Genomic DNA, 72,089 nt, shown 5'->3' on the forward strand with positions numbered 1-72,089 from the left:
TAGAAGCCACCCACATTGATAAGTGCATTATATCTACTCAACAATGAAAGAATGAGTATATCATCAGTTGAAACAACAATATCATATCTCCTTGAAGATTCATAGCTCAAGAATCATGATGGAAGAACTTACATCACAAGCTACACAAGAATGTGCTTGAAGTTATGTGACAAAACTCACATTGAGTTTTATGTTATATGATTTGAAGATCCACCTTGAGTAAACAAGATAAAAAGATACACAAGAATGTGCTTGAAGTTATGATTTGAAGATACAAGTTAGGAAGATTCTCAGAACCTCCTCAAAGTATGAGTTCAGATCTGCTCCAGTACTTAATTCTTCCAGTTTCCCAGTCCCTTGCTTAGATGCATGACAAGTGGCACGTAAAAAATCAACGTCTGAGATTAAAAAAGAAAAATTAACATTTCACTGTTTCACTTTTTCTCAACCGTACTCGCATCTTCTTCTCCCTCTCACGTTTTCTGCTTCCGTCGCGCAGCTTAAGCGCCGCCGTGAGGGAAAATCACTCCGCCGTGATCCACCGCCATTGTGTCTTTGTTGTTCATGAAAACGACAATCGCTCACCATCTCTGCTTTCGTCTCCATCACCGTCATATCGCAGCTATCTTGCCACTATATCACAGTCGTGCGTGTTTTCTCAGTCATGACGTTTCCTTGGTTGTGTTACCGTCGTGAGAAAAGATGTCCGCCCTTACATCACAGTTTTGAATTAGCTTCTCAACTGCCACTGTATATTCCCCTTTCTCAATTTGGGGTTCAAATTTCAATTAGAACCAAAATCGATGTACTGTAATCCAATAAGAATAAGAACAACGATACAGTGTAAACGACTCGCGGCGGAATTATGGGTTTTCGCGACGGTGATGAAGCAGTCGAAGGAAGCAGTGAGAGTGAGGAAGGTGTGGTTGTGAAGAAGAAAGGGAACAGTGGGTGGAAGGTTGATTTTACCTTTTTTAATCTCAGCCATTGGTTTTGTATGTGCCACTTGTCATACATCTAAGCAAGGGACTGAAAAACTGGAGGAAATAAATACTGGAGCAGATCCAGACTCTCAAAGTATCACACTTCCAAAGCTTCTGAAGATAAGAAGTTCAGAGTTAAAAATGTTCATATGAACAGAGTTCAAAATGTTCATATGAATGGAGTTCATAATAATCATGAACATTAACCCTGAATATATCCAGAAATATTAAAGGATTACTTCATGGATAAACAAGAATATTTCAAGTCATCGGTTACAAACAATGATGCAAAGAAATATTATTTGGACTTCAAAGAAAGAATCATCTTGTTTGTCAAAACAAATGATCTCTCATTTATATGCTTCAAGTAGTTTTTGAAAGGAATAAAGAAACAACCATCATAAGGTTCAAAGTGTTGAATAACATCAGAATGTTCAGCATAAAGTACAACCGTCAAAAAGGAAGGAACCCAAAAGAAACATTCTGAAGTTCATATGTATGAACCCAGAAGTAGTTTAGAAGGTTGCTCAAAAGGTTCGTTAGAGCAAACCCATAAATCAATGTCCACACCAAGAACATGCAAGAATAGATGTGACATGAACATATCTTATGCAGACAATGATTTTGACTTTGGATCAAAAAATCATTAAAGACATCTATGGTGATTAAAGGATTAATGGACTTTGATAGTTCTTGGTATTTGTGCGTTCATGAGTGATTAACCAAGACACAAACAAAGTTTACAACATACCATGATACAAGAAATCAAATGACATTTAAATTCATGAACTATCACTGAGTTCAGAAAGTTAGTTCAAAATGTTGCTCAGAAAATTGATCAAAATGTTCAAGCTGGGTTCAGAAGGTTGTTCTTATACAAGCCCAAAATCTCAAGAACATGCAAGGTACACGTGACATGAATAAATGTCTAGTAAAGTACATTGACATGGATCAGTCAAGCAATAAAGGCATTTACAAGAATAATGCCAAAAAGGATATTTAATGTTCATGTAAGACTATGAATATTGAAGTGCTAGGATTATTCCAAAATGGAATATCATCCTAGATGTTTAAATCATTGCTCTTCATTGTTGTTTCACTAATAGAATTTGATTACATCAAATGGTAGTCTTACAAATCATCCTAAGTGAAACAAAAGGAACATTCTGATGATCAGAATGTTCAGCTCTACACATGTTTACTTTATGAACAGTACAGTAAGTGAAAAACAAAAAGCCATATCAAAAGGAAATCTGTCTTGCTCAATCAGAGATAGACACACATGAGAGTTGGTAGAATACATGGACCACAAAATCTATCAAAGTATGGACATGAAGATGCAAAATCCACTTTATCAGTCCTGCACAATTTCCAAGGCAAATCTGGGAATGCATTAGCCAAGCAACATTCTGATGTATGTGGAAAAGCCATTGCCCTTGGATATTGCCCATAAAATCATATGAAACACATATGATGAGCCTAAAAACTCATGTGTTCATTCATACATGATGAACCCAGATGAAGATCATCAAGAACACAACAGTATTCTGGTTTTCTATGAAGAACACAACAACATTCTGATGTTCATCCTATGATTAGAATGTTTACCCAGAATTTCAAGTAAAAGCTTGTGGGGCCAAGGACACATGGTATAACACCATTGGACACCTTACAACGGCTATATGAGCCCAAAAACTCTATAAATAGAGATCAAAGGCTCAACATTACTCGCACCATTGCAAACCATACAAGAATTAATTTGAAATATATTTGTAGCTTTAGCATTTCGAATTGATCATCACTGGACATTTTCATTTTCTCTTGTAGTGTAAATCAATTCTTTCTTATCTTGTTAAAGATAAGTTTTCCTCCATTTCGAATTGATCATCATTGGACATTTTCATTGTCTCTTGTAGTGTAAATCAATTCTTTCTTATCTTGTTGAAGATAAGGTTTCCTCCATTTCGAATTGATCATCACTGGACATTTTCATTGTCTCTTGTAGTGTAAATAAATTCTTTATGTTATCTCTGTTTGAAATTTGTAACACAAATTAGGCTTTTAAACAGGCTAATAGGTTAGGTCAGGCTTTTAAAAAGGTCAGGCTAAGCTTAAAATAAAGCATTTGACAGGTAAAAGGCCAAGACTCGGCCCGGCTCATTCCCACCTCTAACTCCAATAGAGAAGAAAATTATAGTCTATAACACCACTTATTATTAATCAATCAAAGCCATTAATTGACAATACAATTAAAGACGAAGATTTGAAGTAAGTAAAAAAACTTACTCGTGGAGTCAAAATATCCCCCTCTTTTAAGAATATTAAAGTATAATTAACTCGTTAAAAATGATCAACAATGCCATGGGATTATTTTACATAATCGTTGACGATTTATATATATTACAACATTTAACTGTCGTTCGCCCAACGACACTTAACTATCGTTGGTTTCAATTAGGTAATTTCGGGATGTTAAAGTATACTCCATTTGTCACTTATTAGATAATCTAGTTGACCGTGACACACATACCAATGCCTATTTTTTTATCTTTAAAATCTTTAATTATGTATTTAAAAAATTATGAAAATTTAATATTTTGAAAATATTTATCGAGACGAATCCAACAACATCTTACATGATATTATTTAGGCCAAATACCTCCCCGGGTCCTTTAAGTTTCATGTTTGTTTCAGATAGATCCTTTAAGTTTCTAAGGTTTTAGATAGGTCCTTTAAGTTTCGAGTTTGTTTCGGATAGATCCTTTAAGTTTCTAAGGTTTCAGATATGTTCTTTAAGTTTCGAGTTTGTTTCAGATAGATCCTTTCTATCAACCTCTGTTAAGCCAAAGTTGATATGTCCGTTAAGCCAAACTCAAAACTTAAAGGACATATCTGAAACCTTAGAAACTTAAATGACCTATCCGAAACAAACTCGAAACTTAAAGGACCTATCTGAAATCTTAGAAACTTAAAGGACCTATTGGTATAAAAATACGATCAAAGTATGTCAGGTCAAAAATATACATTGTCAAACAAATCATCTAACAAGGGACGGAGGGAGTATATTTTTTACGAAAAAATTAATGACTTACTTTTACAAGTGTTAAAGGTAATGAGAAATGATATTTGAACAACCATTTTTTGACAACTTTTGTGACAACTTTCTCTCTCATACTCACATTATCATTCTACTTTCTCTCTCTATTACTTTGATTTTTGTGCCACTACCTAAATTTCTTTGTATAATTTTGTTGTTGAAAAGGTTGTCATAAGAAATGATTGTTCAAATAACATTGCTCAAAGGTAATTTGGGTCATAACTATCGCCCAAATGATATTATGTATAAATAGTAATGGTGGATGCTATTTAATATATATAAAAATTAATAAGTTAATCTATAAAATAATAATAACACTAATGGTGGATCCTTAAAAAAAACACTAATGGTGGATGGTATTTAATATTTTTTTATGAAAAAAGATATATAAAACCCATAAAACAGGTGGATTCTAGGGTGAGGGTCCAACTAAGTCCCTCACCGGTGTAACACTAATTTTAACCTTTAGATTAAATAGACACACACAATTTAATTATTCACCACCACACTGGATCTTTGCACGTTGCATGTGCGCTCTCTTCCCTTCCAAATTTCTTCTCTCTCAGATGTTCATGGCTGCATTTTCTGCAATCCAAAATGGGTTTAGCTTTGTTTGAAACGTGTTTTTAGCATTGTTTGCAAGTTGAGATTTACCAAACCTAGTTTAATTTAGTTATTTTTAAAAGAAAAACATGAGAACTAAGTTTCGTAACAGAGAGAGCAAATCGGTCATATGTTGTTCATATAGTAATCATTCAATTTCCATTTGTCAACTAGTTATATTGTTCATACATTAATTGTTTGATTTATTATGATTTATTGTTGCTTTATATTTGAATCACATGTATTTGATGATAAACATCAAATCATATTGTCACAAAGAATATGAAAATTTCCGTAAAAAAAATAGAACATAGAAACAATAACTTTAGTGGAAAAATAATGAAACAATTCTTGAATCTCGGTCATTTTATTTGAAGGAATTAAATCTCAGCCATTATTTGAGCAAAAGAGACCCAATTGAAAATCCTTTTTCCCTTAAGTGTTTTATCTCTGACTTTTTACCTTCAACCAAAGGTTTCAGACTCGGTGGGTTAGGCAGTTCCAGTGGTGGCTCGAATTTGGGTTGACAGATTTGAATCTGATGATAAAATTGAGAGAGATAGGAGGAGAGAAAAAAAGAGAAGGTGGGGAAAAGGATTGTGTGAGTAAAGATGCACATATTCTCCTTTTCTTTTCTCGCTCATCTAAACCTATAAATATATTTTGATGGTATATAAAAGTGGTCCACCGGTGAACCATTTAATTGATGGTTCACCCTAGAATCCATCCATAAAACAAACATGATTGAAATAATTTTTTTTAAAAAAAACATGATTGAAATATTAGTGAATAAAAAGGTGGATTCTAGGGTGAGGGTCCAATTAGGTCCCTCGCCGGTGGACCACGAGAAAAACACCAATGGATAAAATAGATGGTTCAGATTTATTCAAAATAAAAGGGAGAATATGTGCAACTTTTCACACTCAATAGCATCCACAACTGGTTTCCAGTTATATTTATAATTCTTACTCTAATTTCTTCCTTCAAAATGATATACTTTCTTTACCTCTGATTATCATGCACTGATTATCATGCACCCAAACCATAAAATCTGAGATCAAATTATGAACCCTAAATAAAAAAAATTCTTATTCTTTTTCAAACATGATTAAACAGTGGCATTGAATTTATTAAACAACTATTTTTCACAATCAGCAATCTGATGAAATCATGAAAAGACACCATCAATAAAATCTCTACAAGCACCAATCTAACTCCTTTAAAATTGCTTGAACAGACTTCTAATCAACCAACTATAATACAGAAGGAAAACAGAAGAATTACAAGCCATAAAAGCAACAAGAATGCATCGCAAATTTTAATTGTATACAGCGTAATGGAGTTTTATATGTTGAAAATGCAAGTGCTGAGCAATATCCCTCGTAAATTCAAAGAACTCATTTTTTAATGGGAATTCAAAGATCTCATGTTTCTTAATTTATGTGTATTAAAAGGTCACCATCACTAATTGAACTTAGAAACTATGTTCTTAGCAAAACCCATAAACTTTTGAAAGCAATACTCAATTTTTCTCGCAGATTCTCTTTCACACCAATTGGAATGGATGTTGAAGATGATGATTTCAACAAAAAGAAAAACCGTTTCTGGGTTCAATTAGTGTTGGGGAAAGATTGTGTGTGACATTTTGTGAATATTCTCATTTTTATTTTTGATAAATCTAAACCATTGATTCAATCTAATGACATTTAGGTTCTGGTCCACCGGTGAGGGACTTAATTGATCCCTCACCCTAGAATCCACCGAATAAAAATGTGAAACCGTAAGAATTTGTAAGATTTATATTCAGATCCCACTCTCCTGCAGACCTGGTCCCACACCTACCTCCTCTCCTCTCCCCAACTGCCAACGGACATCCCAGGAAAGCTGTCTTCTCTCCCTGCAGATTTGACTTCTAACCTCTCTCTACTGACCAGCCGTCTGACTCTCTCTTGGTCTTCCCCCTTTCTCCTTCCACGTGTTCCACACCAATTGGATTATTCAAATGGATATCCACCAAATCAGCACTATTCAGGTTTGATCCCAAAAAGTTGCCTGCACCTCCTTCCTTTTGCATGACGTTTAGAAAGGACCTGTATGTTTGATTGTGTCCATCATGTCCTATGTATAATAACCTTTGATTGAAAGCTACTTGACACACTTTAATATTAAAACCATAGCTGATTTTGTTTTCTTGCAACAAGCATGTGTTGAAAACGGTTTCAACAATTATTTTTTTGACACCAAAAAAAATTGAAAAATAGAGAACTGTGGATTATAAGCTCGCACAGTCGCACTCCATCGTATAAAATGTCTTTCAGTTGCAGTTACGGAACCATATAGGCATATAATATTTTAAAAAAATAATATTTTTTTTTGAACAAAAAAAATATATTAATGATTCATTGAGTTTTTTTTATAAATAGTTTTTTTACTATATTTATATATCTTAAGAAAAAAAATATAAGACCATCTTTAATGAAGGTCTTATATTTTGAAGACTTGGTACCTATTAGGTATCTCATTGAGTTTCTTTTTTTAGTCTTATAAGGCCTAATGTCTCACTTAAGACCATGATTTTTAAGTGAGATCCTCACTTTTTAATATTAAAAAATTGAAATGTGATGATATAAAATTATTAATATTTGATTAATGATTCTTATTTAAGAAATTTGTGTGAGATTTTTTTTTTGAAAGAAGAAATTTGTGTGAAATGCTGAGTTGAAGTTATTGATTGCATATTATGTATTACTATTAAAAATTTATAAATGTACGATGTGTACACGTGATACCAATTTAAGTATACAAAAATGAATGTCTCTATTGTGCACACGTGATACCAATTCACTATTTTTTATTATAAAAACTCAATTCACTATTTCGTTTATAAAAAATATTACTTTTTTATATGTATGGTTTAGATATGTCCGATTCTAAGTTTTTTTTTTCTGGCACAATCCTAAGATAAATTGATTTTTTTTTTGTTAATTAAGAGTACAAAAAAAGTTTATGATGTATAAGGGGTCCTTTTCTCTAACTATGCCTAAGGCCCCTAAAATGCGAGGAACGGCCCCGAAAATAGTAATTGTGTATATATTTTAATACTTAAAGGGTTATATACATATTTTTATTAACGTAACTGATCAGTTTAAAACTAAAAAGATTATTCAAGTGCAAACATTAACCTTAAGGATCTTGAGATATATTTGACCTTAAATGTATAGTTCTTTGACACACATAAAGAGATACTTCCTCTGTTCTTTTTTAAGTATTGTTTTAGCATAATTGTTTGTTGATATATAACTATCATTTTAATAGTTTAAAAGTACAATTTGTCAATTAAACTCTTTCTCAACTACTTTAACTTACTCCTTTTAAATAAAACTAAATATAGTTTTTTTTAAACAAAGTAAATTTTTTTTTCAAACTATGTTTGGTTTTTTGTTATTTGTAATCGTGAACTTTCAAGATTTTAAATTTTATTCCCTATAATAATAGGTCTATGGTAAGAGTAATAGAAAAGTTGAAATTCTATAAATAAAATCAATAACATTTTTTTAAAAAAATCAAGTGCAAAATAGAAGAACAATTCTGGTAGAAAAATAAAAGACTATGCAAATGTTCAAAAAGAAGAAAGAGTGTAAGACTCGTTAAAAATATTGTTAAATTTTGATTAGTGTGAAGTTGGAAGTTGGAATAGATTTCGTTTTTCTTTGCAATGTCTAAATTGACAATTGTATATTATGATAGAGAGGTGCTCGATCAATTTTACTTGAGAGTAGAAAGTGTGCAAGAAAAATGAAATTTATTGGAGAGAGTAAGAGTGTATCACAATTGTTTGTTAAGAGAGAAGATAACACATCGAGTTTATTTGAAAGAGAAAGTGTGTATTAACAAATAGAAATTTATTGATCGATTAAAATGAGAGTATAATATAAAAAAACTCCAAAAATCCATTACTTTAATTGAAGAATACTATTTGAAAACAGTATTTAAAAAGGAACTGATGGAGTATAAAGAAGTACTTATCCTCCAAATGTTAAATCAATTTTATTTTTTATTGTTACAAGAAGTATACATTTGGTTTTGTGATCATACAAAACTAGTTCAACCAAGAAAAGACGTGTAAGGCACACAAATTATAAGGGATGTTGGAATATAAGGAACAAATCTTACATAGTCACAACCCCAAATAAAAAAAAAAAATTCGACACTCACACAAATGGAAAAATTTAAAAAAAAAAATTTAGTCATGTTATTTGATTTTTTCCTCTTTAATTTTATTTTTTTGTATTAGTGTGAGTGTAGCTAAATATATTTTAGTGTGAGTGTAGCTAAATATATTTTACTTGAGGTTGTGTCGAACATTATTTCTCTTTATATAAGATTCAGAAATGGTAAATTCCTTTTCTTCAAAAAAAGAAATGGTAAATTCCTAGATACCTGAAGCTTAGTTGGGTATCAGTATCTCGTTTGCTAAATTCATTCAAAATTTATATATTTTTACTAATACAAATATATGACATTTTATTGAATAATTGGATGATTATTATATATCTAAAAAAATAATGAGTAGCACCATATTCACCACTAACAATTTGATTTTTAAATGTCGCCGTGAGCTTAACTCAGTTGGTAAGGACAATGCATAATATATGCAAGGTCCGGGGTTTAAACCCCAAACGCCACCAAAAAAATTTGATTTTTAAATAAGTTAATACAAAAATATGATATAATTCATATGTACGAACACAACCAAATTTTGGGAGTAACAATGTATTCCCAAAAAATGAAACAATGTATTTTAGCTTAAAAGACTATCCTATTTTTTCTTCCATAATAAAATAAAACTGTACGGTTTCTACTACTAAAGAACACTTGAGGTTTTGCCCATTTCTTCTTCTTCTTCTTCTTCCTCTCTCCAGCCTAAAGCCCTAAACAATGAAACCATAGCTCATCCATCACTTCTATTAACCCAAACTCATTCCTCCATTTTTCTTTTAACCAAAAAACATTGGAGACCTTTGTGATGCTAAAAGCTCTTCAAAAGGTAACAACTTTCACTCTTTTTACACTATAAAAATTTGATTTTTTTTTTCACCAAAAAACTTATTTTGCTTAATGGAGAGTGCTACTTATAGTGTTCTTTGAAACCCTTTTCTTGTTTTTGGTATATTTCCCACCCAACTTTTGGAACCAATATTCTTGGCTACTCCTACAAGACTCTAAGCTGCTACACTTTGTGGCTCTAGTAATAAAAACCACACTAACATTTAACATTGATGAAATTAAGTTCTTATAGTCTGAGATCACATTATCTATTTCATCTGTCTCAGTATCAAGTTCTACTCTGAAGTTACCGTACCTCATTTTCTTTGCTAAGTGGAGGCTCCATCTAAGGCCTGTTGCTTCAGCTAGTGTGGGCGAGATTCGGCATACTCTGATTTTGTGGCAGCATAGATCACACGTCAGTTTTTTGCCGTGTTTGTTATTTGGGGTGCTTAAGGTCAGTCTTTTCCTTGCTGTTGATTTCCTTAGTTTTTTGGTAATATTTTTTTGGGTGCAATAGATTTATTGATATATTGAAGATTTGATTACTTCACTTGAACCACAAAATATATCTATATATAAAAGATTCTCTTTCCATCTATCCTGGGAGAAACTCTTCCATAGATACAACCACAAATGATATCTATTTAGACACATTCACATCAAATGTAAAAATTAAAAGAAAATAAAACTATATGATGTTGATTGATGTGATTTAATTATTTTTGATTCAAATTTTTTCCATATGATGTGAGTGTGTGATGCGATAAGACCACAAGTGCATTGTTTACCGATGTAGTAATAAAAAGATATCGTTCCGACAGGGAGTTATGAATTCAATTAACTTTCAACAATGATTAGAAAAGAGTTTTGAGTTATAAAGTTTGGATTTTTAATTAAAAGAAAATGATAAAAATAAAAGGAGCCTTGGAATTATTGGTTCATCCTAATGACAAGTCCTTCACAAACCAAAACCTTAACTTATAACTTTATGTTAGACCTAATTTCTAAAGACCAGTTTCCCTTTAACCCCTCACTTTTCCTACCAAGTCCAGTGAGAGTTTACTTCTAACAATCAAACCTATTTCGCTGATTTGATTACTAGAAGAAGCTTTTAAGGATTGAAACTACCAATCCGTCAAGAATTGCAAAGACTATTTCACTGCCTTTGCAATTCTTGTCTAAATTCACTTGTTCCAATATCAAAGCTCCGCGTTCGCCTTATGAATTGATATTTGAGATGATGGATTAACAATTATCAAACCCTCCACTTTCATTTCCACAGTTTGATAATGGTTAATTCATGTTAAAACGGTGAATTTAGATTAGAAACTAGGGTTACATAAAATTAAGGTTAAAGCTTGGGTTAATTAGGGTTATGTCATTAGACTTATCCAACAATCCCAAGACAAAGAGAAGTCTACTCAATCACGTTCATCGTAGACAAAGAGAAGAAGAAGAAAATAAAAGTAAATACCAATAAAATAAAGGTGAACTTTTATTCCAAGAACAAAAGATATGAATGTTTATGATAGATGACTACTCTATTTATAGTCTTATTGTTGACTTAAAACCTAAGCAACTATTCAGTAGCATGTTCCACAAGAAACTGCGGGTTTTTTTGGTCAAAACTAAAATAGAGTAGCTTGAATTCTAAGCAAAAGCAGCAAACTCCAAATCTTCGTATTTTCGCTCCGAATCAGCTCCAAACTCCATTCTTTTGCTCCAAGACTCAATCCATCAAATATTCATTCCTTTTTTTTTTGTTTGACAAAATCAAATATTCATTCCTGAAATATAATAATATGCAATTGAAGTAAAATAGCTCAAAAAGAAAATAATACTTAAATAAAATAAACTTAAATCTAAATAAAACGAAACTAAATATTATATAAAAATAACTAATCTTGGAGTTACATTTATATAAAATAGAGTAATATTTTTTCATCATGGTTATACAAGACAAAATTGACTTTGAGAAATATACAATGTCAGTTTAGTATTTTGGAAGCAATATAAGGAATTACTTCGGATGCTAAAGTGTATGTTTTTTTTTTTTTTTTTTTTTCTGAATCGGCGCTAAAGTGTATGTGTGCTTCAATTTTTCAATTAATATGTGTATGTTTGCTTTAATTTTTCAATTAATATTAAATGATTTCTTAACCAACAAACCAATTGGTCATTGGGATGTCTATTTGAGGAGGAACATTCATGTCTGTTTTCCTGTCACATGTTTTTTTTTTAATGACTTTATTCTTATTTTTTCTTATAGGATAGTTTTTAATTGATCTGTTAAGTATATCCTTGTATTGGTAGGTTCATCACTCTTGCTTTTACAAGGCATTCCCATGATAATTTAGTTTGCGAGATTGACAAAAAGTTAGTCGTTTATGATATCACGGTAAGAATGTGATGAATTAAACGACTAAAATTTAAGGTCCATAAATTAGAATAAAAATGTAACAATGACTATTATTAAGCATTTGTCACTTCTTTCATGTAGGTCAACAATCTACAATATGTCTACAGATTCAGATTCTGACATCATTTTCGAGCAGCTTCGATCGTCAAACCCGAAAGGCATTCATGATCGTTTTAACTCATACCTTAGTCCCATCTTGTTATCGAGTGCGGATGTCAATATGGATGATTTGACAAAGTTTCGAACTTTCCTTAAGGAGTGCTTGCGTATTCTTGGCATACGTCTATCTAAACCTAAAAAGTTCAAGTATAGTAAAGGTATTCTCAATGAAATCTTCCAAGTATACCAACTTTGTTTGAGTACCTTTGATGCTACACTTTCTAGGCTTGGCAACCTCAATGGACACTCATTGGGATACCATGTGCAATTCATAGAGTGTTTAAGGGTTGGTGGACGGGTTGATGATGCTGAAAAATATGGGCTAGCCCAATTAAATGTGGTAAATAGCAATGCTGTGATTCATGCCAATTCACATTGCAAGGTGTTAAAAATTTATTTAAGCTTGCTGAAAATTCCAAAAAAAAGCACGACGACAGATGATGAACATTGTGATAGGTTGCTTCAATTCTTGAATAAAGCAAAAGCATGTCAAGGGTATAGTTCTTTGTTTTTAATTTGTTTGCTTTGCTTTTGTGTATGAATTGGTAAAACAAATTAAATTTTACGTGTACAATTTATTCAGGTTGAATTGTCAAAAGTGTGAGGATTTGCATGCAGATTTAGTTGAAGCATTGTGTAGATATGCTTACACTTTATTGGAGAAGATGACATTCTCCGATTCTGATTCGGGGATAAACTTATGTCGTACTATTTTGGCCGAGTACATGCACTCTCCAATAATAAAGATAGAAGTTTATGAGGTAATCTAATCTTAACTTTTAGATATTTAATATTTTCTTTTATTCATTAACTAACCATTCTTCCAAAATTCTAAATGTAGGTTTCAAACATAATGTGCTCCCATCTTTTTAAACTGTCAAAGAAGAATCACTCATATGTCACATCCATATTGGATTGCATTGCACCTGGTGTAGAGGTAATATAATAAAATTTGAAATTTGAGCAATGCCACTGTGAACGACATATTGCACCAACAAAACCGCACAACACTCACGTGCAAGGGTGGACCTGGACTTACAATATTAGTGGGGCACAATTTTTTATCAAATAATTAATGTTTTGTAACCAAAAGCTAAAATCAATTTCAATTTTATTTTAGTAACCAAAATTGAAAGTTTATAAAAAGGAAGGAAAAGGAGAGATGATCTAAATCAGATTGTAGTTTAAAGAATAAGAAAAGATTGCCTGCATATTACCAAAAAACAAAAACTCAACACTAAGGTTAAAGCAAGATTAAACTTATTCCTACATCGGCTAATTTTAATACGTTGAGAGGCGAGCTATGTTATAAATAAAGAGTCTACAAGCACAAAAGATACAAGTAAACAAAGCCTTGCTTGGTGGGTCCATTGATGTGTTACTTTTAACAAAGTAACGTTCAGAATATGAGCCAAAAGCAAATGGCCTGGACTGTCTGGTGTGGCACTTGCCACAGTGGGTCTAGTTCAGGTCTACCCCTGCTCACGTGCCTTTAATTAAAATAAAATAAAAAATCTAAAATTTTCTCTTTGCGGAATACATGTGTGGATTGCACGACATATCATGTCGTGCCATTAAGCATTTTTTATTTAAATACCAAGTAGGAGATACTAATTCTTTTAGGAAGATACCAAATATTTATTGAAAGCTAATTAAAATGCTGGGGTATGAGAACAAAATCATTTATGTTAACTTTCAATCTTTATTACTTTATAAGTAGAATAGAATTTGAGTTAAGGTTTTCCCATACAGTTTTTTTTCTCATGTTTACTATGATTTGACTGCAAAACATCTAGTCAATAGTCCGACTATAATTGAACTTGGAATGGATTCCACATAGGCAAAATTCTGGGTTTAAGGCCTTGATAAGTGACTTATAAGACCAACTTTTGGATGCCACATAGTACAACCTACATTGGCCCCTAGGTACCAAAATCAAGTCAAATTGAGGCTAAAATGAGCTTTATGTGTATAACAAAACATAAAAAAAATTAAATGAAAAGTTCACCCATACTTTTGTATTGTCAAAATGATTGATGTCTAATAAATTTGTGACAACTTTCTCTCGTACTCACGTTATATATTTTATTTTCTCCCTCTATTGTTTTTTATTTTTGCGTCAATAACTTTTTTCTTTGTTAATTTATGGTTGTCTATAAATGGTTGTTCAAATAACATGCCTCTTATTAAAATAAGTTTGTATGTTAAGTACAACATCACTTGAACTATCATAACCCAAAGTTGATCTTAACTTGCAATTTTTTACACTATAACAAAGCAAAATGAGAGTAAATTGTAGTAGTAATATATATTTAAGAGAGCTTTGTTTGAAAGAATTTAAGAGGTAGTTACAACATAAACTCTATATACAATTGAGGTGAAAATTGAAAATTTTAATGAAATTACAGTTGAGTGGGACTATGAGAAAACTTGACTGAATTCTCGATTGAAACCAATCATCCTCCGTCTTAATTTATAATATAAATTTAGATACCAAAGGTGAATTGAATCCGAGGATAATTATTTACCTTTAGCAGAACAAAATTGTACAAGGGGCTCTTGAGAAACATATGTGCATGATGTGAGTAATTCTAATTTGGAAACAACCTCTAAATCAAAATTGTTTGGGCACACACTTACAAATGAAAAAGAATTAAAAGAGAAAAGAATTAAATGATGCGACTTAAATCATCTCTCTTTTAATTTTTTACATTTATGTGTGTTTGCTCAAATAAATTTGATTTGAGGTTGTGCCTAAGCAAGAATTGCTCTTGATGATGTGATTGTTTAAGAGAAACTAATTTGTATTCAAAATCATACAATTTAGTTTTCTTCCAAAAATAGTTACACGTCTTGAAAGTTCTGAAATTTGTTAAAATGTTTGGTTCGACAAATTGTCACAATAAGGCATTAAGCTTATAATCAAGATTTTCACATTCATTGTGATTTTCTTGAGACTTATTTTAATGTCTTCTCCAAACGATTTTGATATCCCTGACCAAGAAAAAAAAGCTCCACATATCCAAACGCCATTCTTTAGAAAAATAGAAAGTTCATACACTAATAAGAAATGGAAGAAAAGCTTACATATGGGCTGTGACAAAAATTTGTCCCTAAATATAAGTTCATTTTTAAATTATTAGATACATTTATTGTTTTTATACATCTAGACATAAATTGGATACATTAAATAACAACACAATTTTTTTCTTAACAAGAATGAAATATGGAATAGGTGCTTAATAATTATGATATTTTCTTACCGGGTGTGCTTGAATCTCATGATCGTCAATTATATTTGTAACTTTTAGGTTGAAGAGGGAAACAGTGGAATAGAGTTTGTGAAAGTTGTTTATGAATGCGCCACACAATGTTTCCAACCTGAAGTCCGAGATTTTTGTGTTGAATTTGCAAGATACCTAAACAAGAAGGCAAACGATTATACAAATGTAATATTACTTTCGAAGTCTTTCTCATTTAATATTAATTGGATATTTTTTATTCCATTTTTGATTGTAGTACATTTGTAGGTAAAATCTTATATTGAACCAATATTGAGGACCATTGCTGTGGGGTTGAAGCTTTTTAATTGCACCAGTGAAAAGTTTGAAGATTATCTAAATGTCTTATTTGAAAATGTTGAAATACTTCAGAAATCACTACGCTTGTTCAACTCGATGTGTACCCACATCCAGATGAATACCACTGCAGTTCAACATCTTAAAGATCAATCATTGGATTATGAAACTTCTATGGCATACTTGTCACCTTCCATAAGCTGCCTAAGTCTTTTGTGTTGTTTACTTTCTATATCAATTAGGAAGTATGGATGGAATGAACACTTAGGAAATGCTCAGGGTGGTGGTTTGACTGATATGCATACAACCATTATGGATATGTTTCATGTTAATTGCCGACTTATTCTCTCTTTTCTAAGGTATGTCTATGGATATCCAAATAAGCTTAGTTAAGAAGATTTTTAAATGCTTGATCTATTTATATTTTTATTTGATTTTATATTTGCAATTAAATTCTACAGAAAAGTAAAAAAACAAACAAACAGAGGTTTTGTTCCTCATGTCACTTATTGTATTATTGTATCTTGTATATTACGCTCTTCTTTACATTATTATTTTTCACGTGTCATATTAAATTTAAAGAGAAGTTTGCAAGATAATTTTTAGAAATATTGTATATATACTACCTTCTGTATATTTCATTTTGTGTTATTTGTGATGATTAAATCCAGAAATTTCACTTTTTTTCTTTGTAGTGTTACATCTGAAAAGAAACAAGATGAAAAGAGTTGGTTGGTCGAAGTAGCTTGTGGAGCTTTTTTCTTTTCAACCAAAACTGAGCTTAAACTCCAGGTTTTCATGTCATTAAGTGCCCAAAGCTTCTATTCCAAAAAAATAAGTTCTTTAATTGGTATTGTGTTTCAGAAAGAAAAAACAAAAACTAATGTGTTTCTTGTCCCTCTTTCAGGAGAGCACTAAAATTATTAAGGAGATATTTGTTACCAATTGGATTAAAAGAGAAGAAATACAAAACTTAATCAAATGGTTGAATGATGGGTGCACAACATTGCAAGAAAATAACATTAAAAAACAGGTATTACAATCTCATAATTTTTTTATTAAAATTTCCTATAAATGTTATTTGATACATATTGCTAAAAAATCGATTTTGTCTGAAACTCTAAATATTTTTTTAACTCTATCATGCTTCATGTGAAATGCCAACTACTTCACTAGTGTTCTTATTGACCGTATATGTTTTGTATTTTTCATTCATTATGTTATTATTGTTGCAGAGTAATTCAATATTGGATAATAAGTGGTTAGTTAACTAATAGTATGGTTAGTTTTGTAACTGTTATTTGAGAAGCAAGTAACAGAGTTAAGTGTAGTTAGTTGAGAAACTTGATATATAAGCAAGTTACATGTTTGTGTTTCATAAGTCTAAGTGATACTGAATAAATTTTGATCCTTTCAATTTGTGCTATTCTCTTTCTCTCTAATTCTTCTTCCAAATTAATAAACTTGTTCCAACATTTATTTGACATGATTATGCTTTTCTTAAATTTTTTAGGCTGATGTGATTTGATTATGATATGATGTATAGGATAGAAGAGATCAAAGAGGAAAAATACATTATTTTTTTTATGTTTATTTGTTATAAATAATTCAGTTAGTTACAATGAGAGAGTAACAAATATATAATCAGAGGGAGTGTAGGCTGTGTCTATATGTGTATTATTTTCTATTTATAATTGATTATGTTATTATTATTTAATAATTAAGATCATAGTTTTCTTACATAGCTTAGGTTGATTTAATTTGATCCCAATACTATGGGATCATTTTTTCTTACTTGTTGTATAAATACATGTAAATCAATGTGATAAATATTAAGATTTAAGTGCTCTTATCATTTGTATCACCATGTGCTTTGAAGGTTCTAAGCTTGCGCTGTGAAGTTTTTTGGTTGTTTGTTAATTCCCACCCAAGCAATCTTTCAGAAAATGCTTTAAAAGGCTTTTCATTAGACACTTATAACCAGATTGGAAAGTTGTTGAATCTTCTGTATGACATCGATTATATTGAGATGGAAAAGAAAGTAACTGAATTTCTTGAAAACTGGTGCACCGTGAGAGACCAGTTAAAGAATCTTCCAACTCCAGTTCCTATCATGAAGACTTGGGTAGAGGTAGCATTCTTTAGCATTTAATTCATAGAATTCAGTGTGTTGCAACATTTTTATTCTGATTGTTGTATCATGTATTATGGGTGCAGTGCCAGTGCAAGTATCAATTAAAACATGACAATGATGGTAGTTTTGATTCTCATACCTTAAATGATCTTCTGTCTCAAAAAGTATCAAAGAGAGACATTGGGTTACTATTACTATTGGAGCAGGTGAAAATTTCCTTTTCATAGAATTTTCATTATATTTGATTTAATAGTTAATGTATAGTAAACTTGAACTCTTTATTAATGTGTATATCTTTGTTTAGGAATACAATGCCTATGTGTCAAAGGAGAATGAATTTGAATCATTCTGTAAGAAAATGAGATTGAAGATCACAGCATTCTTCATGACACATATATATACATCTCCTGAAAAATTCATTGAAAAAACAAAAGCTCAGCCTACAAAAAGAATCGCAAATTGTCCAGTAGACAATGTAGCCGCTACGTGTCTGACCCATACAATACGCACCATGGTTTTATTTTGTTTCTCTCAAATATATGAATATCTAACTTATATTAGATATGTATATGCCTCTAATATGAAGTATGTTCACTTCAACAGGATCTTGTTTTTAAAGATGAGAAGATGTCTTCCGAAGCAAATATAATTAATCATCATCTGTATGTGGCACATGGTCTACTTGCCCTTTGTAAATTAGAAGCCAATCAGTACCTAGAGGTATTAAAACCTATGCTAACGGTTCTCTCTTTGTCAAGAGAGAAGATTTCTGATTTCACTTTTCTCTTAACATGTAAAATTGTCACTGATGATGAAATATTAGACAGCTTTATATCATTGGTATTTTATTTGCTGTCCTTTCTTTATTGTTTTCTTATTATTTTATAACCTTTTTGTAGTAATATATTCACTTTATCTTGATAGTTTTTTATTTTTTTTATTTTTTTATCAAGAAAAACTTATCTTACTTGTGCATTAAGCAGAGAACATTGGAAGATGGAAAAGCATTATCTGAAAGTATAATGATCATGATTTACAATGTTTTTGACTTATTGCAATTGAAGGTTTGTTTTTCTTCTTTAATAATCTTGTTTTCCATTGTTTTTCTATATGATTTATAATTGTAGTCTTTTGGTTTCCATGTGATTTCTTCAGGGTGTGATGGGTAGCAACATTACTGCAGCACATAAGTTGATAATTAGAATGCAAAATTTGAGGAAGTTTGCATTTGAGAAACAATTAAGCTTGTTGTGGGAGGGTAGAAGACTAAGTCACCCAGTCTGCATTTCTCCTTTGAATTGGTCATTGATCCAGGAATCATGGGATACAACTGAACTTCAAAAGAATGTGAGCTGTATAGACTGTCTTAAGAAAAACAAATCAGGGTTTAGACAGAATTTCTATTTTCTGTTTGAAGAATCGCACACAGATGCTAAAGATCAAGACAAATTTTTTCAAGCTGACATTTCAGACATAGATATTAAAAAAGCTGCAATGGATCTGTCTTCAAAGGTAACGTCCTTTTGAGACAAATTTATCATACTCTTTTTTGATATAAAGAAAAATCATCACTTTGTTTGTCTATCTTCTCCTAGGATCCTATTGAAAGGCATTCTACTTTTCTTGCTGGATATCTGTACCATGATTTGTGTCAAAAACTCGTAGCAAATGGAAAGTTAATGGAGGTAAGTAGCAATAGTTGTTTTTGATTCTTATAATCATGATCTCAGTGCTTTAAGTTTACTAAGATCTCCCTTTTGAAACATGTTTCATATTTGCCCCCCTTACGCTTCGGCTTACAAACCACCGACCACGACACTCAAGGAATACTCCTACTCCGCTTGACCCCTCCCTAAAGAAACTCCCTCTTAAGGCGAACAATCTTCTTCCAAACCAAAAGACACATTTTCATGACTGACATAAAGAAGATAGGAATCACATTAAGAACAAAATTAAGAAGGACCACCCTACCCTGAAGGCTAACATACCTATTACCCCAGGAGCCAAGCCTACTAGACAGAAACTTAAGGAGGGGTTTCCAAGTTTTCTCCAAGCGAGGATTTGCACCGACAGGCAAACCGAACGGGACACTACCCACCCTACAGTAAAGAAAGCGTTCCGTTAATCGAAGAAAGTCCCCCCTTCACACACACACACACACACACACACACACACACACATTAAACCCCCATCACCTGACTCTTAGAAAAATTAACCTTGAGACCAGAAGCAAGCTCAAAACACCTAAGGATCGTTTTAAGAGCCTAGAGGTTCGCCATCGTCGTCACCCCTATAAATAAGGTATCATCTGCATACTGGAGATGTGAGATAGCAAGACCAGAGATGCCCATTTTAAAACCCTGATACAGACCCCTAGATTTAGCGGATCGGAGTAAACCACTCAGCCCCTCCACCACCAGAAGAAAAAGGAATGGGGCCAGAGGATCTCCTTGCTTAAGCCCTCTATGAATATTAACCTCTTGGTCGGGCAACCGTTGACGAGGACAGAGAGATTCCCACAGAAGACACAAGCACGAATCCAGCTACACCACCTATCACTGAAGCCTAGCCTCCTCATCATGTAATCAAGGAATCATAGGCCTTTTCAAAATCCACTTTAAAGCACTACAAGAAATCTTGCATATTGCCAGGGAACAATGCCAGGAGCAAGAACTCCTGGCAAATTTGCCAGGAGCTATGCCAGGGAAAGCTCCTTGCAAGTTGCCAGGGGCAACCCCTCACAAAATCCGTGGCAAAATGTATGCAGCAGAAAAGATTCTTGTGTGGTCAGAAAAAGCAGGACGGTACAACACTTTGCCAGGGGTTGTGCCACAAAAAACCCCTGGCAAATTGCAAAGCCTGCAAATTTGTCAGCAAAGCCTGCAAAGGCTACGTGAATAGTTGTATGGCAGCGCTGAAATGAGTTGACTAAAGAGCTGCTGGGCTCTGTGGCGGTTTGCCAGGGGCAAGACCCTCGGATAACCCCTGGCAAATTGCATCTATGAAAGGAGGTATATAAGCTAACATAACACAGACTAACACTCATAACCTAATTCCTAATCTTTCAGCCGCTCAAAACTTTCTCTCAAACCCTTCTTCTCTCAATCGCTCAAACCCTTCTTCCATCAAACATTCAAACCTTCTTCTTCTATCAAACATTCAAACGTACAAACTCACCACATATAAACATGCAAAAGGGAACAATTCAAATCACACAAACACAACAAACATAGAAAGCGATTCTGCTCTTCCTCCTAAACTCCTTCAACCTTCTAAACACACAAGACTCAACACAAAAGGAAAACGAAATATAGTGGATTCGGCTCGATTTTCTTGCTTCAACGATTCGAGCTCGGATTCCGTTCCTTTGTGCTGGATTCAGTTTTGTGCTCCTTCTTTACCATTCGATAATTTCTTTCTCCCTTTATTCTTGCTTCAATTTTGATTCGGATCTTGACCTTGAGGTGAACTCAGTCCAGTTTCATTTTGGCTTCAGATCTACCTCTGTATGAATCGAAGTTCTGCACTGTTGTTGTTTTTGTTGTCCTTAGATCTCGAAAATGTAGTGATGTTGTTATGAATTCGGATTTGTGTGTTTGAAAAAGTTTGATGTTGATTTGTGATGATGATGAAAATGGATTGATGGAAGTTTTGTTAGTTTAATTGTGTTGTTGGTGTATGAATCGATGAGATGATGGCTGGGAAAATTATTCAATGTGTTCTTGATATGTTCATGATATTTTAAAATTATTTAAAATAATTTTTTTTTAAAATTATTTAAAATAATTTTTATTATTAAAACAATTTTTAAAAAAAGAAATAAAAAAACAATTTAAAAACGTTTATTTTAATTATTTTAATAACGTTTTTTAAAAAAATTCGTACACAATTTGCCAGGGGTTAACCCCTCGCAATGTCCCTGGCATGTTTTGAAAATGACTGATGTGATGGTCTGCAAAAGCCTGCAATCATGCAGACACAATTTGCCAGGGGTTGAGCCAGGGCCTATGCCAGGAGCGCATTTTGCCAGGAGCTAAACCCCTGGCAGGACAATTTGCGATGAGCGGATTTGCTGGGTATTCTGCTCCTGGCAAAACTCCTGGCAAACGTCCATTTGCCAGGGCTTTCTGCATTTTGCCAGGGCTTCCGCCCCTGGCAAAATGCAAGATTTCTTGTAGTGAAGATAAGACACTCCTTCCTGGACTTCCTGGCCACATCGATGATCTCATTAACCCCGACCACCTCATCCACAAGCTGATGACCTTTGATAAAAGCAGATTGGTTGGAGGAAATAAGCTTATCCATCATTGGTGCGAGCCTACCTGCCAGAACCTTCGCCACCAACTTATAAAGAGATCCAAGAAGAGAAATGAACCGAAAGTCACATATGCGAGTAGGGGAGGGCACCTTGGGGATGAGGGTGATGAAGTACGAAGAAAAGGACCGAGGAAGGCTAGCTGAGTGAAAAATTGATCGAACATGGTACCCACCTCTCCCTTTAAAAGATCCCAGAATCTTCTATATAATGAGAAATTGATACCATCCAGGCCGGGGATTTTCGCCCCATCAAACTCTAAAACAACCTTGCTAATCTCCTCTTCACTAAAAGGGACCACCAAACCACCCATTTCCACCTCCGTGAGGCTAGGGAAGGTCACCTCGTCAAGAGTAGGACAGTCTGCCAAGGCCTCACAGAAATGATTCCTAAAATTGTCTACAATCTCGGCACGAATGTCCAGAACACTCTCCACCCACCTACTACCCACCCTAAGCGCCAGGGTGGACTTTCTCCTCCTCCTCCTCCTCCTCCTTAACTTTATACTAGAATGAAAGTAAGCAGAATTAACATCCCTCTCACGCGACCACCTCGATCGCGATTGCTGGAAAAGCTGGGACTCTCTAGCTCTCAGGAGTGCCCAAAGGTCATAGAACCCCTTGAACCTCGTTTTCGTATCAGCCGGAGACAAAGTGGCCACTTCCGCCTTGAGGTCAAGAAGTTTGATCGGCTCCACTTGCGCCTCAATCCGACTATTCAAACTACCAAAAGCCTGAGAGTGCCACACCTTAAGGTCTCCTTTCAGGGTCTTAAGCTTAGCTGAAAGCCTCACCGCCATCCACTCCGGCGGCCTGAAGCGGTTCCAACTACAATCAACCACCCCACCCAGGTCAGGATGAGATAACCAAAAGTTGTTGAATCTAAACGGATTGGGTCCCCAACTTTGAGAGGAGTATCTCAAAACCACCGAGCTATGGTATGAGACATCTATAGGAAGCGCCCACTACGTCGCCTCCCCCCAAAGGTCCCACCAACCCCCTGAAAGCAGGAAATGATCCAGTCTGCTCATAACACCCCCATTAGGTTGGCACCAGGTAAAATGCCTACCACGGAGAGGAAAATCGAGAAGACCCATTCTATGCACAAAGTTGGTAAAATCTTGAATCTCACTCTGCGAGGAGTTGCCACTACCAAACAGGGTACCCCTCCTTTCCGACTCATGAAGGACATAGTTGAAATCACCCGCCACGCACCAAACATCCCCATCCAAGGAGTCTTTGAGAGAAATCAACTTATCCCACACCTCCCTCTTATCGGTAATAGAGCATTTAGAATAAACATTCAACAAAAACAGAGATTCCTCAACACCCCCACTCCAGGCACACAACAACAAACCCTGACCCAGAAAAAGAAAACACCACTTGACCTTTAGAGGTACACCAGATGGTAAGAATACCCCCACTATTACCTACTGCCGGGACAAAACTCCAATCACAAAAAGAATTGCCCCATAAGTAATGAACAAGGGACTCAGACACCGAACACAACTTAGTCTTTTGGATGAGCAAACAATCAAGCCGATCAGATGAGATAAACTCTCTGACCTTTCTCTTTTTAATCCTTCCCCCAAACCACGAACATGGAAGGAACTAATAACCATGGAACACCCCTAGTCTCACCCATGGCGGCCTAAGTCGCACCATCTCTAGCCTCTAAGGCAACTAACCTAGACTCTGAAATAGGATCCTCAACATGAAACACAACTCCTAACACCTTACCATCACTAAGGACATATTTGGGGTAGTAATACCTAGTGCCCCAAGGTCCATCTGATAGCTTTATTGCCAACTCCTAACACCTTACCATCACTAAGGACATATTTGGCAATAAAGCTATCAGATGGACCTTGGGGCACTAGGTATTACTACCCCAAATATGTCCTTAGTGATGGTAAGGTGTTAGGAGTTGTGTTTCATGTTGTAATATAGGTCATTTCCAGTATTCCCCCTGTAAAATACTTTTTTTGGATTCCGTACTTGTAATTTGAAGATTTTTTTGTTTTAGACCTTCATGAAAAATTTTGCCCCTGTAATTTGAGCAAATTTCGGTTTACCCCTTGCAATTTGAGCAAATTTCGGTTTACCCCCTCTGTTAACTTGAGAAAATTTCGGTTTACCCCTGCCATATCATCGATTTTGTACAGTCAAAATTCATGAAGGTCCAAAACCAAAAAACTTCAAATTACAAGGACGAAATCCAAAAAGAAAATTTTAAAGGGGGAAACCGGAAATAACCTATATTATAAGGGGTAAAACACTATTAGCCCAACATTTTTTTTTTTAAGAAACATTACTCCCTAAACATTATATTGAAGTTTACATTTATAATAGTGGAAAACACAAGAATGGTTAATATATAAGAGTAATGTGAAAGGGAGAGAGTACTAAGTTCTTGTTTCATTTTTAATATCTAAACAAATTGAGGGGAGGGGATTCTTATGTCATGGCATACCATAAGGAGTGCTGATTTCTTAACACCCCTTAAACAATTAACATTCATCTAACACTATTCATTCTTTCTATTTCTCTCGATCATCTACCTGTCACATTCATCACTCTCTCTTTTGATCTCTTTTCTCTATATTTCTCTCAAGGTGTAAAATAACATTCGGTGTCCAAGAGATTTTTCCCTTATCACAAACCTTAACAGAAGATAACGGTGTTCTTACAAGTGACCTACCAATGAAAGAAATTCAGATATTATTTTTTGCAAATTAAATTAAGAATTACAAATTTATAATTCATTAACGATATATATAAAAAGATAAGTCAATAGAATTGGATCCTTAAAAAAAAAAAAGAATTGGAAGAAGTGAAGGAATAGTTAGCTCAACTAGTTTGAGTTAAAGGTTATTTGAGATCCCAAATTCAAATTCGAGTGAAGGATAAGAAGTTACAGTTTTAAAAGTTTATTATTAACATTGGTCGTTAAAAAAAAATGGAAAAAGATAAGGTAATAAAGTGTATGACAAAAAAAAAATTAATGTGATACTACAAACGGACGAATTAAATCAAAATATATAATATACAATAATATATAGGGAATTTCTACGGTACACTCATAAATTAAAGTGTACCGGTACTCTTGCTTCAAAAATCTATAAATTAACTATAATTTTTATCGAATAAAGAGCTATTTGTTGATATTTATATTTTAGAAAATATCATTTCATAAGAAAAAAAATCATTACATTGTTTATAGAAATCACACTATTTTTTTTTTTTACATTTAATTCTAAAAAATAATCAAAGTTCTCTATTATGAGTAATTTTCAAAAAAAAAAAATTTGAAAAATTAAATTTTATTTCGTCGACGTTTTTGGTAAATAAGATTTAGTTATCATAATTATAGGAGATAGAAAATAATTTTTTTCTTCAAAAAATAACTCATTTAACTTTTAATTTAAGGATTTAGTGTACCAATACACTCAAAATTTTGGATGTACCATAGAATTTCCCTAATATATATACAATGAAGTACCATGTAAAAGTGTAGATAGAAGAGCACATTAGTGTATGTCTTTATGTTTTTTTTTTTTTTTGAGGGAATGTATGTCTTTATGTTAGAATAAGATAAACATAATTTAATAAGAATATAATTGTTTCTCTTTTGTTAATACCGAACCGAATTTAATAAGAATATAATTGTATTTATGTCCACTCATGTATCTCATTTTTTTTTTTTTTTTTTTTTTTTTTTTATACAACAGGCACTTTTACTAGCAAAAGAAGCTCACAGATTACATACAATACTCTTCAATGGTATGTTCAAAGGGGAACGCACTGAAGAAGATGATTTCACAACTGATGATCTAATGAAAATGATCATGTTGGCTGCTGAAGAAATCTTGCCATTTAGTTCTCCATCGAGAGACTTGGATAAGACGTACATCAGTCCGTGGAAAATTCTACAGTGTTACCTTGAGAGCACTCTTTTGGTTTGATTCTTTCTCCTTCATGAAATTGAATTTATTTGGAAGATTTCTATGACGTACCTTATTTCTATTTAATCTCTTATGCATGCAGGTTGGGAGGATATATGAAATGATTGGTGATGGAGCTGAGGCTGTAGCCCATCTCCAATTGGGAAAAAAAATATCTTCTTCAGTTAACTCTCCTTTGTTTATTGTTGCTTTCTCTTCCCTGTTAGGTATGTTTGTAGCCTTCCCCCAGATTGATAAGTTTTCATTATTTGATTTATAGAAAATTGATTTGCCACTTGTGTGATTTGTAGGGAAATTGTATACACAGCAGCAAAATTTAAAATTGGCAGAAGAGGAACTTGAACTTTCTCACCAACTTTTAGAGTCTGGAAAAAAATTTAGTTGCTCGAAATGTAAACTAGTTTTGCAGGCTACTGTGATTGAATATCTTGCGGATTTGCGCCAAAAGAAACCTGATGCTTGTGAAAAGATTGATTTCGGAAATAATGAAAGAAATTTGTACGAATTAGCCCTGGAAAAATTGACTGATTCAGAATGGACAAACCCCATCAGTGGTCTTAACTCTGGAAGTCTAGTATCTGTTGAATGTTCTTGCACTGGATCTGAAAACACGAATGAAGAAAAAGCAGAAAAGAGCCCTAAAAGGGCAAGGAAAACAGAGTCCCTCGTCACTCCTGGGAGTGAAGTGATGTCTCCTTCTAAAAGTCAAGTTTCACAGCCAGGCGGCACTTCATATTTGACTTGTTCAAAAGACTGCAATTTCTCTAAAATGGGGTGTTGGCAGTGTCTACCCTCCGAAGTAGTGAAGTCAGGGTTACTTAAGGATTTGATTAATCTCAAGTGGGAATTCATTAGAAGAAAAATATCGATGAATTTACTTGCTCGATCAGGTATGAGCACCGTTTCATCTCTTCTGTCTTTTACCTTTTTTGCATCAGGGTTGAGATGCCACCTAGAACTAACCTTGCTAGATTTTTCAAGTAATTGAGTTAGGCCTGTTATTTAGGCCTTACACGGCTTATTGTTTTCAACACTTGATTTGGGTTTTCAAAATGTTTTGAGCTTCAAGATATGTGATAGTGATATTGTAATTGATGGTGAATGGTTTGATAGAAATAATTAACGATACAAGAGTCTTGAATTGAATTAAATACTATTTTTTGGAAAATTGTTAATCCAATGTACTACGTACTAGTTGGTATCTCCTTGGAATTGAAAATAGCTTGGAATTTCAAGGGAGGATATATGTTTCTTTGGGTATAAAATATCATGGCTTGACTATGGATAATTAAAAACCATGTTTAAATTATACATTACGAATTTAAATGTTATGTTCAATGCCTTATACGGTTGTTTTTGATATTTTTGGACTTAAACTTAACATAAGCACATGTGAAGAAATTTTATATTTCAAGCATTTAGTTCAGTTGACCTTGTATAAGTGAAAACAAAGTCAAGTTACATGATTATGGCTTGAAGCTTGCCTTATGGAATCAGGTGTGAATTGTTCTTTGGTCTTAAAACTTAAATTATTGTTGTAATATTGATTATGGAACCTAGCTGCTAGTGTTTTGCTGCGTAAATGGTCAGTAACTTTCTCTATTCCATCCTTATGTTTGATCAGATTATTCGTGAGTATTTTTTAGAAGGGTGTAAGTATCTACAAGCTGACAAATTTTCTGCTAATGTCTAGAGTACAAGTCACTGCCCAAACATGTTCTTTTCCTTATTGTTTTGTTTATTGTCCAAATCTTATGTAAGGTGATCCTAGGGGCGAGTTGATCAGGATTAACATGTTAGTAATTTCTGATTAAAAAATGAAATTGGCATTGATAAATGAGCCTAAGGATGAAAGAACTTTGGGAAAACCTAAGTATAAAAGCTTGAGTGAGTGATCATTATGTTACATTTTGTTGCATGAAGAAACAAGTGAATTAGGAAAATTTAGTTTCCCTAGAAAGAATTCTGAATCAAAATTATGGATATATATTTGGTATGTCCATATATATTGTGTTGTGTGAATGAATTTTCTGTTTGAAAGGATCAAAGTTGGATACCCAGGAAAATTTGTGGATTTTATGGGGCCAAGGGTCTGATGTGTTCATTTTTATGATATTATATGCTTCAACTTGTATTTTCATGTTGAATGATGTGTTAACGGTGCAAATGTGGTGCTAGAGTTATGCATGATTGAGGGATTAGCTACTGTTATATGATTCCTGATTATGTTTTAAGACGTATTTGATGGTTTAGGCCAAGTTAGGTGATTAGGTAGTGTATAAAGGGAAGTGTAATTATTTGTTGTCTTATGTATGTAGGCATGATTTTGGGTTACAAAAGGATGTGCATAAAAGTTGGTACACAGAACGTGAGATAGTTCATCAGTTATGTGGGAAAGTATAGGTCAAAACGGAATGACATGGTGGTTAAGGTCATTAAGAATGTTTTTAGTGTGGAGCTTGACAATCCATAGTATGGAGCTTATGTCCCCTAGGGTTTAAATGTGCAAAAGTATGTATAAGCAAAAGTTTATATATTACAATGATGCTAACCTTAGGGTGTTGCAAATCTTGAACTATGTGGCAAAGTGGCACTTAGGCATTCAAACAGGCATTGGTTTAAGGTATTAAATGAAGCAAGGCTTTGCTATTCCATGGTTTTCCAATAACTACTGGTTTTGTACAGGTGTTACCTACTTTGTTACATGGAAAAATAGTAAGAATTGGAAGGATGTGAAGACTTCGAGAAATGGCCTCGAAAGCAGGGTTTAAGATTACATATTGCATAAAATAATTGCTTTAAAATACCAAGCTGATCCAAAGAAGTTAGGGTTGATTTATAAGCTTGCTCACAGCATATGAACGCAGATATGATGTGGTAAACCAAGTTTCATAGCTTTATTTCGATTATAATTCCAAACAAGCTTCTAAGTTAAAGATACTAAAGTACTATTCTACTTAGTCTAACTTCAAATAGGCATAACTCTTAAATGAAAAATGATATCGACACGATGTTTGTACTTTTGGTTTTAATTTTCCAAAATCTAACGATACAAGAAAATAGACCAAATAACAATCAGATCTCTGGTTCGATATCTAGAACCGATATTGCAACTTTAAGGATGAAATGTGTGGCTTAAAGGATCAAATCTACTATTTATTGTACATATTAGACAAATCCGTCATTAATAGTTCGTATAGGTGAAAATGAATTTGGAATCAAGGGGTTAAACCAGGTAGAACTCAGATTTGCTCCATAAGTTCTAAATCAAGGTTAGATTAATATGAAAAGGGGTATAGTGGTAAAACCATTAAACCAAGGTAGAGTTCAGGTTGAATTTTGAGTTAAACCTTTTTCTCTGGTTTTCTATGACCAAACTAAGTTTGTATATCAGAAATTAAGTTGAATGGATAGAAACCCGTCTGGGTTGGTCTAGTGGTGCCAATTTTGGTGTCCACGCATAGCTCTGGCTCTAAATGGGACCCCGCAAGTGGACGGTGGGATTGGACCCCTCATATTAGTTAGTTCTTGGGCTGGATACCGAGTTTCCAACAACAACAAAAAATCGAATGGATAGGTATAACTTGAATTACCCCTAAAAGTGCAGAATGAGTAAGTAGTGGTTGAAAACTGAAAAGTCAGCTAAAAGTTCAATATAAAGATACTCTTAGTAAAAAATTAGACTGTATGGATTCTAGGAACTTTCCCCTGCCTCAGGGGTCCAGATTCGAAAGTTCAATATGCCCAAAGAGGTCTAAAGACGAACTTTAAGCTAAGAAGGATGTGATTTCAATTGAAACCATTTCCCCATTTCCATAATACTGAATATGGATTATGATTCCAATAATAAGTAATTCCAAAGCTAGATGTTAGATTGGCAGTATTATTAGGAGCGACATTGATCAAAATAGAGCCGTTTTAGGATAGTCCAGTGAAAGAAATTGATTTGGAGTTCTAACCTCAACCTCAACTTTGGTGTGCAGTTATTGAGTTTCATTTGAGTAGAATGTGCATACGAAGAATTCATTTTACGCTTGGGATTGCTAACCTGATATTAATATTATGATACCATCTTCTATTTTAATTATTGGCTATCTATTTCTTGTGTACTTCAAAGTCGGAACATGTCGATATATATATAGTATATAGTACATTTCTTGATACTACATCATTCTTTTCCTCTATTTGGATTGTTATTACTAGATTTAGTTCGTAAGGGGTCTTATACTATTCGCGGATCATGTTGGGAGTAGTTTTACTTTTTCTGAAAAATGCCAATGCTTGTGGTTGTGACAAAAGTACATTGATAAAAAGATAAAATATGTCGCATGCTCATCTCCTGTAATATTTTGAAGTATTTACAAATCAAAATATGAAGATAGGTTCACTACAAAAAAACGCGTGTTTTCCGGCGGCTAAAAAATGAATGTTCCGGCGGTCTTAGCCGCCACTATGCACAATTCTGGCATTTTAAAAACTGCCGAAATTTTGCCTGCCACAATGTTTAAAGCGGCAGTTTTTATGTAGCCGCCATGTTGTCCGCCGTTTTATACTTGGTTTAAAGTGGCGGTAATTTAATTGTATATAGCGGCAGTTTCAAACGCCATTATTTACATAATTGTGACAAAGCCAATAGGTGTTTCTGGCATTTTTGACCGCCGTAACATGCAGAAAGTACCGGCGGTTTTAACCGCCAGAAAGTACTCCTGAGACCTATGCATGTAGTGGCATGTCCAACTGCCAGAATTTACTTCTGATATTTAATCATTGAGCTGCCACAATTGACATATAAAATGCCACAATGCTCAAAAAATTGAAATTATTTTATTTATAATATTATTATTTCATAGGAATATATAATTGTACATTTCTATTTTTTTAACAAAATTAAAGGACAAACAAATTTTAAACATTGTCATTGATATATTTATAATTCAACTCAAGTGGAGTTTGATACAAATATCCATTCTCAAAATAAACAAGTCTCAGACATAAACAAGTCTCCAAACATAAAGTTACACAAACCATTGCCACCATCTTTAGCTATTCTCAAAATAACAAGTTTCAAAACATGAATATGACTACACAACTGATGTCACTAAAATTAGGACTCTCATGCTCCACGTGCATTGCTTTCATCTGATGATCTAGTTATGTCATTAGGTGTTGGAGATTCACTTCCTACGTTTGATGCCTGCAAAAAATATTATAATTGTTAACTCATATTAAGCAAGATATTATTGCCAATTCAACAATCTAAGCAAAGTAAAAGTTATTATCAAAGTAAAAGCTTGAAAGACAGTATTATCCAAAATCACCATAAAACATGGTGTTGCGGTCTATGTCAGATATAATAGGTGTTGTGGCCTATGGCAGCTGCCACAACACAATGGTGGTGTCATCTAATTTTACAATATGAAAAGTGTAGTTTGTGAAAATGTTTGAAAAATGCAAATGAAGTTTATAACAAAAATGTAATTATTTGAAGAATCAGACCACTATATATTGACTAGATTTGGATGCCGAACTCCCACATAATTGACTTGATTTTAAACTAATCAGAGCATCAATACAAGGGATCAAACCAACAATTATAGAGGACTACAATGACTAGATTTATTTGTATATACATTAAATTATTTCTTATAAAACTAGAAATTCAGCAAGTTTTGCAATTGGCAAGAACCAGAATCAAGAACATCTAAACAGTAGTGCCGTGTGATTCCAATAGAGCAGAATAGAAAAATCTGGAATGAAAGAGAAATCATGAAGATGGCATGATGTCGTGTACATCTAGCTTCGGGCAAAAACAAGTTAAACAAACTTTTTGCGGACCTATGTTAGTCTGGCCTAAGAATCTCAAGCAATTAGTAATTCCCCCACTAGATGTTGATATCCAAATCGTATGAGAAGAACCACATTAATAAAACAGAGAATCAAATCAAAGCACTGATGACTGGGCATAACAAACAAAGGAGGAATCGTTTAAATTATCTTTAGAATCCATGTAGTATCCCATACAAGGTCAAATACATGAGGATAGTTTACTGCACGAGAAGATAAAAAAAATAAACTTCAATTAACTTCTTGGATCTAACAAAGCAATTAGGAAGCCCTCAAGAATTTACCTAGAAAAAGTGAAACCAAAAGAGCCGGCATCACAACAACCAGAAAACACGTGCAGCCAAGAAATCCAACAAAAACCGGATTTGTGCTAAACCTAATTAAGACACATAAACCAGTAGAGCAAATTATGCAGTAAATCGAAAGCCTTGGACCTAAATACATGTGCATAAATGGGAATGTGCTGAAACAGATATATGCAGAGACAGAGACCACATAACGCAACAGTAACAGAATTGCGCAAGAAACAAAAGTATAGAAATATAAAAACTAATATATACAATGGATAAGATCTATGTAACTTCAGTTAGTTGAATTGTATGTGACAAAATAAGTCATTGAGAAACTGTTGCACTTCTAGAAGTAGACTCTAGAGGAAGGAAAAAATTTCTAGAGGAGGAGGAGGAGGAGGCAGCAAGTATAAAGTATAAACATACTTTGGCTACAATTAATTTGGCTTATGACAGAAAGGTCAGCTATGCTTTTTTTTACAATACTCAATGATCATCTCCATCCTTGTATTTTCTACCTAACCAAATAGCTAACTAACTACTCAAACAAGTAACAAATCTTAACTACTCTTGTTTCCCTTTATTCTATCCCTTATCAACTACAGAAGTTGTAGCAACTGCACACATCAGTTGTTACACAACTTACTGTCATGCCTAAAACACCAAAAAGAAAAAATACAAGGACCCAAAATGCAATCCAAGCCACAACAAGACACACCATAGCAGAAAAACAACATAGGCCTGCCACTTCTGCTGGACCAGCAGCCAGACAGCACCACTCAGACACCAAAAACAGGCACAAACAGAGACGAAAAAACTCCACTACCTCCTCTTAACTACTCTTATTTTCCCTTTATTTTATCCCTTATCAACTCCTAACTACTAAGATATGAACAATGATACTCTATCATTTGATTGTACAGTAGAAAGGTTCCACCAACAAACTAAAATGAAGTAATAAGTATAGTTGAGCGGTTCCCACTTATCAATGACTATGAGTCATGCTCAACACAAACAGGAAACAAATATATATACAAAACAAACACCAATTGTTGAAGAGAAAAGTAGGGTGGTTTGATCATGTTGAAAGAATTTCAATTAAGGCTCCGGTAAGAAAAGTAGATCAAAGAAAACTTTAGGAGAAACGATTAAACAAGGCTATAGGATAAACAATTTAACCAAAAATTTCGATTTTTGTAGAGTCAAATGGCATCAATTCAGAAGATCATTATATGCAAAAAAAATTAAGGTTACAAGTATGTTTGAACTCATCTCACACAAATTGAAACCATTTAAGGTACACAAATTGGAAAAGAATCACCTTAGTTCATTGTTTATCTAAAGTTGTTATGATATCCCAAAAAAAAATAAATAGAACTCAACCAAAATTAAAATAACCAAGCTAGAGAGTAATTATTCATCAAAACATACAAAAAAAAATGGAAATAAAATAAACATAAAACAAAAAAAATTCATAAACGTGTTATTTGATGGAACATATTGTATAAACATAAAAAGTGAAACACATAAAACAACAGTAATAAAAAACATGTTAGTTATTTGAAAGGGTCCTTTTCACAAACCTCTAAATCCTCCTGATTTGGCAGCAAACCTCCTCAAATAATCAAAATCTCTAGCTTAATCAAAACCTCCTCAAATAATCAACAGTAGATCTGCTTGTTTCTTTTCACAAACCTTAGTTTTTCTACCACTAAAACAAGAACAAAAAAATCAATAACGAAAACAACAACAAATTCCAACAGCAGAAAGTCTTAATCATATAATCAAAATTGAACCTTATAACCAAAATTGAACCTTGTTAACCAACTAAAATCAAAGAATAATACAAAGATGAGGGTTTGGCTATTTCAGACTAAGCAATCTTCAAACTCACCAAGTTGAGAGAAGACTTCGACAGGGACCAAAGATGAGGGTTTCAGATCGGCAAAATTGAGGAATAGTTTGGGTCTTTGAGGGTTTTGCAATCGGTTGAAGATTGGGTTTGAGGGAATCGAATGGGTTGGGTGTTTGAGGGTTTTGTAATGAATTGAAAAAGATTGAGGAATCAATGAAGAAAAGGACGGGAATCAAAGAAAGATTGAGGAAGAAAGGGTTAGTTATAGTTTTAGAAGAGATGGAAACGTGTTTGAGGGTTTTTGGAACATGGAGAAGGTTTGGAAAAAGATATAAGAGAGAAGGTTTGGAAAAAGATATAAGTTTTGTTATAAAATATTTTCTGTCCACAGAAAAGGACAAAAGAAAAAGATGGAGGGATTTTCTATAAAATTGGGAAAAAAAAGAGGGAAGTTAGTGCGCCAAATATTGTGAGGTTAGGAAAATTAAAATGGTTGATATCGGCAGTCTAAAATGCCATAATATATAATGTAAATTATGCAACAAAATTTTGTTAATACTGGCGGTCAAAACCGCCGCAATGTACAGTAGATAGCGGCGGCTAGAAAAACTGCCGCAATACACCGGATATAGTGGCGGTTTACAGGGACCGCCGGTACAAAACCGCCGGAATTAACGCGTTTTTTTGTAGTGGTTATAGTATAATTTGGCACGGCTCGTTTATTGGAGTTTTATCTGAAGAAGCATTCATTCCTTCTGAATAATTGCCACATATTTTCTATGTTAAAAAACTCTATTCATACCGTTGTTGGTCACATTGTTCTGTCGCTAGTAACAACGTTGGTGGCAGCACACATAATGGCTCGCTTCCACACATTGCTGTGCATTATGAGGAAGAATGAAGGGAGTCCTTGATTGTAAAACCTAGAGCAACTAATATCATGTAGAAAGTAATGGAATAATACTTTCACACTTTATTACCACATTTTAGAATATTTATATAAAAAAATACAATAGCATTTGTCCCATTGATTAGGACTAATAATGACAGATCAATTAAAATAAAATCAAGCAGAATTGAATCTTATTCCCGATTCTCCTACACTATTATTGTGTTTATGGGTTGGAATTCTTTGTGAATGTAAGTTTGAGTAGTAACAGTCACTGTTAAGTGATTGACTGTATCCGGGAGTAATCTCCAAGCAAAAAACGTAACTTCCTAATTATTGTTGTTGATAATTAGCTTGCCAATAAAATCTTCTTCATATAACTACATACTTTTTTAAACGTGAAAGTGTACACAACTGGCATGTAATTTATGTTATATTGTATGATTGAGAAGTTATCCCTCCTTTTTGAGGTCTGCGCCTTGATTTAGTTTTGATGTACAATAATTTGGCTCTTTTCTAATGCGATTGATCATTTACAGGGAAATATTTTGCAAAGTCCAACAAAATTGATGAAGTACAGAGAAGTCTTTTAAGAAGAATATCAGTTTTGGTTGGCAAGAATGCATTACAATATACATTTTCATCCATTGCTCCAGATCACTTTCGTCATTTGGTTGGATTAGGGACCACAAATGATATATTTGCTATTGAACGTGCTGAAATTATTCACGACATTTGTTGGCATGTTATGAAGGACGACCATTCTGATTCTGTGAGGTAATGGTTAAATGATAATGTACATGATACTTTATGACAGGTTTTCTGAAATTAATTGGGTCTTTCAATGTGAATCATCTTGATTGTAATAATGAAATGCAAAGCACAGTTTATGGACATAGCGCAAAGTTGGTATTTGTCTACGAATATATAGTGGATCATAGAAGTGTATCTCCCTATATTTATAAAGTTTATGCCATTGCTGCTTTGGAAACATATCATCTTATAGCAAATATTCTTATACTTTGTGCTTTTTGGTTTTTCCCAACAGTAAAATTTTCAGCAATCAATCTTCAATCATGCCTGAAGAAATAACTTATTGGCTGATTCAAGCATTTGTACGATCCGGGGATGTTCCTATAGTTTCACAGGAGGTCATACTCTTTATCTTATTATATAATCGTTTTTGCTTAATTTGGGTATGGTTTCATAATAATTATTGCCTGAGTTGTTACTTGTTGTTTGAGAAAGTTCTCTTAATTTGATTGATTTACAGAGAGTGATTACGTACACCTCAAATATATAGATATACTATCACATGGTTAGGGAAATAAAACAACGAATAAATACTGGACTAATTGAATCAAATCAAATTTGTCCTAATTATTCACGATGATTTTTAGATTAGTAAACACTTGTCATGAAAATGCTCAAAGCAGGAAACAAATATGAATCTGAAGAATGTATATCTTGGACTTAACTCTTTATAGACTATTGAGGTAGCTGAAATCAACATTTCATAAATGCAGGATCCTACTATGTATGTATCCGCATTCAAGTTGATAACCGAAATTAAGTAGAATTTCCCAATATAGAAACCCGCATTGGTTGTAATGGAGAGTATCCCATTCACAAAAGATATATAAATTCAAAATTTAAGAACATTAGAATTTAATATGATATTTTGTTATATATATACTTAGGTTATTGTTTGTGATGAGCTTTCTGACTTACGTTATTGTTTGTAATGAACTTGCTGACTTACATGGTTTTATGGAGTGCAATTACATGTAAAGTTGCTTAATTCCAAACTTTAGGTTTTTAATCTCTCCTTCCCTTCTCTATTGTTCTTTTATTAATCTAGCAGTTTATAACCTTAATTAACATGCTAATGATGCTGCAACAGGTTTCCAAATTACTTACTGTGATATTTCAAAGTCACTCCTTGCGTAAACAATCTCCGCGGTTGCCTTTCAGCAATGATTTGAGTAAAGAATGTTGTGCTTTTTACTTCCATCAAGCGTCAATAGGAAGACATGTTTCTTCTCAATTTCTCTCAGACGCATTCAAGGTATACTCAGATTTCTACTGCAAGTTTTATTTCTACCTAAGAAAAAGTCATGTGCTTCCAAGCATTCTCTTTTCTTTATACTTTTAGTTTTCATATTTATTTGGTAGATACAAGTTACATCCGCAGAATGTTTGCACCAAGGGCATTGCCTCTTGGATATGTAAGATGGCAATGGATTCTGGGTCGGATACTACAGTATCGATCCTCATATTTGTAATTTGAAAAAAAAAAAATTTACTTGTATTCTTTAGGTACCTAAGTACCTGTTACTCGCACTTTAACTAATAAAAACTATCAATTTAGTCCATAAACTATTAATTTTTCACGAATTTGTTCCTAAACTATCGAAATCAACTAAAAGGTCCGTAAAGTATACTTCCATCCATCAAATTGGTCTTTGAACCAATTGCCGAGTGAGCAAATTGATGGGTGAAACTATAGTTTAGGAACCTATTAGTTCGTCTTAATAGTTTAGGGACTAAATTTGTGAGAAAGTGATAGTTTAGGGACTAAATTGACTCTTTATTTATAGAATATACTAATAAATAACAAAATAAAATTGTAACTTATATAAAAAAGTCACCCAAAGATCTTTAAAATTGAATCATAAAACAATACAAACCACGTTATTTCACTAACCCGACATTCTAAACATAACAAATAAGTATATATTGAAATAATAATTTCATAAACTTTCATTGACAAGAATAAGATGAGTTTAAACATTCTTACGATCATCATAATTAGAATCTTTAACAAGATTAATTGATAAAATAGTGTTATATTATATTGAACAATATTGTGTCTTATAGATAAAATAACAGCATAAATGCTATTTTAGTCCTTTTATTTTGCTTTATTTTCAATTTTCGTCTTCTATTTTTAAATTCACGATTTTGGTCTCCCAATTTTCGAAATGTCCAACATCTTTCCCCACATATGCATTTTTGAGGTTGCTTTTTGATGATATGCCAAGTAAACATTATGTGGCAATTGAATTGATGACATGAAAATGAGTTATTAAGTGAGAATCCATGCATGTAGATAGTGTTTTACATCAAATTTGATTGCTTGTTATATAGATTAATTTATATTCTGATGAAATGATAATTAAATCAAAATCAACCTAGACAATGTCATGTCATTAATTAAGTTGCCACATATGTGTCTCCCTTGTCAAATGCACCACAATACTGTGTGCCTCTTTTTCAATATTGTATGTTGCTTTTGTAGTTTATGACACACATCCCATTGAACGATAATAACATAAGTTCAATTGCAGGGTCCAAATATTGATGCATCTCCTTGCATAAAAGAAAAAACATTGGAGTTACTCAGGTAATTAAAGGTCACTCTTATTGGATTATAAAGAAAAAAAATAAAATCATATATAGCATGAAGAAATCCACTCATCGTCTGCGTTGCTTCTTGTTGCAGGCTTCCTAAGACAATTGAAGATCTTGAAAACCATGTCACCATGTTTTTGGATGGTCTTCCACCAACAACAATTATTTGTATAAGTGTTCTTGGACATGAATACAAAAGTTTGTTAAAGAAATTTGGTCATCCCACTAATGTTGAGGCATGGATGCTCATATCCCAACGAAGTGCTAGAGCAAAACCTGTTGTGGAGTTACTTCCACTAAATCCTATTTCAGGAGGTACATAATTTGTATGCAACATATAATTATTAAGCCTTATGATGTCTGATGGGGTAATTTCTAACATTTTATGACTTACTGGTTCAGACACGTCTGGTAAATACAAGAAAACTACCAAACTATGGGTGTGCCCATGGGGTAATACAGTTGTGGATAAAATTTCCCCAATATTCAAAAACATTTCACAACAGTATTACTACATGTTGCGGGAAATTTTATCGTCAAATCCAGAAAGGGAGTTTGTGATGAGTCGGGCTGCAAGCTTTGATGAACGTCTTGGAAGATTTTTGAGGTATGCAACCTTTATATCATTTTTGCATCCTTTCACCATGGTTGAACAACTTGTACTAAAAGCGAGATTATATAATTTTAAGTTAAATAGGTTTTTATTCTCTCTAGATATAATAACTTTCATTTTTTTCTTTAAGGAAAAAAAAACTTTCATTTTTAGTCTCTCTAAAATATTTCTTCAAACTTTGGTCCTCTAAATTTCTGTTACCAATTTTAGTCCTTACTTTTTTACAAAAGTTCATGCTGCAAAACTCTGATTCCTAAGGTTTAGTTGTCATTTGGGTTAGGTGACTTCTGTTCAATTTCGTTGTTGGGATGTTTGTACAAACTTGTGGCTAAGGTATTTGCAACTAGACTAGTTAGGTGATAAGTAGTGTTGTGTTTGTTGAGCAGTCAGATTTCCTAAAGGGGCGTCAGTTGGTGGATGGAGTGGTTGTGGTTAATAAGGTGATTGATGATGGTAGAAGGGAAAAGATTGCTTGATCCTAAAGGTTGATTTTAAGGCCTATGACTCGGTGGAATGGGGGGTCCCTAGGTTATATGCTAGGGAGGTTTGGTTTCCCAAACTTATGGAGGAGTTGGATGTAGGCGTGTGTATGCATCAAGAACTTGTCGGTGTTGGTGAATGGCATTCCTATACGGGAGGTCCCGATTAAGTGGGGATTGTAACAAGGGGATTCGTTGGAACCGCTCCCTTTCCTTTTGGTAGCAGAGGGATTTGGAGCTCATATGAGGAAAGTTGTGTGTTTGGGGAAGTTTTCTGGTTATAGTTTAAGGGATGGGAGCTCGGTTGTCTCGCATTTGCAATATGTGGATGACACACTTTGTATTGGAGATGCGACTATAGAAAATCTTTAGATTTTGAATGCTATTATAAGGGCTCTTGAAATGCTTCAGGATTGAAAGTGAATTCATGAAGGAGTTGTCTGATGAGTGCTAATGTTAGTGATCCTTTCTTGAAGTTAGGAGCAGATTTTCTTAATTTTAGGAGGGGCTTGGTCCCTTTGGTATCCGGGGCTCCCGGTTGGGGCAGATCCAAGGAGGATGTCCACTTGGGAGCCTATGTTGACAGTTTTAAGAAAAACGCTCAATTATTGGGGTAATATGTGTGTGAGTTTGGGTGGGCGTGTGGTATTGTTGAACTCGGTCTTAAATGTTTCCAGTTTTCTATCTATCATATGAAATTCCGGTTGGACTTTGGAAGGATGTTCTAAAAATCCAAAGAAATTTTCTTTGGGGGGCCTTGGAGGGAGGAGGAAAACTCACTAGGTAGGGTGGAGGTGGGTGCTAAATTGGAGGAGGCAGTTGTTTGTCTAGGAGGAAGAACAAATGGTGGAGTTTTGCCCTATTAGATTCTAGATGCAAGGGAGTGACGAAGATTCATGGAGGTGGTTATATAGAACTAATGGGAAGTTTTCAGGGGAGGTCTACTTATTGCTTGCTTGATAGTAAGCAAGGGGACACAACGACCCTGTCTCCCTGGCAAGCTTCAGGTGTTTAAGAATATTTGGAGGATCTCGGCATCGTCTAAGGTGGTGGCTTTTACTTGGCGATCACTTTTTTACAGGATAGCGACTTCTGATTAGCTCATTGGTAGAGGAAATGCTTTAGTAGATAAAGATGTTCTGTGTCGTTTGTGTGAGGGGAATTTGGAATCGACTCCCTACCTTTAGCTTCACTGTGATTACTCTATGGAGGTTCGATACCAGTTGTTCCATTGGTTGGGTCAGGTGATTGTTGTTTTGGGTGACCTGTTTTTGCTCGTGTCCATGTTGTTGGAATCAGGTCGCAATAATCGAAAATGAGAGGATATCTTTTGATATGGCATGCTGCAGTTTGAATTTTGTGGAGTTTCAAGAATGATGTGTTCAATTGAAAGACTTTGTCTTGGAAGTGGTTCTTAGATAGGATGGCGAAAAGTCCAAGTTTTTATATGAATGACATTGGACTCTGGTGATTTGCTTTGGCGAGGCGTTTAGCCTCTGGTGGCTGACAGGGTTTACTGGAGTTTTGGTGTGGCAGGAGAGGTCCTTTTGGACTGTGTTCTGTTTTCAAGCAGTTTGGGTGCTAGTTGGGTGACACACTGTTTTTTTGTTCTGGCATATTTGTGCTTATTTGACTTTGTGGTGCTGGCTGAATTTGCCTTTGATGGAATTTACGATTCATAGTTCTGTTTTGTTTCAATCAATAGCTCATCTTTGGCTGTGGGTGGGTTCCGTATCAATAAAAAAAATTCTGTTAATTATTTTTTTTAATTTGATAAATTAAAGTCGTATCATTTACAAATGCATTGTTACATGGTCGAGAGAAATAGTTTTAAATTTAAAGATACTAATTTTTATCTTTGTACAATTGTCACACCTTTTCAGAGACATTGAAAATTTGTGGCTTGGTCCATCGAAATGCTTAACTCTTACGGATGCGGTAGATCCAATAACACTTGTGTTGGATTATGAAGTACAAGTAAGTGAAATGTTCCTGACTTGTTTATGCAATGTTATAAAATACCAGTAGTTTTAGGCATTAAATTCTTCTGTTTGTGCCATTTGGAATTACATTATTTAGCGATATGATGTAGGAAAATAATGAATTGCTTCTACTTTTTTTCATTCATTCTACATTCATTGTAAAAATGAGTATTGGTTATTTCTTTCTGATCATTTATCAAGCACATGTGCTTTATACTAACTGACATTCGAATAAACAATATATATATATAAAATCAAATTGTATATGTGGAGTAACATGTAGTCTAATAGGTTTTTAACCTATTTATCTGACTAAATTATTGATAAACTATACTGTTGTGACAGATGCTTCCTTGGGAAAGATTGTCTGCAGTAATGAATAAGGAGGTTTATCGCATGCCGTCTGTTACTAGCATATTCATTCTTCTTGATAAATGCGACAACAAGAAACAAATGGAAAACAGTTTATCACCCTTTCCATTGATAGATCCTCTTTTTGCTTATTTTGTATTGAATCCCGATGGTACTCTTAATAGATATGAAAGAACGTTTAAAGACCATTTTGAAGAGAAAAAACTTCAGGTATTATATATGTTTAAACTTGACAAAAATAGTAGAGAAGAGCCACTAGATGTATAGTAAATATTTATGCCTTCATTTTTCATTAATTTTTTTTTTACTTTATAGGGAAAGACGAATTCTAAGCCCACTGTCGAGGAATTGGCTGCAGCATTGGGAAGCCATGATACTTTTTTTTTATTTTGGACATGGATCTGGTAAAGCTTGAAAAGTTATATAACACAATATATTTGTCACAAGTCCTACATATCTTTCTATGTGTGTGTATTGGATACATGTGTCGTATATTTATAAGGGTAATGTAATTTGTTTTACAGGAAAGAAGTATATTCCCGACGATAAGATAAAGAAGTTAAAGAAATGTGCTGCTGCATTTTTGATGGGATGCTCTAGTGGGCGTTTAACATTGCAAGGCTGTTATGCCCCAGTGGGTACTCCTCTGTCATATCTGAGAGCTGGTTCTCCATTCACCGTTGCAAATTTATGGGTAATGTTGGAATCGGAGCTGTGTTTATTTGCTGAGACTTTATTTAAAGAAATCTCGAAAGACTTAGAACTGAGCGAGAGTGACAGAAGAAGAATTGGGGCAATTCTAGTCCAGGCGCGTAGCAGTTTCGTTCATTCAGTCATATCACGGGGATCTTTGGTATGCTATGGTCTACCTGTTGGAATTTATAATTCCAAAGCTGGGGAGGTACTGCATTAGGAGGCTTAAGAGATAAACTACAAGTATGTCAAATCAATTATTTTGCCTTTCATTCTGTCCTCGAGCAAAGTTGCTTCCAATGTTGTTATTTTTTCTTTTTATGCTTATTTGAAAACAAGTAGGAACTTTTGTTTCCATTGACAATTAGAAAATAGCTTCCATTTGATGATTACAGGTGTAAGAGTATCTCGAATGCTAAAACTAAAAAAGTTGTACTAATTTTTGCTTTAATAAAAACCACGTTAAAAACTCAAATGAACCCATCATTTGCATAATATTGTGTCGCCTGTATCCTTTTTTCTTTCTTTCTTTCCTTTCTATATATATGTTGTAAGAAACAATGTGTAACAGTATCTAAATTGACAACTTGTATTACCTTAAAAAAATAAAATGAGAACTTTTATTTCACAATGTTCTTCACAATTTCTCAACAGAAATCGAGACCATTAATATAGTTTTGGAGTGATTAATGATATAAATGCAAACACTTATAGAATTAGTAACATTAATTAAAAGAACAGTTTTTTTTTTTTGGGGGAAATAGAATTTCACTTCAATGCTACATACATTTTTTTAAGACTAATTTTTTTTTTTGGTTACATTTTTAAGACTAATTTAACTGCAAACATTCATGTAATTGGAAATTTTTAGAAATTCAGAACATCAATCAATATGACGTAGGACAACAGTTGTACAATATATATATTAGACATTTTACAATAATACATAAAGCACGTTCTTTTTAGGAATATGTCTGGTTCGTCGCATAAGTTATCACAAAATTAACTAAACTGGAAATTAGAAATAAAGTCTTAAGTAAATGAAGTGCTAAAATCAAATAGTTGGTTCCCTCTTGGCCTTGTCGTCATCAAGCATTTTGAGCCATTTGGCAGTTTTTGCATCAGGGCGGTACTCGAGTTCAAGCTGTTTTTTGTACGCTTCTTCCCTTTTCTTTGTCTTGGAACTTGTTATCGGCCCCCCTAGACCATCTGAGTCATCATCAGACCCAAGATCTCCATCAGAAGGAGATGATGGAGGGTTACGAGATGCAAATCGAAATTCCATTGGTGGAGTAGGTTCCCGTGGGAAATCGAGTGGATCGATTTTGGCTAATTCTGAATCTGAATAATATAAATTGAATGATCCTTATGGGGAAGGAGTAGCCTACAACAAAAGTTTCAATAAACAAAAGTTTCAAGTTGATATTTATATAATGTTGTGGTCATCAAAGCATTTGACTAGAAGTTAAAAGGGCAAACATTGTAGAACACACAGTACCTGATTGTAAAAATAATCGGCATCTGCAAAGATAATAGGAGTTTTATCAACACAGTGTAGTAATGAAAAGTGAGAAACATATATATCAAAATATAAATCACCAAGAGAGAGAGATTAGGAATATGCAGATATGTATCAACTTTGAACACTAGAAATCATTTACTTCCCAAAAAGATGGTATTTGAATGCCAATATACACACAATGAACTTCGGAAGAAGATATCAGAGGTTGATTTTCACAGCATACATTAATTAATATTTTATAAGATATACATCAAATACTGAACAACAAGTGAGCTCGGCTTACAGTGCGCTGGTATCGGAGCATCAAGGTCGAGTCCCAATTGTTCTGCAACACACTTATGATGTGATCCTAAAATTCTCTGTCTTGAAAAAAATAATAAATTCATTGTGGAATAAAAGAACCGAATTAATTTTGGGTTCAAAGTTTTATTTTCGTAGGTCATGATATGTCTGTCTTGTTTTGGCTATATCTGGAGCTCTGGATGTCCGTTTGAGGTGATCTTTAACTCGTTGGAAAGCTTACGAAATTCTCTACATTTAGTCTGCTGGACTCAAGAGCAAATTCGGAATATTTAATGGTGTAGAATGAGCTGTAAATTGAAAACGTGGTTAAAGTGTGTAAGCTGAAGAATTAAAGGTGGGGTTTGTGGAATTGTAACGTCTAGAAATGATAAACCTTCACAAATCAATGTGCAAATGAATATGTAACCTCCTCATGCATTGATTAGCCACCAACTTAGAGAGTCATGTTGTAACCTTTTATTTGCATTAATCAACCACCAAAACATTATTGTAATTAGTGGCTGCATTTCCTTTAATTTTCTAAGAGTTTTAGAGTCAAAATCATCATGTAATAAGCTCATATAAATAGAGCACGAAAATGATATGTAAACAAGTTGAATTTTATAGAATTTTACACATATGTGTATTGAGAACTTTGTCTCTTGTGGTTCTGGATTGAACCATCCTTGATCTTATCAAGAAATTATTTTCTTGTGGCGATCCTCGCATCCATAGACTTATCACTTTCTTGGATTAGAAAGTGTGGCGTCCCTGTCTATCCATTCCATTTCTCCACTTCATTTTAATTTTGAGTCATTTCACCTTTTCCACCAAAAAATATTCATAGTTGCTTCCGACGGCTCCGCGACACTCATCATTTTGTAATGAGAGCTTAGGTTCAAATCAGGTGTTATCTATCCTTTTAATTTATTTTATTTTTGTTGTTCTACATCAAAGCTTAAAAAAAATATCCCAAAAAAAGGTGAAAAAAACGAAAAAAAATTGAGTGAAAAAAAAAGAGAGAAAAAAAAACAAAGTTTCAATTTTTATTTTCTTAAATGTATTTCATGGAAGCCAAGCAAATGAAAATTATTTTCTTTACAAGATGTCATGTGAATGATAAAGTTTGTGAGTTGTTCATTGATAGAAAATATTGGATCAATATGGCAAGCACATCAATGGTGGAGAAATGGAGACTTTCGGTTCTTGAGCATCCAGATCCATATATTCTTTATAGTCTTGAGGATCCAGAATTTAAAGACATGGCTGATGTTTTGGTGACCAAACAAGTGAGAGTGTCATTCAAAATTGGAGAATATAAAGATGAGGTATTATGTGATGTGGTGCCTTCCAAACAAGAGATTTTTTACTTGGGCTTCCATGGCAGCAACAACGTCGAGCAAAGCATGACCAACATACCAACACTTACACATTTTCATTTAAAAATTGTCAAATCATTCTTGCACATGATAATTTTGGTTATGATCAAATTTTGAAAAGGAGAGCGAGAAGAGAAGAAAGCATGGAAAGGATTAAAAGAGAGATTGCTTCTATTTTTAAAACATTTGTAGAAAAGCTTCAAATTCAAAATGATTATAAAAAGCGTGAAAAAGATGTTGAAAAAATAGAGGGTCTCATGGTAAAAGAAAGTAATGAGAATGAAAAAGTAAAAGAAGAGAAAAAGGTTAATGAGAAGGAAAAGGAAGAGAAAAATGTTGGGAAGTTTTGGCCTACTATTACATTAGTACCTTCTTCTAAGTTGGTTTGTTTTTCAAACGTTGGGATTGTTCTTCTAATATTATTCAATTGCCTAACATTTCTTTATGTCATGAAGGAAACAAAGAGAATGAAGAAACTTTTTCTCAACAGGTGGAAGGAAATTATGAGATTTGGAGAGATGATCATGTCCATAAATCAAAAGTGGATGAAAAGCAAACAAATTCTTCCAATAAAAGTGAAGAGCTCTCTAAAGTTAAAGCTACATGTGATGGATTCTATAGATTTGTTTTTGACCCAGGAGGTATTCAAGCTATAAATTCGAGGTCGAATTCTCTTGAAGAGGGAGAGTATGATGTGATCCTAAAATTCTCTGTCTTGAAAAGAATAATAAATTCATTGTGGAATAAAAGAACCGAATTAATTTTGGGTTCAAAGTTTTATTTTCGTAGGTCATGATATGTCAGTCTTGTTTTGGCTATATCTGGAGCTCTGGATGTCCGTTTGAGGTGATCTTTAACTCGTTGGAAAGCTTACGAAATTCTCTACATTTCGTCTGTTGGACTCAAGAGCAAATTCGGAATATTTAATGGTGTAGAATGAGCTGTAAGTTGAAAACGTGGTTAAAGTGTGTAAGCAGCGCTGAAGAATTAAAGGCGGTGTTTGTGGAATTGTAACGTCTAGAAATGATAAACATTCACAAATCAATGTGCAAATGAATATGTAACCTCCTCATGCATTGATTAGCCACCAACTTAGAGAGTCATGTTGTAACCTTTTATTTGCATTAATCAGCCACCAAAACATTATTGTAATTAGTGGCTGCATTTCCTTTAATTTTCTAAGAGTTTTAGAGTCAAAATCATCATGTAATAAGCTCATATAAATAGAGCACGAAAATGATATGTAAACAAGTTGAATTTTGTAGAATTTCACACTTATGTGTATTGAGAGCTTTGTCTCTTGTGGTTCTGGATTGAACCATCCTTGATCTTATCAAGAAATTATTTTCTTGTGGCGATCCTCGTATCCATAGACTTATCACTTTCTTGGATTAGAAAGTGTGGCGTCCCTGTCTATCCATTCCATTTCTTCATTTTTTTAGTCTTTTCACCATTTCCACCAATATTATTCATACTTTGCTTCCGACGGATCTGTGGCACTCATCATTTGTTGGGACTGATTTTTATTTTTCAATTTCAAAATCTTTTTCATTTGCATATTATCCTTGAAATTTCTTCATCTCAGTTTCTTTTTGAAGTATTAAACAAAAATATAAAATTTAAAATTACACCCTTTTTTTTTATCCTTCATCATTTGGTATCGTTTACACACTTTATGAAGGACAAAATAAGGGTAGTGATTTTAGTTTTGTATTTTTTTTTGTGAATTTTGGATAAAATATGATAATAAAAAGTGAAGAATGGTGGAAATAGACAGAAATGGTAACCAAACAAATTCCCAATCCAAGGAAGATGTTTAATTTGGTAGAGGACCGCCACAAGAAACGTGGTTTCTTGATAAGATCAATGCATGGTTCAATCCAGAACCAAAAAGAAGCAAAGCTTCCAAATTCACATAAAGTGACTTTTTTTTAATCAAAATTCTCTATCTTACATATAATTTTCGTGCTCTATTTATATGAGCTTATTACATGATGATTTTGATTCTAAAACTCTTAGAAAATGAAAGAAAATGCAGCCACTAATTGCAATAATGTTTTGGTGGCTGATTAATGCAAATTAAAGGTTACAAAATGACTTTAAGGTGGATGGCTCATCAATGCATGGAGATGTTATACATTCATTTGCTTCTTTAATCATCATGGCTGAATAGTTTCAAGACGTTACACTTTCATAATTCAGCTCCATCTAACCTCCATTGTGCTTCTTTAATGTGTTGTTTCTTCTCTTACATCAGCCCATTTATCAAAATCACGTCATCCAATTCATGCTCATTTTACACCATGAAACATGCTGAATCTGATATTGAGTCTAACATAAGAAATTTAGGAAATATTCTAAGCTTTCCAACGCATTAAAGATCACCTCAATCGGACATCCAAAACTCTAGATATGAGAAAAACAAGACAACTATATAATTGCCTACGAAAATAACACTTGGAACCAAAATTAACTTGGTTAATTTTATTCCATTATTAAATTATCTCTTGTATAAGGTGAGAATATTAGGTTCTCATCAACTTATCATGATCATGCTCCAACCAAGGTACATAATCTTCAGGTATGGGCTTATGCTCATTCCAAGGTTCATCATCTTCAGATGAAGCTTCACGTTTAAGTGGTGTTTTGCTTGTTTCAATTCCTTTGTTTCTATCATCTGTTTTGAGCTTCTTTGAATTGATATTCAAGACCGGCTCTATATGAAGCAAAGAAACATTACACGACTGCTGCAAAAGTTATGACTTATATCCCAACTGTTCTGCAATAAACTTACTATGATCATGCTCATCTTCAGCTAAATTCTTGTTTCTCTTCTTAGATGATGACGCTTGAAGCTCAAGTCGTGTCTCTATAAGAAGGAAACAAAAGCAATTGTAAATACAATTTGTTATGATAAAAGATTTCTCATAAAAGAAAAACTCTCGAGTTATTTAAGTAAATGTTTTCAGTAGAAGGTAAAATTATTAGTAGTTTGTGAAGAAGTCTCGTGTTATAAGCTTTACGATAAATGAATGTTAATTTTCACATAAACAAATGAAATTAAAACTACATTATTAGCAAATGAAGAAGTAACATTCATTTGGTTGTGTGAAAATTTCATTCAATTTTCAAAGATGAACCCAAAAGTAAGCCTAGATATGAAAGAGCATAGATCATGAATTTTATTAAACTTTTATCTAAAATTAAGTTAAGGGAGTGAAAATTGATGGGAACGGATGAGAAAGGGTTGTCTTCGAGTCAGACTCAGCTACTATTTGCTTACTTTTGGGTTCATCTTTGAAGAAGTAACATTCATTTGTTTATGTGAAAAGAAATTGAATGTTAAAACTAGAGTAGCTGAGTGAGACTCGAAGACAACCCTTTTTCATATGTTCCCATCAATTTTCACTCCCTTAACTTAATTTTAGATAAAAGTTTAATAAAATTCATGTTTTTATTTCCTTATGACCTCTCCTTCTTCAAATCTATGCTCTTTCATCTAGACTTGCATATAAATATTTGATTTGAAACTTAAAAATTCATATGCAAATGAATCAAAAAAACAAAATTGAAATGAAAAAAAGATAAAAGACAAAAAATTACCGGAAATTAAGTTAAAAAACAAAAAGTGTAATTTTGCCTTTTTTTACGTGTTACTTTCATTCAATTCAATTTTTCGTTTATACAATTGAAAATTACTGTTTTGACTTCTGAAATTGCTCTCTCACACCCCAAATGAGATTTAACTTTTGTACGCTCGACCCTACAACAGATAATTGCAGATCCCGTAATAAATGCAGGACTATTACTTTTCCCACCCTATGTCTTTCCTCGTGCAACCTATTTTTTTTCCAATTTTACCCCTGGTCCGGATTTCGTTTTCCGGATTATATTGTTAGAATTTTGAAGATGTTTCCGGATTTTATAATCCGGAATAATGTTTTACGAGAACTTTTGCAATAAAATAAAATGCAAATAAAATAAAAAACAGAAATAAAAAGACATATGAATAAAAACAACTCATTTTATTAATATATGAACAATACATTACAATAATTTTCAAGCTTTTTAAGCTTATTACATCCTAAAACTATTTCTAATCTTATCTTATTACATAAGTGTTTTATCTTGGTTTTTCGGGTGTCAAACATTGATTAAGTTTGAACCTTTTTAACCTTTGATATCTCATTTTTTCTCGGGAAGGGAAAAATAAGAAAAACCCTTGAGAATCGAGGTTCGGGAGTTGTTTTCGTTATGGGAAGGTGTTAGGCACCCATAACGACTATAGTATCCTATAGGAACCATCTTTACTTTCTACGCAAGCGCTTTGCTTTTAAATGCTATTTATTAAAAACGTTATATACACCTAAGATTTGCTATGTTAAGAATTTGGAGGGAGAAGAATTTGATTGGATTTTTGTTTTATTGGACTTGGAGAAGTTTTGACTTCTTGCCTACATACCCTTTTAAGGGATCAAACTCCATGTAGTTCTCTTCCAAAAAAGATGTTTTGTTTTTTGTTGGTTGATTTTAAGTTTGAAAATGGAATTTTGAAAAATTGAGATGAGAGGCCTCAAGGGCATGAGATTTTAGAAAAAAGTGAGGTTGAATTAGTCAATTGCAAAAGAAAGTCTAAGTATAGTTAAAATTCGTTAAGATTTTATTTAAGAAAATAAAGGGAAAAAAGGGAGGAGTTTTGACTCCTATATTTTTATGGAAAATGGTTTTCAAGTGAGATTGTTCATGTTTATTTGGAAAGTGATTTTTTGCTAAGTTTCAAATCCTAACCATACATCTAAGCATTCGATCCCTAAACATACATCTAAAGCATGCATACCCTAAACATACATCTAAAGTATCCATGTGAGGTGTGTGCTTGTGTCGGTGAGTGTCGGTGTACATGTTTAGAGTCCATTGTCCGTTTACATCATTGGCCTAGATACACACTACTATTCTTGCGAGAACTTAATCTCGCATAAAAATGAACCATAAAGAAAAAGAAAAAAAGTGCAAGAAATAAAGTGAAGAAAGAGAGGTTGAGGATGATGCTTATGATGTATGAAACACGAAACAAAAGGGTTAGTAGCACATGATAATATCAAGAAATAAAAGCAAGCAAAATTACCATAACAAAAGTAATAAAATTACCACAAAAACATGGCAAAAATAATGCAAAATATAGCTAAAATCACACCACAAAATGCAAAAGTCTCATGACCTATAATTCTCATAATTCAACACATTTCCAAGACATGAATTCAGATTTTATGATGAGAAATCAAAGTATCATGATAGACTTTGCACTTTAAAGTGAATTTAGACCTATTTACATCATTTATTCACAAACAAAAACTTGCAAAGCAAGCAACTAAGCATCATACATACACATATAGTAAAAACATATTCAAACAGTAGCAAAATCTTCACAAAAACATATATCATGAACCACCAACATTTATCAAGAATTGGAATTGAAATCATGCAATTTTCATAGGTTTTTTTAACATAAAATCAAGAAATAAAGCAAGAAAATATATCAATATTTTTTATCAAGTTTTTCAGTACAAAATCAACACAAAAACATCACAAACATATCAAGAAATCTCTATAAATTTTTATAGGATTTTCTAAAACATATTAGGCGTCAGGGGTGTAAAAAACAAGATACAGTGTAGAAAATAGCAAGAAAATCAAGTAAAAGCGTAAACTGCACCAAACAAAGGCCCAAGCCCAAAGTCCAGGTGATCCGGATCAAAGGTGAGGTTCAGGAGCCGTCAGATTGATCCATATGGATCAAAGGAAGATCTGACGGCTAAGATAGGAAGAGGATGGACCGGATCTGAACCGGACCGGTCTAAGCGTCTATAAAAGACTAGAGACGCCGGTCCAATTCATTTCCTTCGTCTCTTTCTCTCTCTAACCTCACTCTCTCTCACTCTAACTCACCGGCTTCTCTCTTCTTCTCACCGGTTTTTGGAAGAAACTGGCCGGAGAAGATGAAGATCGGCCGGAATCTTCATGATTCCGCCGGAGACTTCATCCTAACCGTCGTATTCTCCAGATTCCGGCGAGGTCCTAATCCTCGCCGATTCACTCAAACCAAACCCTAATCTAACCTATTTTTCATGCTGATTTCAAATATGAGTCCAGATTTCGCAAATAAACGGTGAATCTTTGTAGATCTACATATTGAAGCTTCGGTTTCGAAGTTTTTCAAAGTTTTTTGAAGAAAAAGGTTTAAGAGAACAATCTACCTTGATTCACCGTTTAAACTCTCATATAAACCTTCGATGAAGTTTTGAAATGAAAACGAAGAAGTTTTGAGTGTTTTACCTGAGTTTAATCAGAGATTCAAGTGAAGATTTCTTCGGAAAACTTCACAATTGCTTCGTATTCTTCTGGTAAGTGTTGAACCAAAAATAAATCGGTGATTTCTCTTCTTCTTCTTCACCGGTTCAATTCGACTTCGATTCCTCTTCTTCTCTCACTCGAACTCTGTGATCGTATGAATTCCCCGCTTCGGTGACGAATTTGTGTTGGAATTGCAGTGATTTTTGTTCGATGATGAAGATTCAAGTTTGAATCTCTGAGAACTTCATGAAATTTGCTTCAATTTGCTTCAATTTGTGGTTCTGGAAAAGTTAGGGTTTGAGATGGTTCTTCATGTTCTTGAGTTTTTCTGAGTTTTTGATCTAACTGAATGGAGAGAGAAAATTCTGATTCTGTTTGTGATGTGGCGTTCTTGGAATGGTGTGATCTTGAAAAATCTGACACTTGTGATGAGTTGGCTTGTATTTATAGGCCAAGTGTGACATCTGAACCAATGAGCTTGTGACATGTGTCCTGGAACTTATTTGGCTCGGCCTTGCTGCATTTTTGGACCTAGGGACCTTTGCGTAATTTTCTGGAATTTTGGGATTGACATGCAATTATTCTAATAACAAGGACTAAACTGCAAAGACAATAAAGGGCTAAAAGGCAAAATTAAAAACTTTAAAGGACTAAAATGCAAAATGACTAAAAAATAAAACTAAAATTAAAAATGAATTAAAATTGGTAATTGGAAAAAACTTAAAGTGAAACAAAACAACATAAAAAACACAAAAAGGACTAAAATGAACCAACTACCAAATGAGGTACTTTAAAGTAACCTCTCTCTGTCAAAATTATATGTGAAATGACCAAAATGCCCCTAGAGACTAAACTAACTCAAAATGGCTCAAATGCAATTTTTGAAATGGATTTTAACACGGAATTGAAACAAAGATTTATACAAACCAATTGAAAAGACTCAGAGACAGTTTTCAGGGATTAAAATGAGTTTGAATGCATGAAATGACTAAAATGTCCTTTTTCATGATTTTTGCAAATAAGATTGAAATAAAATGCAGAGAAATATGCAATTGATCAGAGACAAATTCAAATGACTTAAGATGCAAGAAAAACCTTTGTGTGGTTTCAAATGCAAGAAAACATAGACAAAATCACAATTGAAAATATTTTCAAACATAGACAGTAGAAATATGCAAATAAAGTAGAGTGAAATATCAGAGTAAACAGTAACAAATAGGCAATCTCTCAAAGGTCAAAGACACATATCAGAGATAGAAAACATTTTTAGAAAATATTTTTAGGTCCAAAATTATGGTATAACAATAAGCTATACTAGTGGCTCCAGCCACTGGTGGAGAGGAAAGAGTGTGGGAGGAAAGAAGATGGCGAGGAGGAAGAAACCAATGCTTCTTGATAGGACATACCAGTAGCTTTGGTGTTGGTGGAGAGACAGAGGGGGCACAGGGGGCTCTAGGGAACAAGAGACCATGATGGTCAACATAACACCCAGGCAAACCAACCTCACACCTAGACTGCCCTCTTCCTTATTGACCAATCATATTGTTGGAACAAAATGTGTTTAGCAATAAACCTTTAGAGTTTTGATGATAACAAGGTATTAAAAATTGACAATTGGAATTGCTAATATTTGTTCAAGTGTACAGGACCATAGACAAAAATTTATAGCATACAAAGGTTCTGAACGAGCAAATAAAGAGCAAAAGAAATCAACGGAATTGAAGCTTAGATGCTCCTGAAGGCAAAGTGCTCCTGAAGACTAAAGCGCTCCTGAAGTCAAAGTGCTCCTGAAGACTAAAGCGCTCCTAAAGTCAAAGTTCTCCTGAAGACTAGTGCTCCAGAAGACTAGAGGTCTTGAAGTGCCACGTCTTTATCAGAAGCAACATTATCAGAAGCTACCTCATCAGATGCCATTCCACCAGAAGTTGAAGATCAACCGGATTTGCAAAATTCAAGGATTCAAGAATCAACACTTCAAAAGCTGTCTATTGGATTCGAAAACACTGCAGAAGACTAGTGGAATATGTAACGATCTTTTTGGTGAAGATTTGAAGGCATTGGAAGCTTATCTTCAAAGAGCGTTGACATTGTACTATGTACGAACTGTACAACCACCTTCTCCACTACTCTGTTTTATGTCCACACTACAAGACAAGAAAACAGCTCCAGAATAACAGCTATGCCGGCAAAGATGTTCCTTTGGATTAGGAATGGATTTCAAATTTGTTCTTCATATGACAACAACCAAATCAGGCAAAAGATCACTGGTGAAAGATCAAGCTTCAACAACGAATCTTTTGATGTGCTGGCAATTTCACAACGTCTCTTTCACACCTCTATATAAAGGAGTGAAGACTTAGAGTTTGGCATACGACTCAACTACAATTTACAAGCGCCAAAACTCTGCTGAAATTGTTCTGCATTCAAAGTTACTTAGAATTTCTGTTTTCAAGTTCATATCTTAGAAATTCTTAAGTTATCGAGTCTGTATCTGATTTGTATTGTGAGCACCTCTGATTGTATATCAAGTGTTCAACCTCAAACAATTCTCTGTAATTTGTTTGTCTAGAAGTCTCTTGCAGTTGTACTTGAGCATAGAAGTCATTTGATTGTGTTCTTGAGCATAGGAAGACTCTTGCAAGGTGTTCTTGAGCAAAGGAAGTCTCTTGCTGTGTGCTTGAGCAATTGTAATAAGATATTACATTATAGTGAAATCTCCTTGGAAGTGCAAGGGGGACTGGACTACTTCCGGATTGTGGAAGGAACCAGTATAATTTCTTTGTGTTGTTCTTCTTCTCTCTCTCTCTCTCTCTCTCTCTCTCTCACTGTTTTTATCCGCTGCATTTAGATTCTGATTATCACTTCAGAAGCTGTTTCACTTAGCTTCTGACCAGTGTGTTCAGTTTTAGGAGAAACGAAGAATTTTTAAAAACACAATTCAACCCCCCCTTCTTGTGTTTTTCTCACCTTCACATATGACCCCTGATGGATTTCCAAAGAAGAGGAGAAGAGGAGAAAGAAGTAGGTGTGACAATTTTTGAGAAAATGAAGCATATTTATAGGGGAGAAGTGGTAAAAAAATGTGGGAAAGCCATGATTACAGTCAAAAAACGTGTAAAAACACGTTTTTCAACTTGACAACCACCCTAAACGTTTGAAAAACGTTTTCTTTGTGGTGCAGACCACCGACCAAAAGCTTCTAGTGCACTCCGGAATACATAATCCGGAATTTTCCAAATTATATATTCCGGAAAGATACGATCATGGCGTGAACCAAAGGAGAACTTGGGACTGTGTATGGTGATGCTTGGTTTAGATTTTAAAATCTGGATTGCTTCAGCATTGGATTCTTTTGTGTGTCCCACATTGCACTGACAATTTTCGTGGTCCACAACGCCCATATACCTCTATAAATAGGGGTCCCTGTTTGCATTACAAGTAAACTACAACGCCCAAATATCTCTGGAACATGGAATTCCCTGGCTCTGATCCGAACACCAAGCTAGCGGCAGTCTACTACAACGGTGGAACACCACCCCATTTGTTTAGGATTCACGACGATGTCACCCTCTCCGGGCTGAAGGATGAGCTGGATCAAATCAACCGTCAACTCAACCACAGAGACACAAGGAGGGTGGTCGGATTACGAAATCCAGAATAACATAGGGCGTAAGTGTATTCTGGAAAACGAAATCCGGAATGCCTCAGCATAGGATTCTTTTGTATAGACCACATTGCACCAAGAGTTTATGTGGTCCACAACATCCAAGGACCTCTATAAATACATCCTTTCCGGTTTTCACCTTTAATACCATCAAAACACACCAAAGAAAACCATGCAAATTTTTATCATTAAGCTGAGGATCTTTCTCATGTTGTCGCAAATAGATGAGTTAGCTCTCTATTTGACGGCATGATGAAGATCTTCAGCATGCTGTCAAAAATATATGGATACTCCTTCATGCCTCCTTGATACATAGATAAGTCAAAATTATCAAGAGGTTGCTATGAGTTAGATCTTGCTGCCTGCCAGATGAATATGTCATTTGGCAAGGCAGCAGGATCTAACTCAAAGAAACCCTCTTGAAACACCGTGCCCTTCTTCATTATGTTGCAGATCTAACTCCAAAGAACAAGTGCTTATGAACTCGATAATGTCGGCCTGCCGATCGTAACATGTCAGTTGGCAGGCCGACAAGATCGAGTTCAAAAGCTCCTCTTCAAACACCTTCCCAAAAGATTCATCATTTATGTTATTATGGTTTTTCTTTAACTGTTTATTTGTCTTATGTTGCTTCTATTTATGTTATGTATCTTTGATCTATTTTTTTCCAAGGTATTCGCAACGAAAACGATCCAAATAAAGGGTCTGGTGCAGTTCGGACTTTATAATCCGGAACTACTTCATGCATTCCGGATTATAAAATCCGGAAACCCTCGGTAACATTTTGGCCGGTGACGTTTCACGAAAGGTTTGGCCGGTTAGTGGAGTTTTAAGGCGTTTTTTGGACGGTTTTGAATGAAACACCTGTTTTCTTTGACTTCCAAATGACCTAGGACTTGTTTTAGGCTATAAAAAGGCTTGGATCTTCAACATTTTTCTTCATTCTTATTCACCTCCTTTCTTACATTTTCTTCAAAAAATTTTATAAGTTTTTTAGGTAGCTTTTAGGAGTGTTTGTGGTGTCATGGTAATTGTTGACAGCTCATACGACCCCTGCAATTGCATTGCAGCTTATGTGCGGGGTCATATAACGGTCAACATAGACCATTGACATCAAAGAAAGACACACAATATTCATAGCATATTTGTCCGGATTATATTTTCCGGAAACACTAACAATCTGCTCCGGAGTACGTAATCCGGACCAGGGGTATTTTTGAAATTTTTGCAGGGCGCGCGAGAAGGCAGCATGGTGGGAAAAGTAATAGTCTAAATGCAGTTTATGCCATTTAAATTTTTGATATTTCGTCACCATGTAAAACATATATTTTCCTTAAAAAAAATGTAAAACATATATTTATTTAATGTTAGTGATATATTGGTCATAAAAAAATTATCAGTTCATTATTTACCACAAAAAATACGTAGGTCCATTATCTACCATAAAAGGCATGAACACCAATAAAAAAAAGTGACATGGCCTATCTAGTGAAATTGGTAGCCTGTCTAGTGAAATTGGTTCTTTGTATTTTACAATAACTTCAAATTCCTCATCTTCTTCTTCTTCTTCTTCACTATCACATGGAATGTGCAGACTTGATTCTTTTTGGGGGTGGTTTCTCACCTTTTTCTATATCCATGAGGTCTCGGAACCAGGTTTGTCTATAAAAAAAAAACATCTTTTCATGTATCAACTTCCTCTTTCTTGAACCCACTTCGGATCTGGGAGTGTGCTCCTCCTCAAGGTCTCAGTTTCAATTATCTTTGATGTCAATTTGGGTGGGCTAATTTAGCTTCTTCAAAAAAAAAACTTCCTCTTTCTTGTATTGCTTCCACTTCGTACACGACAGAGGTATTTGACATCCATCTTTTAAAGCACACATAAACAAAGTTATTTGATATTAAGTCAAGACACTTGGTGTGTGTATTTGTGCCAAGTGGTGGACTACCTATGCTTGAGAAAAAGTTTCATAATAATGGCCATTTGTTTTGGAGGTATTTGTTTTGGCAACTCAACTACAACTTTATTGTAGCAAGTTGCAACAATGTGATCCATGTCCGATAATGTCAACCACTTATTTCGAGGTGCAATTCCACTATTATTTTGAGAAGGGTATAAACCATTCATTACATGATTGTAACGTTCCTCAGACCCAAATATTAACATATAGTCACTCTTATGATTACTTAACTCTAAAATAAGTGCTATGCAAACCATATAATGACCTTCTTGAGATATACCAACATGTCAAGATACTACCCGAAATCTCAAATTATCATCGCTCGTAACATCCACCATTTTTTAACATATGGACCCATGAACAAAGGCATATGATCAATATGGGGAAAATTTGGATTTACAACCGTAGTAGGCCTTAGTATTGGAGAATACGATGATTTGTCAATACGAGCATTTTTCTTTTTAGGAATGAAGGATTTATTTGTGACTTTTGACTATCTGGAAATTGGGAATAAACATGCTCCCATAAAGATGGATATCGACTACTTGAAGTCTCATTCGGTGTTGATCTCACTCTTTTTTTTGGTTTTCTTGGTTGGTACCTATCTTAGAGGTGGAGTCAGAATCGTTGCTTACATCGAATTTCGATCACACGCTTATATCCAATTTTAATTAAAATTAAATGGTAATATCAAAAATTGCCTCATACATGTAAGAAATTTAAGTTTATGTAGGTATCAAAGTTCAGATTTTTAAAAAAATACATGTAAATTGAAACTCAATTTATTTACGTTAGATGTAAACTCATCTTCCACATTTTATATAAATTCAATCTACCTACAAAAGAATGAGTAAACTCAATTTACGTAAACACAAGTTGCAAATATTACGTGACTTTAGATAAAATATTGGTATTGGTGCCACGTGGCATGAAATGATTGGGACCAATACCAATATTTTTCCAAAGTGCAGGGACCAATAACAATATTTTTACAAAGTGCAGGGACCAATGCCAAACAAAAAAAAGTACAGGGACCAATGCCAATATTTTTACAAAGTGCAGGGACCAATGCCAAACAAAAAAAAGTGCAGGGATCAATGCCAAAATCTGTTGAAAGTGCAGAGACCAATTACACATTTAAACCTTAATTTTTTTAGGAGATTTGACATTTGTACCTTGAGATCATAAAATACAAGTAGCATAACCTAACATACTATCAAATCATAAGAAAAGGTGACTTTTAAGCTACTAAAATTATGATACAATACACCATCATATCCAGAAAGGTATATTATATAATACTAAAGTTATTGTTGAGTTCAACCTTCAACATTAATAAGTGCCACAAACAAATGATTTAAAAAAAAAAAAAGAGAAATGATATTTTGACAACCACTTTTTGACAACTTTTGGACAACTTTTTCTCTCATACTCACATAATGTTGTTATCCTCTATCTTCCTTTTGCTCTCTCCATTGTTTTTGACCAATAAGTAAGAAGTGAGAAAAACAAGGTTGTCAACAAAGTTGTCATCAAATAGATGTCAAAATATCATTACTAAAAAAAATCTAATCTATCTATTATCTTTGAAAGGAAGAAGAGTAAAAAGTTGTCTAACTGAGTTATTGATAATGGGAGAAGAAGTGAGTTGATGTGTAACACCTTTGTGAGAGAGAAGAGAACAAGCCTAAACAAAATTAAAACTCATAATAAAAATTCAAAAAATTTTAAACAAAGGTTTAGTTAGGTTTTTATAATCACCACAAAGAAGACCCCCAACGTTCTAGAAGTAAAAAATTAATAAGGTGACACTTTTACTCAACCTTGTTTTTTATTAAAGAAATTACGTAATATTGCATATTTATTTTTTATTCAACCTAGTTAGTTTAAACTTAAATTTAAACTATGATCGTATATTTATTGAAGTCAATTTGTCATTCTCAAGAAAATATTTGTATTTTACCTAATGAGAATGTCAGAAAGAATTTCAAAGAAGAAAAATGTTTCGTAACCAAACAATTTAGCTAAAAATAGAAAAAGAAGTAAAAACAAAACAAGAAAAGGGTTTCAAGTAGAACTTTCCACTCATTCAAAAAAATTGTTGGTTCATTATCCACCACAAAAAATATGTTGGGGGTATTATCTACAATTTTTTATCAACAGTAAATAAAAAGTGTCATAACCTATCTAGTGAAATTGGTTCTTCATCTTCTTCAATAACTTCAAATTTTTCATCTTCTTCATCTTCATTATCACATAAAATTAGGTTGACTTGATTTGATTCTTTTTTGGGTGGTTTTTCAACTTTTCCTATATCTATGAGGTCTCGGAACCAAGTTTGTCTATACAAAAAATATTTCCTTGTCTCAACTTCTTCTTTCTTGTATAACTTCCACTTCGTACACGATGTATATATTATACAACCATCTTTCAAAAAGACATGAACAAAGTTAATTGGGATTAAACCAAGACACATGGTATGTGTATTTGGGTTATGTAATGGACTACATCTGATTGGGAAAAAAGTTTCAGAAATACCGTTTGTGTTTTTTGTCAACACAACTACAACTTTATTGTAGCAATTTGCAATAATGTGACTCATGTCCAATAATGTCAACTACTTATATGAAGGTGCAATTCAACTACTATTTGGGGGCGGGGGGGGGGGGGGGGGGGGGGGGGGGGGTGTTTAAACCGTTCATGATATATTTGTAACGTTCCTCAGACCAAATACTGGCATATAATCAGTCTTATGATTACTTAACTCTAAACTAAGTGCTATACAAATCATATAATGACTTTCTTCAGACATACAAATGTGCTCATCTACAACCATCACATGCAACATCAACAAGTTTTTAAATATATGGAAGCAAGAACTAAGGCATATGATTAATATGGGGAAATTTGGATTTGGGACCGTAGTAGGCCTTAGAACCAGAGAAGATGATAGTTTGCCAATACAAATACTTTTCTTTTGAAGAAATGAAGGATTTGTTTGTGACGTTTGAATGTTTGGAAATTAGGAATCAACATGCTCCAACAAAGATGGATCTCAAGTCGAAGCCTCTTGTGATGTAGATCTCACTCTTTTTTTGGCGTCCTTGGTTGGTAGCTTTTTTGGAGTGTTGAGTCAGAATCGTTGTTTCTTGAAATACTAGCCGACACATATTTGGTTTTAGTGAAATGGACATTGTCATACCCCAATTTTTGACCTAAGGTCCCACTGACACAAGTCTTTTGAGTAGGAATATTCCTTGTTTTTTTTCAGACCTCTTCTCACTTTTTTTTATTTATTAGTCTTTTTTTTTTTAACTTTTAGTTTTTATTTTTATCTTTCATTTTTATTCAGTCTTGATTTTTATATTTTTTTTTATTTTCCATTTTACCATTTTATTTTTATTTTTTCGTTTAATTACTTCTTTAGGTTTTTATTAACTTTTTTTTTAATGAGTCCAAAAATTGTCAAAAATATAGTGTCAAGGTCCAATTTTTTTTTCTTTCTCATGTGTGCCACCAATCATGCCATTTTTACATGTCAACTCTCCCATTTGAAAAATCATTCAAATCACATTCCAAAACCATCAATCTCATTCAAATCCCCATCAAAGTGCATTAAACCAATTTTTCATTTTTCATCAACCTTAGAACCTATAAATAGAGCTCTCATCCTTCACAATTTCACACACCAAAAGTTCTCTTGAGTTGTCAAGGAACTTTTCTCTCTTCTCCCTCATTTAGCCTGTGTTGACGAGCTATTTCTTTTCTTCTTTCTCTTTTTTCTGTCCCTTCGGAATAAGTCCCTTCGGAATTTTGTCCCTTCGGTAATTCTTGTCCCTTCGGTTATCCCTTTCTTTTATTTTCTTGCATTTTATTTCTTTTTAGCATTTTATTTTATTTCTATTTAGCATTTTAATTATTGTCCTTTATTTTCCAGCAATTAGAATGTATTTAGGTCCAATGTAAATATAAATGAGAAAAGTGTGTGTGTGTGTGTGTGTCTTTTATTTCTTTTCCGCTTTATATATATCAAAAAAATACAAAAAAAATTAGATTGGGGATTTTGTGGTGACCCAACGTCACTACGAAAATCCACGCGCTTTTATTTTTATTGCTCCGTTAGTTTAATTTTCATTCATTATTCCAAAACAACAAAAACATTCAAATAACAAAAATCACAAAAATATTTTCATAATAAATCTTGATTTTCAATCAAGTGATCGTTCTTTTTATTTTATTTCCTAATCAAATATCAAATCAATTTTAATTCTACTTTGAGTCATTTTTCTTACAATATAAAAAACACAAACAAATTCTTTTTGCCTCTTGGCTTTTCTCTTCAAACTTTTTCAAAACTAATAAAAAACACAAAACAAATCAAACGTCAATTTTTAACCACGAACTACGTGATTTTGATCCCTCATGGGTACGTAGGCAGAGGACTTGTCCTTCCAAATCAATAAAATGTAGATAAACTAGGTCTCCATTCTTTTATCATTTCAAACTCCTTTTTTCAAAAAACAAGCAAGTTATAGCACATTAATTAAATGAAACCAAGAGGTTCCCGTAGAGTACTACAGACATAAAGGGTGCTAACACCTTCCCTTTATGTAACTAACCCCCAAACCTAAAATCTTTCAAATGGGGTATTTTGAACTTTCTTTCCCCTTTCCTAAAAAATTAAAATGTTCAGTCGTGAAATAATCAAGTGAGTCAAAAGCTAATCAAATAGCCTTGATCTCCGAAAAATGACGCGACAGAAATGGCGACTTCACTGGGGACACCCTAAGAGGGTTAAGCCTAACTTGGCTTTGTTTAAAATTTTGTGCTTTAAACTTGCTCCAAAAAATCCAAAAAATAAAAGATGGAAATTACGTGTATATTTGTTCTTCCTTCTTCTTTCTCCTTTCTTAACGTGAGTGGTGAGATAAGTCCTAACCCGGGCTTTAGAGAAATATAAGATAGGAGTGGTAGAATCATAGTGGCATACCGAGAGTATTCTCGTGTCTTGACGCATGTGATATGGCCACACTTAGCGGAGGAGCTTGAAGTGATATATGTCGGCGGGTGTTGTCACGCTTAGATTTTATTACTCTTAAGTTTCCGTTGAATGCTAAGGACCTTTAGTAACCCTTAACCCATCTTGGCCTTTCTAGGACGTAGTGCGGTGGCTAACCGGGTGTTGTCTCGGTATTAGTCGACACACGATACTACACTCGAACTAGACCTTCCTACGGACGATGTTGGACCGGGTGTTGTCTCGGTATCCGATAAAGTTCAGAGGTGGTTGGAATTCGGGAACCTTGGTAGAACCCGTGATACAGGTACATTTGAAACCATAGTCCCTACCATGTGGCGCTTTTACCCTTGACTCCAATATTATGGACTTAAACCACACCATGTTTTTTCCATGTTCCATGCATAATCATGCAAGCATGCATCCATTCATAAATACTTTTTTCCATCAAAAATTGAAGGACTTAGATAAGTCGTCTTCTAAACATCATAGATGAATGTACGTTGTAAGAATGGACACCAACAAGTACAATTTCAAAAAAATCTTAACAAAGCTTTAGCTTTTGTTAAGAACTTCTTTCTTGGTTTCGTTCTTACCTTTTGAAAAATGAACCAATTGCAATATCTTTACAATTTTCAAATGAAATCATTTTCATCTACAATGTTTCTAATTAACTTTGATAAGTTCTTCAAAAAAAAAATGTGTCCATTTTTGCATAAGCATCATGCATCATTTGCATTTCATAGTCTCAATTCCGAGTCTCACAAATTTTTTTTCTTTTCCACAAAAGGTCAATCTGATTCAAAAGTGGACTGACTGTCCTCGTCCAAGGCCAACTCGCACCTAAAACACTCGTGCAAACAAAAAGAGTGAACATATCAGTTTGAACAGGAGATCACAACACTCCAGGCCGAGTCAGGGGGACTGAGCACCCTGGTGGTTTCACTGGTAGCTTCGCAGAATCAGCCGCAGTTCCAGCAAGAGCCCAAACGCCAACATCAACAACGGCCTCGACAATAGGCTCCAAAGATGCAGTTTGACCCAATCCCAATGACTTATGCGGAGTTGCTTCCCATCTTGCTCATGAAGAACCTTGTCCAAACTAGAAAGCCTCATCGAGTGCCTAACGAGTTGCCGGTTTGGTATCAACATGTGCCTTCCATCAAGGAGCACCCGGCCATGACATTAAGCACTGTCTCTCTTTAAAGATTGAAGTCCAGAAGCTGATTGAAGCCAATATATTGCTTTTCGAGGATTGAATTCGGACGTGCAAGTTAATCCGCTGCCAAATTATATTACCTTGTATAGTGAAGCATGGAGTGGAATTGGGTCGTTTTTGATGTTCCTTCTACTACTTATCTGTTCAAATAATGTGTTTGTTTGCTGTTTGCTGCTTTTCAAAAAAAAAATCCTTTCGTCTCGCCCGAGACGAAAGTGAACTTGTGTAGGGCCTTTTGCTTCATGTATTTTCCATCATTAATAAAAAGGTCGTTTTGATCTCGACTTTGTTTTTGTGCTTTTTCTAGAAAAAATGGTAATACAAAAAACCAAAAAAATAATCATTGTCAAAATCAATAATCAAATCATGCATTAATAAACCCGTTGAACACATTAACCATGTACCCTCTTCCAACTTTGAGTTCCCTGTGTCCGAAGCTGAAGAAGATAATGAAGAGACTCCCGATGAAATCTCTCACATACTGGGGGCATCTCAGTCATCGAAGCTATCAAAAATCAAGAAGATTGTCCAGAGGATGACATTCAATTACAAAAACTGGCTCGGGGTGCTACCATTCGCTTTACTCAGATATCGTACTTCAATACACATTTCAACAGGGGCAACCCCCCTCCTTCCCCAGTATGCAACATGGAGGTCATGCTTCCCGTGAAGGTCGAAGTCCCGTGAATAGGAGTTCTGCTAAAGCTTGATCGAATTTAAACACATGGCGACCTTGTACGAATATATCAAAAGAGGTTTGAAACAAGCTTCTAACAAAAAGGTTCCTCCCCATGAATTTCAAGAAGGGAACTTTGTACTACTTTCCAACCAGACTCCAGGGGCAAGTGGATGCCTAGTTACGAAGGCCCATGTGCAATGACTTTTACAATTATGGACGACAAAAAACTCACACGTTCTATGAATGCCGGTGCAGTCAAGAAATACTCTGTCAAAATATGAGCTCGATAAGTCGCGAACCTTAAAAAGTGGCTTAGGCAAAAATGAGCGTCTCGGTGGACTGAAAACCCGAAAGGGCGGTCCAGGCAAAAATTAGAGACATGAACAAAAATGATTATCCTGATAGGTTGGAAACCCGAAAGGGCGATCTATGCAAAAGTTAAGGATCAAAAGACAAAGTAACTGCATCAGTCAGGCACCATCCACTTGGGGCATCCAACTATCAAAAGACCTTCGATTCGAAGCATCTGTAGATCAAAAACTCAGAACAAGGGCAATTCAAAGTTGTTAGGGAGTATAACAGTTACTGTGTTCAATGTACCTTCCCATATATTTACCATTTTCCAAAAATTTTCAAAGATCCGTGGAGCCATGCCATTGGCAGGTCACCACTTAGTTCATCAAATTTGAGCATGTGCCCATTTATTTGGAACTCCCGTTTATTCTATTTGCAAAATTTCTTCTATTTTTGATGACAATACTTGAAGCAAAAATTTTCAAAAATACAAAACCTTTTTTTACATCTTTTGAAAAGTGTGAACAACAAACACACTCTCTTTGAATTCGTGAGTAGTTGAAGCGTACATCAACATCCGCCTTGAGAACGGTTACACTCCGAAAGGGAGACATGGCTAAGCACAATGGAGAGGAGCTCTGTTTTGAGCAAGATGCTGTCACAGTCCAAAAATACAAAAAAATATAATACAAAAATAATAGCTCGCTAAGTTGAAAACCCAAAAGGGCGGCTTAGGCAATAGAGAGCGTCCCGGTGGACTGAAAACCCGAAAGGGCGGTCCAGGTAAAAATTAGGGGCATAAAAAAGAATATACTCCCGGTGGACTGAAAACCTGAAAGGGCGGTCCAGGCAAAAGTTAGGGATTTTCAAAACAAAAAATATACAAAAAAAAAAAACATGACTGTTGAAGCATGCCAGGGTAAAAGCACTCCGTGCTGATTTACAAATGGTGACTTCTTCCAGAATTTTGGTTAACAATGGGCTTTATCCCCAGGAGGCATCAGTTGCTACCTTGTGCCAGGTTTTAACCCATCAACGGCTCGATTTGTTCACAATAATATCATCTCCAAGGAAGTTTGCCGAGTGTTTGTACTGCGATGTCAGTCCGCCTCCCATCTTACCTGTCTTGTCTCGTTTCATCGAGTTACCCATCACATCCAGTTTATACGGTCATACAAGTTACATTCATACATTCATACAATCATACATTCATACATTAATACTTTCACATATGCATACACAACATATACACAATATCAATTCATACATGGTTGCATCAGTCACCCAGAGTCATGTTGGATCGTGTCTTTTCAGTTCGGTCTCTACTTATCATTGTGTCAAGCCGCAAATTTCTACAAATGAACATCTTGCATTTACCTTCTTGTCATCAAAAGTGTCATCCCCAGTGTGTCTGGTCCAGAGATGTCACTCGATGTAAGCCTGGTGGATTCCGGCAAACATTTTATGAAGCCCAGTGGATTCTGGCGAACTCTTATGGAACCTTCTCGCAAAAGCCGAGTGGATTCTTGCAGAAGCTGAGTGGATTCTCGCAAAAGCCGGGTGGATTCTCGCAAAAGCCGAGTGGATTCTCGCAAATGTTTACCAAGCCGAGTGGATTCTCGCACACCTTTTATCAAAAGTCGAGTGGATTCTCGCAAATGTTTACCAAGCCGAGTGGATTCTCGCAAAAGCCGAGTGGATTCTCGCAAACCTTATCAAAAGCCGAGTGGATTCTCGCAAATGTTTACCAAGCCGAGTGGATTCTCGCAAAAGCCGAGTGGATTCTCGCAAACCTTATCGAAATCCGAGTGGATTCTCGCAAATGTTTACCAAGCCGAGTGGATTCTCGCACACCTTTTATCAAAAGCCGAGTGGATTCACGCAAATGTTTACCAAGCCGAGTGGATTCTCGCAAACCTTATCAAAACCCGAGTGGATTCTCGTAAATGTTTACCAAGCCGAGTGGATTCTCGCAAAAGCCGAGTGGATTCTCGCAAACCTTATCAAAAGCCGAGTGGTTTCTAGCAAAAGCCGAGTGGATTCTCGCAAATGTTTACAAAAGCCGAGTGGATTCTCGCAAATGTTTACCAAGCTGAGTGGATTCTCGCAAAACTCTTATGAAGCCCAGTGGATTCTGGCCAACTTTTATCAAAAGCCGAGTGGATTCTCGCAAACCTTTCATCAAAAGCCGAATGGATTCTCGCAAACCTTTATCAAAAGCCGAGTAGATTCTCGCAAACCTGTTTACCAAGCCGAGTGGATTCTCGCAAAACTCTTATGAGGCCCAGTGGATCCTGGCCAACTTTTATCAAAAGCCGAGTGGATTCTCGCAAATGTTTACCAAGCCGAGTGGATTCTCGCAAATGTTTATCTTGTTCTAAGCCACCAGTCCTAAACAAGGGACAACTTGAGTCTACCTTCAATCAATTTCAATTTCAAAAGTGTCATCCCTAGCGTAGTTGTTCTAGTGATGTCACAAATCAAGTCAATTTCAATGGTGTCATCCCCAGCGTAGCTGTTCTAGTGATGTCACTAATCAATTTCAATTTCAAAAGTGTCATCCCCAGCGTTAGCTGTTCTAGAGATGTCGCTAAAAGTCTTGTCTTCATTAAGCTATCGTCTCAAACCAATACGGTAGTAAATAATCTTTTCCCCAGTGAAATTACATTCCCCAGCGTTGTCGGATCCCTTTCTTCAACGAATTTGGGTTTCCCGTTGTTGTTTCTCATCTCAGTCAAATCATCTTTGCATCATGATCATTCATAGCATCTTAGGTCCAAAATTGGTGTATTTTGTATTTAAGTCTCTTCGGCCCGTCAAATCAAGGATTCCATCTTCAAATCTCCGGACGAAGCAACTTAAATAGGGGCATCTGTCATACCCCAATTTTTGACCTAAGGTCCCACCGACACAAGTCTTTTGACTAGGAATATTCCTTGTTTTTTTTAGACCTCTTCTCACTTTTTTTTATTTATTAGTCTTTTTTTTTTAACTTTTAGTTTTTATTTTTATCTTTCATTTTTATTCAGTCTTGATTTTTATATTTTTTTTTATTTTCCATTTTACCATTTTATTTTTATTTTTTTCGTTTAATTACTTCTTTAGGTTTTTCTTAACTTTTTTTTAATGAGTCCAAAAATTGTCAAAAATATAGTGTCAAGGTCCAATTTTTTTTTCTTTCTCAAGTGTGCCACCAATCATGCCATTTTTACATGTCAACTCTCCCATTTGAAAAATCATTCAAATCACATTCCAAAACCATCAATCTCATTCAAATCCCCATCAAAGTGCATTAAACCAATTTTCCATTTTTCATCAACCTTAGAACCTATAAATAGAGCTCTCATCCTTCACAATTTCACACACCAAAAGTTCTCTTGAGTTGTCAAAGAACTTTTCTCTCTTCTCCCTCATTTAGCCTGTGTTGACGAGCTATTTCTTTTCTTCTTTCTCTTTTTTCTGTCCCTTCGGAATAAGTCCCTTCGGAATTTTGTCCCTTCGGTAATTCTTGTCCCTTCGGTTATCCCTTTCTTTTATTTTCTTGCATTTTATTTCTTTTTAGCATTTTATTTTATTTCTATTTAGCATTTTAATTATTGTCATTTATTTTCCAGCAATTAGAATGTATTTAGGTCCAATGTAAATATAAATGAGAAAAGTGTGTGTGTGTGTGTGTGTGTGTCTTTTATTTCTTTACCGCTTTATATATATCAAAAAAATAAAAAAAATTAGATTAGGGATTTTGTGGTGACCCAACGTCACTACGAAAATCCACGCGCTTTTATTTTTATTGCTCCGTTAGTTTAATTTTCATTCATTATTCCAAAACAACAAAAACATTCAAATAACGAAAATCCCAAAAATATTTTCATAATAAACCTTGATTTTCAATCAAGTGATCGTTCTTTTTATTTTATTTCCTAATCAAATATCAAATCAATTTTAATTCTACTTTGAGTCATTTTTCTTACAATATAAAAAACACAAACAAATTCTTTTTGCCACTTGGCTTTTCTCTTTAAACTTTTTCAAAACTAATAAAAAACACAAAACAAATCAAACGTCAATTTTTAACCACGAACTACGTGATTTTGATCCCTCATGGGTACGTAGGCAGAGGACTTGTCCTTCCAAATCAATATAAAATGTAGATAAACTAGGTCTCCATTCTTTTATCATTTCAAACTCCTTTTTTCAAAAAACAAGCAAGTTATAGCACATTAATTAAATGAAACCAAGAGGTTCCCGTAGAGTACTACGGATATAAAGGATGCTAACACCTTCCCTTTATGTAACTAACCCCCGAACTTAAAATCTTTCAAATGGGGTATTTTGAACTTTCTTTCCCCTTTCCTAAAAAATTAAAATGTTCAGTTGTGAAATAATCAAGTGAGTCAAAAGCTAATCAAATAGCCTTGATCTCCGAAAAATGACGCGACAGACATATTTTTGCTCATCGTAACACATTTGGGTATTTGGATGGAAGAGGGTAATAAAGTTGATGAATGAATAGTGAGGTGGATGTATCAAATTTTTCAGGAATGACAATGAACTTTCGTTTCCGTACAACAAACGGCACTGAAGTGTCATTAGAGGTATTATGATAATTTCGGGGTGCCACTCAATCGATAGTTTATGTATATGATAATGTCCTCAGACCAAATATTGGCATATAATCAGTCTTATGATTGCTTAACTCTAAACTAAGTGCTATACAAATCATATAATGACTTTCTTGAGACATACAAATGTGCTCATCTACAACCATCGCATGCAACATCAACAAGTTTTTAAATATATGGAAGCAAGAACTAAGGCATATGATTAATATGGGGAAATTTGGATTTGGGACCGTAGTTGGCCTTAGAACCAGAGAAGATGATAGTTTGCCAATACAAATACATTTCTTTTAATGCAATGAAGGATTTGTTTGTGACGTTTGAATGTTTGGAAATTAGGAATCAACATGCTCCAACAAAGATGGATCTCAAGTCGAAGCCTCATGTGATGTAGATCTCACTCTTTTTTTGGCGTCCTTGGTTGGTAGCTTTTTTGGAGTGTTGAGTCAGAATCGTTGTTTCTTGAAATACTAGCCGACACATATTCTCCTTGATATCTAGTTTCGTTTTGAAAGGAACGTTTTTGAAACGTTCTTAAACATCATTCCATCCATCCAATGTGAAGTTATTTGACACCTTTAGAATATTATCTTTTGAGTTCAGAAGATCAAGCAAACATTTGTATAACCCATGTGAAGTTCTCCTCTTTTTTAGACGTCATAAAAGCAAAAGTGATAGAATATGTCTTCTCGGTTGAGGTTACCCTAACTATATCAAACAGTGGCGTTATGTACATGTTGGTTTTATAGGTGGAATCCATGATCAAAATTATTTTAAAAGTGTTAAGAAACTTAATAGATTCAGGATATGCCTAAAATATGTCCTAAACAACAATATACACACATTTGGTTTTAGTGAAATGGACATATTTGTGCTCATCGTAACACATTTGGGTATTTGGATAGAAGAGGGTAATAAAGTTGATGAATGAATAGTGAGGTGGATGTATCAAATTTTTCAGGAATGACAATGAACTTGTTGGCCCCACTTGCTGGTGAGTGGGTTGGTCCAGCCAAAAAGAATCAGTTTGCAATCTTCTTTCGGTGCCGTCCAAAAATTGTTAATTGTGCTTGCAGCTTTGTTTTCTTTCAGTCCTTCCCTTCTATAAATAGAGGACTTGAATTGAAGGAAATCATAACAACAACACAGAACAACAAAGAGCAGAAGTGAAAAAAATTATAATAGCTTCTGCTGTGTGTTGTGTGTAGAAGTGTGTGAGAGGAAAAATAGAGTGTTGAGTAAATCCAGAGAGTGTGGGAAAAATACACTGGGTGGGTATAATCTCTATAACTCCTAGATGCTATAAAATAATAGCATTAGAATAGGAGTGGGTCTCACAGGAATCACTATATTGTATCTCTTGGGTGTGTAAGAGAGTGAAAAGAATATTGTAATATTCTTTAATATAGTGAAATATTTTTCGGAGTTTGTCCCGTGGTTTTTCCCTCGGTATTAGGGGGTTTTCCACGTTAAATATTGGTGTTCCATTTTTATTGCTACCGCTGCAGTACTATTCACGTGAATAGTAATTTACGTGAATAGTAAAAAAATTTTAATTTACACTTGCGTTAAGCCCGTCGAGCCCCAACAAGTGGTATCAGAGCTCCGGTTGGAGCTCGAGCTTATAGTGTAAATTAAATGGAGGAGAACACTGGTAACACTGGTACGATGATTAAACTCACTTCTACAAACTACTCCATTTGGAAGCCAAAAATGGAGGATATACTTTACTACAAGGATATGTATGATCCTGTAGAAAAGGGAGACACGAAGCCAGATAAGGTGACAGATGAAGACGGGAAAAAGTCTCATCGGAAGGCTGTCAGTCTGATTAGGCAGTGGGTGGATCTTAGTGTATTCCACCATGTGGCCACAGAGACAAATGCCCAGACTCTGTGGAAGAACATCGAAAAGATATATCAAAGAAAGACCGCACAAAACAAAACTTTCGCTATTAGAAAGTTGGTGAATTTAAAGTATCGGGAGGGAAGATCAGTTGCCGAGCACTTGAGTGACTTTCAAGACTTGGTAAACCAATTGGTTGCCATGAAGCTGGTGCTGGATGATGAATTACAAGCACTGTTACTTTTGAGTTCTTTGCCGGAAAGTTGGGAAACTTTGGTGGTGTCATTAAGCAACTCTGCTCCAGATGGAGCGCTCACTTTGTCCCAAGTGAAAGATAGTATATTCAATGAAGAAACAAGAAGAAAAGACATGGGATCAAGTAGCTCTCAAGCCCTTGTCACGGAGAACAGAGGCAGAAGTAAGAGCAGGGGGAGATCCAACAAATCCAAAGACAGATCACAATCCCAACCTCCAAGAAAGTTCAAGTGTTTTCACTGCGGCGAAGAAGGTCACATCAAAAGAAAT

At 34.3% G+C, this 72,089-nt stretch overlaps 2 protein-coding genes and 2 long non-coding RNA genes across 4 annotated transcripts; 2 read left to right on the forward strand and 2 right to left on the reverse strand.

The window, feature by feature from the left end:
- The first annotated feature begins 12,194 nt into the window (after positions 1 to 12,194).
- On the forward strand, positions 12,195 to 20,919 carry LOC146923349 (separase-like). Its single transcript, XM_085711693.1, has 14 exons — positions 12,195 to 12,805; positions 12,894 to 13,071; positions 13,152 to 13,247; positions 15,622 to 15,759; positions 15,841 to 16,247; positions 16,584 to 16,680; positions 17,768 to 18,013; positions 18,106 to 18,228; positions 18,327 to 18,497; positions 18,626 to 18,742; positions 19,006 to 19,086; positions 19,178 to 19,534; positions 19,618 to 19,707; positions 20,674 to 20,919. Exons 1-14 carry the CDS (start codon positions 12,195 to 12,197, stop codon positions 20,917 to 20,919), a joined length of 2,958 nt encoding a protein of 985 aa, XP_085567819.1.
- A 5,146-nt stretch (positions 20,920 to 26,065) lies between these two features.
- Positions 26,066 to 43,204, forward strand: LOC146923350 (separase-like). Its single transcript, XM_085708543.1, has 13 exons — positions 26,066 to 26,295; positions 26,384 to 26,507; positions 26,592 to 27,191; positions 35,719 to 35,956; positions 36,228 to 36,330; positions 37,083 to 37,247; positions 38,530 to 38,585; positions 38,685 to 38,908; positions 38,996 to 39,200; positions 41,569 to 41,662; positions 42,013 to 42,249; positions 42,355 to 42,443; positions 42,564 to 43,204. Exons 1-13 carry the CDS (start codon positions 26,122 to 26,124, stop codon positions 42,586 to 42,588), a joined length of 2,334 nt encoding a protein of 777 aa, XP_085564669.1. The 5' UTR covers positions 26,066 to 26,121; the 3' UTR covers positions 42,589 to 43,204.
- On the reverse strand, positions 31,205 to 34,984 carry LOC146923351 (uncharacterized). The gene is made up of 3 exons (XR_015012898.1): positions 34,330 to 34,984; positions 34,019 to 34,146; positions 31,205 to 31,495 (listed from the first exon to the last, which is right to left on the reverse strand). It is a non-coding gene; the product is annotated as an uncharacterized LOC146923351 (long non-coding RNA).
- Positions 43,205 to 43,641: 437 nt separating the features above from the next.
- Positions 43,642 to 44,893, reverse strand: LOC146923352 (uncharacterized). Its single transcript, XR_015010900.1, has 3 exons — positions 44,538 to 44,893; positions 44,231 to 44,253; positions 43,642 to 44,116 (listed from the first exon to the last, which is right to left on the reverse strand). It is a non-coding gene; the product is annotated as an uncharacterized LOC146923352 (long non-coding RNA).
- Between the last annotated feature and the right edge of the window lie 27,196 nt (positions 44,894 to 72,089).

Source organism: Medicago sativa, chromosome 5 (assembly GCF_051527215.1).
Source record: "Medicago sativa cultivar Bolivia chromosome 5, Bolivia_mono, whole genome shotgun sequence".
Taxonomy (NCBI): domain Eukaryota; kingdom Viridiplantae; phylum Streptophyta; class Magnoliopsida; order Fabales; family Fabaceae; genus Medicago; species Medicago sativa.

Excerpts from the sequence above, each read along its gene's own strand:
- LOC146923349 (XM_085711693.1), top strand. The coding sequence starts at position 12,195 with ATGACTATTATTAAGCATTTGTCACTTCTTTCATGTAGGTCAACAATC. Across the intron at positions 15,760-15,840 it reads AGGCAAACGATTATACAAAT|GTAAAATCTTATATTGAACC; the intron begins GTAATATTACTT and ends GTACATTTGTAG. Across the intron at positions 18,743-19,005 it reads AAGCCAATCAGTACCTAGAG|AGAACATTGGAAGATGGAAA; the intron begins GTATTAAAACCT and ends TGCATTAAGCAG.
- LOC146923350 (XM_085708543.1), top strand. The coding sequence starts at position 26,122 with ATGTTCAAAGGGGAACGCACTGAAGAAGATGATTTCACAACTGATGAT. Across the intron at positions 38,586-38,684 it reads AAAACATTGGAGTTACTCAG|GCTTCCTAAGACAATTGAAG; the intron begins GTAATTAAAGGT and ends TTCTTGTTGCAG. Across the intron at positions 42,250-42,354 it reads TTGAAGAGAAAAAACTTCAG|GGAAAGACGAATTCTAAGCC; the intron begins GTATTATATATG and ends TTTACTTTATAG.